Raw genomic sequence first — 72,089 nt, 5'->3', positions numbered from 1 at the left:
TATTTGGATTCTATTGGATATGATAGGCCACTATATTGGCACATCTCTTGCTACTTGTGTAAATACCACCATTGTTCCTAGAAACTTGAATCCTATAGTTTAAGCACCTCTTGCAAACAAAATTTCCACTCTGTGGCTCAAGACCAGAGAAGAAATCACTAGACTTGAATGATACATCATCTCTAAATACACTATTAGCCTTTGAATCCCAAGCCTTCACACACTGATTGTGGACACACAATTGTTGTCCTATTCACAAATTTAAGCCCCAAGCAAACCATGTTCTAGGAGCCTCCAAAGTTCAAGAAAATATAACTATACTTCACCTTCAATCCTTCACTATTACTAAAATATAGCAATGTCATACGCTTTGGTTTTGTATTAAATGATTTCAATATAAGGCTTGCAAATACTATGTGAGATGTATCCTAAGAAACTTCCATGCTTCTCTATCCCATGTCAAACCTAGAAGATTGAAGCCAAGATTCCAACTCATCTATAGCTTGTGAAGCATTCCCACTAGAAGCTTCACTTTCACTTCTCTGAGAGTGCACTTTGCTATTTCTTTCTCCAATAAAATCATCATTATTACTACCACTATGGGTTGATCTTGAACTATAACTCCCACTAAAGTTGCTTTCTACAACAAAATGATTAGGCTCCCTCCTTCCAAGACAACCCTCATGGCAAGACCTTGGAGTTGACCTAAATTTGGTTAAAGAACAAAAATTTAACACTAGATGAATCCTTTTTGTTTTGCATTTGTTTGCAACTTCCAAAATATCAAAAATAAAATCTCATTGTCCCCTCAATTTGCAAAAATATTGGAGATATCCTTAGCTTTGGTTATTCATGGAGTATCATTATATATGTGATCCTTTGCATAAGTTAAGATCCCCTAGGCACTGACACCAAATTAGCAATTGTTGAATATACAAGACTAACAAGAATAGTAAAAATAAAGAACTATTTTTCCATATGTACATGCTTTAATACCACGCAATGTGTCCTAGCAAAAAATATGCTTTTGAAGATAAAGTCCGTGCTCAATCGCATACGACTTTGAAGAAGTGCAAAGCTGAAATCCATGCCATGCTATCATATAAGAAATGCCACACATAAAAAGATGGATGAACTAATAGGATTAGTGCTTAGCCTATCTACAAGTGTTGTGTGTCATGCAAAATGTAAACACATTTCCTTGATTAATCGGTTCCTTAACCTCGCCTCTCATCTCTCAATGGAAGAAAGAAATGTTGCACACTACTCCACCCACCCAAATCTCACCAAAACTCAAGAAAATAGTAGTCCTCATGATGTTTGACCAAGGTACGAATCCCATCTCACAACTGAAGGAGTACTTCATGACCCCCAATTCTCCCAACCATCTTTCCTCTCATCCTGAGGTTCCTTACTTAGTGATGAACATCCCAACTCTCGTGTGTGCACAATAAAATGTGCTTTTTCATGTGCGTGTGCATCTAAGTTTTACTACATATAGCTATAGCGGGCATCATGATGTATTAGTGATCAAGAATCGTGCAAAGAGTGCATTAACCCAACCTATGGCATGGAAGTAATTGAAAAAAAATCAAGAGATGACCCTCGAGTGCAATGCATCTAACAATTGCAATGTGAAGTGCTTGTGAATACGTAATCACTATGATGTGCAAAGATACTAGCAAGAAAGTACACCTGGTTCATGATATCCAACAAAGCTTCAATCTAAATCCAACCCTAACTTATTCCAAAAAATACCAATCTCAACCAAGACTAACTAGTTTTTAAGCACAACAAATCCAAAAAAATGACAAGAAACAACTCCAAGTCTAATCAAATACAACAAATATAACTTAAAAACAATACTAGGGGTTTATGAATTATCCAAAAATATGTGATAATGCAAATGAGCATATGATGGAGGTTTTCTAGACCATATCTCCTCTACAACTTGATTGTCAAGAGTAGTGCATGGGGATTGAGTAATTAAATGTATGGCAATAGTAATTGTCTCAATCCAAAAGTGCTATGGTAAGCCTTCCTAGATCACCATACTACAAACTCACTTCTAAATTGTCATATTCATATGCTTAGCCATACCATTTTAGGGTGGGGCATACGGGGTGACCAAAAAACGCTTAATACCCCTCTTATCACAAAATTACTCAAAGGCTTTAGATACATTCTCATCCCCATTGTCATATCATAGGAATTTCAACCTATACCCAAACTAGTTCTCAACAAAACTAAGCCAACATTGAAAGGTAGTTAAGACTTTCAATTTTTACTTTATGGGGTATGCCTAGAACGACTTGTAGGACATAGATCCACAAACATTAGAATGAACAAGAGCCAGAGGCTTATCCATGCATGTAATGCCAAATGTCTTATAAGAATTACAAGTCTACCTACCATAAAGACAATGATCACAAGAGTCAAAACATTTTTAGTCAAGGGATGGAAGATATTGCAAATGAGTAAGCATTTCCATTCCCTTTAATGACATGTGCCCAAAAGGCGACAATGCCATAACAATACATGTGGTAGTGCGGCCACTGCCAAAATCATGGTCGATAGACCTAGATACAAGTGAGGGATAAAGAGTGCTAGACTTGGCACTAGTGCTAGAACAAGCTTCCCATGGATAAGCTTCCATGAGGAATCACCAAAAGTAATAACATAACCTGCATCATCTAATTGTCCATACCAGCCAAAAGCAAGCTTTTGGTCAAGGTGGGAACATGGCACACATCATGTAAAGTAAACATGCTGCTTGAAGGAAACCGTAGATGGACATCACCAATACCAACAATATCCAAGGCGAGGTCATTACCCAATCTGATAGATCTTGTCATGCGGAAATCGGAGTGAAACCACTCTCGGTGAGAGTGTTTACCGTGTTTACCGCAGCACAGAGGAGTGGGAAAATGGAGTAGAGGAGCGGGAAAAGGGAAAAAGAAAATAGCAAAAATAGGTGTAGGATAAAAGAAGAAAAATGCGCCTTGACCGGTAACCAGACCCTGAAAAATTTAAATGTTCGAGCACGACCCTCAGAAAGTCTCAGTGTCGCCCCGAGACAGCAAAAGAGTAAAAGGCGCACCATTAAGTGTGGAAGCGCTCCCGAATCCTTGTAAAAGAGTGCCAGGCTCGCTCCCGTGCGAATTGTACACATTAGTTGGGAATAGGATAAATTAGAATGGTGGGAAATGAGAAATGGGATTAGGCCAATGGCCGACCTTGTAAAAAAGGGGATGACCGCCCAAAAGGGATTTAAGGTTTTGTATATAAAGTTGAAAAGTGAATGAGAAGCTCATTCTTTGGTGTGGCAAAGGGAGTCTTCTTCTTCCTCTCTTCTTCTCTCCTTCTTGCTTGTGTGTGCTCTTGAGAGAGAGGGAGTGTGAGAGTGTGAGGGAGTGAGTGTGTGGGAGTGAGGGATCAAGAGGGTGAAGCTCTTCACCATCTCCTCTTCTCTTCTTCTATTCTCTTCTCTTCTCTTCTCTTCTATCGCGCGCGCGGCTATGGAGGATGGAGCTTGGAGATGGAGGAGGCTTGAGGATGCTTGAGCTAGCACCAAGAGTCGTGGAGCTAACGGTGTGCAAGAGAGAGGAGGGTACTCGATCGAGCATCAAGGTAAGCTCACTACACTCGTAAGGTAGGCATGGCGCGTCGACTAGGTGAGAGATAGCCATTAGAGCTTGCTTGAAATGCTTGAAGCAATAAGCAGTCCGTGGGTCTTGGCGATTGAGTGAAAGCTCCCACATTTTGGTTCCATTGTCGAGACCAATGGATTCAAGCTTGAGCACTTGCGCACCTCATTTCGAGCATCGAAGTGGAGGATTCATCCCCGAAACGATGCTTGAGATAGGTAGGAAGTTTGGGGTGTTTCTGATCTTCAAAAGAAGTTAGTATTTTGGGATATTTGGGTTGTTTGATGATTGGAAAACATGGAGAAATTAGTTCAGTTTTTTGCTTTTGATTTTTGTTGCGTTTAGAGTAGGCTAACATTAGAAAATCGCACCCGAAAGGCATAGGGTTTGCTGCTGTAAAACAGGGAGAAAATCGGGGAAAACAAGTGGAAAATGGAGGAAATGCGCATCTGAATGTGTAGGAATCACAAGGAGAGTGATCGATAACATCCGGGTAATGTCCAGCAGGGGTATAAGTTCTTGGAGGACAAGGAAATCCTCATTTGCAACTAGTTGAGAGTGAGAGAGAGAGAGAGAGAGAGAGAGCTTGGGTGACCCATTTCGATCGATCAGTGCGAGGAGTTACGTTGCTATTGGTGATCCCCAGGTATATAGATCTCTTCCCCATCACTCCAGCATCATTCCTGTTGAATCTTGTAGCTTACAATAATAAACACCTTAAGATTTTGGACGATTTCATACCCGAAAGTGCATTCAGGTTGGCGGAATCGGACACCCGATCCAGTGTCCGATTCTCAGAATCGGACGCTCGAACAACCGTCCGATCGGACCACTCGGACCAACCTGTCCGATCAGACCACCTGTCTGATCGAGGCAATCGGACCCACCCCTGTCTGATTCGTAGAATCGGACCCACGGATTAGGACACGTCAACAATCCGACCACCTACCTGGTCCGATCGAACCACTTGTCCGATCTTCAAAAATTGAATACTTGACCCCTGTCCGATTCTGAGAATCGGACAGCTCAAAATCAAACCCACCTGGTCCGATTCTGAGAATGGGACCACTGGTAAATCGGACACACCCTCAAGCAGAAAAAAAAAAGAAAACATCAAAAATTGACCCCCGCGACTGACTAGAAGCACGACCCGCTCCATGACAACATAGCGAACGCCTTGTAGGCAGTTCTCGACGTAGGAGTCACGACCAAGGGATAGGGGGACAGTGCTAGAGCACTCCCCAGCGACTTGACGCATTGAGAACGGAAATCCAATTGTAGGACCTGTGATCGACCCCCGAGTGAACAGCAAGAAGCAGTGCAGACCCTAGAATCTGCTAGAACGGCCAGGACTTGAGCGACGAAGCTTATCAGGCCCGAGACGAGACAAGAGGGCATAAGGCATATAGAGATTGTTTGCCACACTCACATTGAATTCCGCACTTGAAGTACACATAAGAAAGCTGAAAGCCTGATTGACCACAAGTGCACGAGAAACGACACACACTGAGTGATCATAATTTGAGGATTGTATTCAATAAGTCAAGGAACTCACTCAGATAAAACCACTCAAGGAACCCACTAGCAGGAGAGAACCAAGACATAGACAAACCATCAAAGCGCAGAGTAGGACCAAGCAAGGAGCGCCAACGATGTGGATCTGTCAAGTCTATTCAACCTGACTGACAGCTTAGTGGGGCACGAGAACTCAACCATGATGGAAGAGAACTCAGACCATCAGTCTAATGAGGAGCTCGATTTGAACGTATTTCCAGATGCTATTCAACAGCAGCTGGTGAGCAATTACGACACGCACGCCCGGTATGAGCACCGCGGCAGGACAACAGACGCAATCATCGCAGATCTAGAAGAGGAGAGCAGGCTAGCCCGCAAAGCATTGCAGGGCATAGCCGAGTACAATAGGGATCAGCAGGCTAGGAGTCAAAGGCAAAGAATGGAGCTGCATGAGGTGCAGCGAGTGTTGAACTTAGCTGGCCGAAACCGAACGGACCATGAGAGAGCACTAGAGGGAGACTTGACATTCAGTGAGCTTCTCATGAAGCGGCTGCTCGATAATACAGCAGCATAGCAGAGTGCCACTGCACTAGCAACATCGCTACTCGCAGGACTAGGAGTGAACCAAGGCTCAAAGAGCCAGGCCAAAATACCGATTGTGGCCAAGCAACTCGATAAGTACCAACCTCATGACGACCCATACAGCTTTGTTGAGCAGTTTGAGCAAGTCTGCGAAGCCAACGGCCTCAACAACCAAACTCAACGCTCACAAGCATTCGGGCTTTGCTTAGGCGACAAGGAGAAGGAGGACATCTGCGACTACATAACCCATGTGAGGAGTCTCTTCAAGAGAATCCCTCTGGGCGAGCGACCGACTGAAAGAGCAGTTTCGACTGTATTCATCAGCGGCATTCGAGATGAGGAGTTATATAAGGCTTTGGCAGGCAATTCGAGCTTGCAGCGAGATGCGATAGCTAGAGTGTTTGAGGAAGCCATCAGAGTTGATGATCAGTTGAAGGAGCGGAACTCCAGGAGCTCGAATCTAGAGGAGACCAACTCGCGAAGCTCAGAGAGAGCGTCAGCCTCTAGTGAGCGATCAATCCCATCATCCCAAGATAAGGGAAAAGCCACTGAGAAAGACCAAGGCTTGGCAGATGTCAAGATGGAATTAGCTAAGTTGCAAGACATGTTGAGACGACCAACGCGCCCGCACGTCCAATGCGTGTACTATGGCGAAAACCACTTGCCGGCCGAGTGTCAAAACCCTAGGTCAAGACCTTGTGCTAACTGCGGTAGGTTCGGCCATGATGTCGCGCATTGTAGATTACCAAGAAGACTTCCATACTCGCAACCCTACGGCTAGCCTTACCTAGCAAACAGGCCGCAGTCATTCTTCGGAAGGGGAGCCCCATTGGCTCTTCCCGCGCCTAACGATATGAAACCAGCCGTCCCTAGAATGGACATAAATGCGACAAGCATTCCTAGACCGCCTGGTCCTTACGTGACCCAAATATCGAGCGACGCTCTGATCCACTACGTAGAGGAGCCGAATGAGGAAGAGACCTACATATACCCTTACGTCTCGCACGACGACGAGGGCAACACAATCCTCATGGATTATCAACCCATGCTAGTGATGGCGTTAGGAAGGGGACGAGGTAGAGGCCTAGGAGGGCAGACGTAGGATCCAGTCACCTGTTGGACTTGTGGACACCCCGGTCACATCTCATCACGCTGCCCTGAAAGAGAGCAACAAAACAGAGACAAGGCTGACCAAGGTACGCAGAGTGCGGAATCACCCATCTCTTCGTAGACTGCCCAAAGCGAAAGCCATCTTCTAGCCTAGCCAGCGTACCATCTGTCCCATTGGGGTTGTTTGGTGTCGAAAACCTCGATGGGGAGGCCACACCTATCCCGTTGTAGGTCATGACCCGAGCCCAAACGAAGCAGGCCGGCATCTCTCTGCCAGGACCTAGCAATCTTGACACAATCTCGATAGCGAAGAAAAGCCGCAGGAGTAAGAAGAAGAGATTGGAAGCTAAAGTCGCACTAAAAACCAAGAGTGCCACGACTCTGCCTGCAGGAAAGAAGGCTTCAGATGTAGAGGCAAAGACTTTAGCCCCTAAGACGGCCGAAAAGGGAAGCGCTAAGGTAGGGGAATACCCGCATCCGAAGCGACAGTTAGAGGCCATAGAAAAAGTGAAGGAATGGGTGAAGGAAGCTCAAGAGCATCTCAAGGACGTTGAGCCCATCATGGAGGACGAGATCGATGATTTCTCTAGTGTAAGCACGCCAATATCACCGCCTCAACCTAAGTCGGCAGAAGCAACCGCACCACAAGCAGTGCCGCTAAGACCAATCCTTGATGCTACAAAGCCGCAGATCAGTCCGGCCATTGGCCAAGACAATCTAGGTTAGGGGAAAGACGAGTATCCAACGATCTCCTGACCACGCTAGTGACTATCCCTGTAACACTTAGCCTGGGAGATCTGCTTAGGCAGCATCCTACCCTATGGCAAGATCTTAAGCAGTGGGTCGAAGGGTCACGAGAGCAGGTCACGACAGATCCTCAAGACCATGACGCAGAAACGCAAATACCGAGTTTGACACTGCACTCTATGCCTGAATCCTTGCATGTCAATGCCTTCTGGGAAGGTTCTGAGATGCACCCAGTCTTATCGGTCCTAGCCCTAGGCGACACAACAAGAAAGGGAATCGTAGACACGGGAGCTGGGGTTAGTGTGCTTAGCCATGCAGTGCTTCAGACTTGGGGAAACTTGCTAGTCAAAACTGCTAGGTTTAATGTCACACTAGCAAACGGTATGAGAGTAAAGCCATTCGGGGTACTTAAGAATTGGCCAGTAAAGATTGCAGGCGTCCAGTTCTCTGTTGACTTTATAGTCATGAAGGGAGTGGACTATGATATCCTATTAGGCCGACCCTGGATGCGCAACGCTAGAGTCATCGAAGATTGGGGTAACGGCTTGATCTTCCTTGGCAACAGAACGGATGCCATAAGGATAGAGATGGATACTTGGAAGACCTCACCGGTCGACCTAGACGCCATCTCTACTATGCTCAAGGGTAACACTCGGGTCAAGGAGTCCTGTGGGCCCTTGACCAAGTATATCCCATGCCCAGAGGATGAGCAAGATTGGATGCACGTTCTTGCTACAATCGACCTGCCATTCTCAGATCATGAGGTGTATGAGCAAGCCATCAAAATGATCGACAAGACTAACGAAGCACTCTCTATACCATTCTGCATGATGACAAGGAGCCCCCATGGGAAGCCTAAGCATGTCACCTTCCAAGTACCATCCAACAAAAGGGAACTCCAAGAGATGCTGGAATACTTGACAAACAAGCTAGCTGGCAATGCAGCTGCAAACTTCAAACCACTCCAGGATCTCCTAAGTGAATCCAAGTGGCAATGGACCAGAGTGCATGACTTAAACCTCATGTATAACTGGGCCCTACTCCCTGACCAACGACAAGAGGTGTACCAAGCCCTAGGAGATGACGAGCAGTCTGATGAAGGGGATTCTAATGACGAATACGAAGACTGCCAATCCTTCAGTGATGGAACTGAGGTTGAAGAAGATACTGTAGAATATGACATTGAAGGACAAGAAATAGAGCAAATACGAGCAGACTCCAAGCCGCAGAAAAGAAATATATTTAGGATAGAGCGAGGGGTCATGCGCATGGAATGTGATCGCGCTTGGTTGGAACATGTAGGAGCCATAGACCTTGAGCAAGCAGACCTAGCCTAGCCAGGAACAACATCAGTACTTAGGACTGAATCACCATCTGAACTGCAACCACCAGGGGAGACCACCTCTTCTAGCGAAGACGGAGGGTTTGACTTTGAATCAGAAGTTAGTTCGAATAGTGATCCAGAGATCCCTAGGCCAGACGTACCAAGGGGGACTTACCCATCCACCTGAGACGCAGATGGTTAAGGCAGGAAAAGGTAAAACAACCCAGGGATATGCGAACGGAAGAACAGCGGAAACCGCAGGACCTCCCTAAGCGCTTCACAAATTTCAAAAAAGGGGATAGGGTAGTAGTTCTGTTAGGTGCCAAACGTCAAGGACAAACCAACGAACCAATTGAGGGACCAACCAAGGTCAAGAAGGTGAATTTGGCCCAGGAAGGGAAAATGCCCCGACCAGTCTTCATTGCCAACAACTTGACCGGGGAGGAAGAAACTAGTCTTGTCGCTCTCTTGCGGGAGTATATAGACGTATTCGCCTGGTCCTTGGAAGAGCTTAAGGGGGTAGATCCAAGTGTTGTGACTCATAACATACCCATGACACTAGACGCGATGCCGGTCAAGCAGCGACTGTACCCTATGAATCCAAAATACGCTCATGTTGTCAAAGAAGAAATTGACAAGCTGATGAAAGCGGGGTTCATTTACGAAATTGAGCACATAGACTGGGTATCACCCATAGTCATCGTGATGAAAAAGAATGGAAAAATCTGAGTGTACATCAATTACAAGAAGGTGAACGCTGCTACGAAGAGGGACAACTATCCATTGCCGTACACCGAGCACATGCTTGAGAGGGTGGCAGGTAAGGAAGCCTATAGCTTTCTAGACGGCTTCTCAGGGTACAACCAGGTGCAAGTGCATCTTGCGGACAGGCACAAGACTGCCTTTGCCACTGAGTGGGGCGTCTTTGCATACATAGTCATGCCCTTCGGGTTGACCAATGCCCCTGCCACTTTCCAACGTCTCATGTGCGCCATCTTTAAGGACATACTTCATAAGGAGTTAGAAGTCTTTGTTGACGATCTCTGTGTCCATTCGACCTAGATCGAACACTTAGACAAGCTCCGCGTAGTCTTTGAGCGGTGTCACTTGTATCATCTCTCCTTGAACCCCTTAAAGTGCCAGTTTTGGGTTAAGCACAGATGCATCTTAGGGCACGTGGTGTCGAAGAACGGCATTGCCACTGACTTCTCGAAGGTCAGGGTTATTGTTGACCTTCCACCCCCAATTAACTACAAGGGAGTTCAATGTTTCTTAGGCCACACAGGGTACTATCGGCGGTTTGTACTGAACTATGCATTGATCGCCAGACCATTATACAAGCTGCTGATCATCTTTGAATGGACCGAGGCATGCCAACAAGCGTACAAAGAATTGAAAAAGGCTCTAACAACAGCACCAATTCTACGAGCCCTAGATTGGACCATTACCTTCCATGTGCACATCGACACCTCTAAGTTTGTCGTGGGGGCAGTGTTGTGCCAACCTGGCGAACACAACTTAGATTATCCAGTGAGCTTTGCCAGCAGACAACTCACTGAGACAGAAATGAACTACTCGACAATAGAAAAAGAGGGGTTAGCCATGGTATTCGCTGTGAAGAAATTCCGACATTATCTTTTGGCCACACCCTTTACCTTCTTCGTGGACCATCAAGCCTTGCTCTATCTCGTAAACAAACCTTGCGCTACAGAACGCATAGCTCGATGGCTCCTTCCGCTTCTAGAGTTCGACTTCTCCGTGGTAGTCTGAAAGGGAAAACAGCATCACATGGCTGATCACGTGTCACGCATCCCCACAGGAGAAGCCGCTGGACAAGGTATCGTTGATGAATTACTCGATGCCTATCTATTTCACCGATCTACCGAGAGAGAGTTATTCAAGGCTAATCTAACACCATATTAGGCGGATGACATAGTCCAAGTGCTTGAGCACGGACTGCCTGAGCAACCAATAGAAAAAGCCCGACTTAGGCGCTTAATCCTTAAGGTCCAACCCTATTAGCTGATTGCAGGCCAACTCTATAGGCTGGGGCAAGATGGACTACTGCATAGATGCATATGTGAGTATGAGATACACGATGTGCTCTCGGAGGCACACAACGGCATTACGGGAGGACACTTTAGCGGTGACACGACAACAGGAAGGTGATGCAGTCTCAACTATGGTGGCCCACGCTTTTCCACGATGCAACACAATTCGTCAAGCATTGTGACGAGTGCCAACGGACAAAAGTCTCGATTCGCAAGAATTAGATAGAGTTGACCCCAATTATTGCTCGACAACCCTTCAAAAAATGGGGAATCGACTTCATAGGACCCATCAGTCCTACGGCGCAATACTCACAAGCCAAGTACATCATTGTAGCCACGGATTACCTCACAAAATGGGCAGAGGCAAGAGCCACATGTAAAAACGATGCTAGGATGACTGCCAAGTTCTTATGGGAGCAAGTGATCTCGTGATTCGGCTGCCCCATAGAACTGGTCAGTGACCAAGGCACGCACTTCATCAATGAAGTGATAGCGCACCTCCTGTCCACCTTTCTCATTATCCATCGCAAATCCTCACCATACTACCCTCAGGCGAATGGCAAGGTAGAATCAACTAATAAGATTCTTGTCAATATCCTGACTAAAGTAGTCTCAGCCTCACGCAGCGACTGGGACAACAAACTGATGGCAGCTTTGTGGGCCTACCACACAGCTTATAAAACGGCTGTCAGCCAAACCCCCTTTAGGCTGACCTATGGAACTAAGGCAATTCTACCATTAGAATTCTTCGTTCCTAGCCTAAGAATAGCACTTCAAGAACGATGGGAAGGGAAGGAGGCATGGACGCAATGCTTGGTCGAGCTTGAACGCCTATCAGAGACTCGTCTTCTGGCCACCCACGCGCTTATCTGTGAGAAAGCCCAACGCAAGAGTTGGTTTGACAAGCATGTCAAGCAGTGTGACTTTGAACAGGGCGACTTATTGCTCCTCTACTCCATTAAGGGACATAAACAAAAAATGAAATTTCGGGGCCTTGGACCCTTCAAAGTTCGTGCCAGCCGCACAAGCAATGTCGAACTCAAAACCTTAGACGGTGAAGAAATAGGCTTCTTCAATGGCAGTCATGTCAAGAAGTACTACCCTCCCACCCATCCTTTGCACGAGCCACCGATGTTAGAACCGCCTGTCAAAGTATGAGTGGCCACAATCACTGAGATTGATGACGAGGATGAGGAAGCCGTGGAGTCCGCATACCTCCATATAACGGTCACTGCAAAACAAACCTGCGCTTTCAACGCTTTGATCGATGAGGGAGGAGACTTCAATGTTCTAACTCACGATCATTGGACCAAACTTGGCAGACCACCACTTCAGCCCACGAATGCTAAATTAAGTCCATATGGGGCCCATCCCTACGCACTTCTCGGCAAGTGCAAAGTAGCCGTTTCTATCAAGTCTGAGGCTATTGCAATGATTTTTTACGTGTTGCCAAATGCAAAAGCCGCACGCACGGAGTCACTACTAGGGTGCACTTTCAAAAAGCAGACTCGCTGCCATATTGATTATGAGTTGCAGTGCATCCACCTCGCAATAGGCAACATTCGCATTGTCACTGCTTTTAGCAAGGGCTGCGCGACTTCATCACCTTCCCCAAAGCCACCAATAGAATTCTCCATAACCAAATCTACGGAGGGGGGTAGTGCACGGCCGCCACCTTCCAGAATTCAGGAATCACAACCCACAGTAGTAAAACATCAAGCTCAATAGCCTAGATTCCAGTGGAAGTCCAAACAGCCACAACCGCCGCCTAGGAGTCGACACTCCTATCCTCATAAGACCAAAAACTCTAGCCCTAGGAGGCCAAGACGGAGTAACAGAAAGCGCCACATGATCAAGCAAAGATGGGTCCCTAAAGCCCTCTTACGTGCGCAAGGCTACTATGAGAGAAATACCTGGTTGTGGATCCCTAAGACGTCTACGCCATGTTGGGAATGAACAAGGTGAAGGTCCATACCAACGATGGGATTAGCTTGGCAGACATCCCAAACCTAGATATCCAGCTGCAAGCAAAATGGGTGCACACTTTGTTCTCGAGCCAGAGGTACAACATCATAATGAGCCAGATCAACGTGCCTCTGCTCGACAGCATTGCAGCACAATCACTGGACGAGGTAAACCTAAACGGGTTTGTGAGAAGAACCATAGAGGCTTCAGCTAAGGCTCTAGCAATAGGAGGAAGAGCCGCTGGAGGAGAATCCCCATCGTCCAGATCAATACGCAAGGCATCGTCCTCTAAGGCCTCAACCATAGGGTTTGGAGGCATCCTTACTGCCATAATCCGAGAAGCACTAGGGCAAGGACGGGAAGAAGAAGATAAGAAGGGAGATGGAGAAGAAAGTGACGAGTCGCCGTCACAATCCCCACCTCACACAAAAGAACAGCATAGGTCTTCAGATGAAACAGAGACTGACGAAGACGAGGAGGGAGAGTCCCAGGGCAGCCCACAGGCGCACGCAGAACAAAGAACGAAAGCCCTGCATGGAAAGAGGGAAGAAGAGCGCAAGAAAAAAGAAAAAGAAGAACTGGAGAGGGCTCGGAGGGAGTCGCTCAGGGATGAGGAGGAGAGAAAAAAGGAGCAAGAGGAGGCAAGATTAGCTGAGGTGGAATCAAAGAAGGCAGAGGAGGAGAGGAAGAAGACTGAAGAGGAGTTGAGAAGAAAGGAAGAGGAAGAAATAGCGCTGGCCACCCGTCGCTCCATTGAGGAGAAGCACAAAAGGGATGAGGAGGGCGCAAAGAGCCCACACAGAACAGAAGCACCTGGTTCCAGTACCAGTGTGCCGAAAATCGCGCCCCCGCCCCCAACAGAAGGAAAAGGCAAAGAACCAATGACGCCAACTCCCCCTCTCTTCGTACCTACCACACCAGCCACTCTCATCATGACAATGCCCACTACCACTGCCACCCAAGGCTCCACTCCTAAGGTTGATCTCAGCAATGTCTTGGGGTGGGTGCAGTTTTTGGTCGACAAGCAGATGGGCCAAGGAAGAGGAGAGGTCACGCTCTCTACACCCGAAACTAAGAGACCTATAGCTGCCGATGCAGAGTCGTGAAGGGACCCAAAGAGACAAAAAACAGAAACTTCCACCACCTCCGTCCCCACAACAGGCATGCCAGCACAAGAGTATGATGAATACGTGAAGCAGCTGCTAGCTCAGCTGGAAAAGATGAAGGAAGAGAAGAAAGCAGCGGCTGCTAAGCTGGAAGCTGAGAAAGAGGCTAGAGCCGTCTTCTAGCTGGAAACAACGAGGCAGCTAGCCCCAGCTCAAAGAGAACTACATGAGCTGAAAGGGCAGCTCCAGGAAAAGGAGGATGCGGAAGCCGAGTATGAGACCAAGGCCAGCGAAGACGCCGAGGTCATGGCATCTTTAAGACGGCAAAATGATGAACTTATAGGATTTTGCGAGGATCTGCAGGCCTAGGGGGAGAAGATCCATAAGGCTGCGAATGACCTGGAGGTGGTACGAGAAGAGAGGGCTCGTAGGTATGAGCAAGAGATAGAAAAGTTAAGACAGGAGCTGAGTGCGGAGCAAGAGAAACAGGTACAGCTGAAGAAGGACATGCAAGACCAAGAGCAGCGACTGACAGTGCTGGCTCAAAGGCAAGGCGAGAGTCTGGAGGATATGAGAAAGAGGGCCGAGGAGTGGGCCACTCACAATGAAAGACGGGTGCAGACTCTCGCCCAATGCCTAGGACAGCTGGAGAAAGATAAACTAATGGCAGAAAGTAGGGCAGGTGCCGTCTCCATGAGCTTCAATGCTCAACAACATGCTTTCATGACCGCCCTGCTGGATGTAATAGTGCCAGAAGACAATGAGACAGTGGAAACGGCCTGCAAGAAACTAGGCATAGCGCGCAGAGCACTAAAAGCAAGACTACAGCTGTCGGTTCGAATGACAAGAGCCAGCCCAAGCCTGGAAGAACAACGTGAGGCAGTACTAGGGGAAGGTCTATCTCCCCAGGAGATAGACTCATTGGGCTTCATAGCAAAGGTAGTGTAGCCAGAGCAACGGTAAGAGAGGGATGAGACCGACTTCAGTTTTGAAATGGGACCTCAAGAGAAGGAGTTGGTCCATCCACCACCTTCACCACCACCGGAAGACCAGCCGCCCACTGACCCATCCGCAGAGAGAGCAACTGCCCAAGAAGAAAGGCAGAGGAAGCTTATTGAAGAGGTCAAGGCTAGACAGAGGGCTCAGCCAGTGATAGCAGCCGCAGTGCCAATTTCGCCTACCCTAGAAGAGCGCCCTGCTCGCTTCCAAGCAGACATCCTGGGAGCAGCAGGAGCTGAATAGACAGCCCTATGACTTCGCTTTCACCTTCCCCACGAACTTAAGAAGAGTTTTACCCATTAAAGTGGTGGACAAAGTCATAGGTGTCGCTGGAAGGCTGAGAGACAGGTGATTACTGGAAAGAGAGCAGCATCGGACTGCATGGAGCAATGTGGATAGCGAATACTGGCAGAACAAGGTACTCAGACCGCCAAGATCTATGCCAGGATTCGAAAGCCAACCTCTATGGAGGAGAAGGCTATGTTTGATGAATATGGACACTTGGATGACCTTTTGCAACGCATTCCCCTCCGAGCGTAATGATCCCACCCACATGCCGTACCCTCGGAGGATTGGAATCGATTTTGACCCAAGTGCCCATGGAAGGTATGATTTCCCAGTCATCTACAACCCTAATTGTACAAATTACGAAGATGCTCTTACCTTCACCCCTAGCGATCTCTGTAATGCCATTGTACACTTCCTGGACACATTCTCCTCTTGCCCTGACCCAGCATTTATCACCACTTGTAATTACCTTCGCCTACTTAGAATTCTCCTTAGGATATATCCCACTCCACAAGAGCGCAACTTACCCCCTCTCTTCTTCAATCCTAACATGATTGATAGCTGTGCCATGGCCCGTCTCATGATGCGAGCCACGCTCCTACCCTCGTTTTGCCTAGCCCTTTTAGAGGATATGAGCAACAGCCGATTTTCGACTTGTAGTCATCCCTTCCTCTCCACCACCACACTCCAAACCCGCCTCGCTCTACGTAGGTATCTGCAAAGCCGACCCTTCCTTACTAGATCCCGCAAAACCCAACCTCCTTCCCAACATGATCAGCGTGAGTAATAGTATCCATATCCCCACAACGAGCCGCGGCAAAGCCACGCTGTCGAAAGCACCCTTGCCAACCGCCCACATTGCATGGCCCACAAAACATTCCTCTCTGTTACTTCTTTCCTTGTAAATTATTACCAAAAAAAAAAACCGTACAAAAGAGAAAATCTAAGAAAGAAAGGTGAAGCAGAAGCATGACAACAAAGCACTCACTTAGCACATAAGCACTATCACTGCACCTAGGGGTTCTCAAATTAGGCGTGTCCGATGACTTCGATCGGCCGGCTCCACTCCTAACCCCCTAGCCCCTTTTGATCCCCCACTTCACCTTTTGGGCACATCAAGGGCAGGACATGCCTAGGGAGATAACACTCGCCTATGGTTAGACCTGTCACCCTAAGCCACAAACACCATGCACTACACGGAGAGGCAGACACACCCCTTAGGGAGTGCACAACTTTTCTTGCAGGTTATGTTCAAGTTTCAAAAACGGGCTACTCAGCTAAAGAAGATCACCCGCAGTATCCTTTAATGACCAAAACTTTTTCCATGTGCCGGACATGACACCATTGCTGCTGTTTCAGGAGCTCTTCTGCATTGGAGTGGGCGGACCAACATGCTTCATGTCGTGAACCATCTTCCTGCTGATGGCTACCATGATTAAACCAAATCAAGCAAAATGAGTACTCAATAATAGATCTACCATTGGCATAGATCTTGGAACCTCATCTTCCCAAGTTGCATGCCTAACGCCTCAAGATCTACGGATCGCTTATTGATTCCACAAGCCTGAAGATTTTCAATGCAAGGTTGAAGATCTTCAACGCAGCACTGAAGACCTTCAACTCAAAGACAGAGACCTTCAAATCAAAGACATAGGTTTTCAATGCGAAGACAAAGCATATCTTTGTTAAGGCAAAGTTCGGGGGGGGCTTCTCCAGCATAAATCCCTCCAATACCATCTTCCTAAGGGATTGCTTATTGCTTCAAGCGTTTCTGATGCTCAAGGGACGAACAGCTACATATTTTTCACCAGCCAACTGGAACCCCAATAAGTCGTCGTCGCAGAATGGAAGCCACCACTAGGTAAGAAATGCCGAGCATCTTCATGAAGCCTAAAGCATGCCGAAATCTCTCCTGGTCATCATCAGTAAACTCCATCACCTCTCATTCACACAAACACCTTTGAATCAGTGTCATCTGCCTACTAGCTCTGCCTAGCAGCAAACCCAACTAGCCACTACTTCCCACCGTAGTGCCATGGGACTGGCACTTGGCTAGGAGGGGGGTAATGTTTACCGTGTTTACCGCAGCACAGAGGAGTGGGAAAATGGAGCAGAGGAGTGGGAAAAGGAAAAAAGGAAATAGCAAAAATAGACGTAGGATAAAAGAAGGAAAATGCGCCTTGACCGGTAACCAGACCCTAAAAAATTTAAATGTTCAGGCACAACTCTCAGAAAGTCTCAGTGTCACCCCGAGACAGCAAAAGAGTAAAAGGCGCACCATTAAGTGTGGAAGCACTCCCAAATCCTTGTAAAAGAGTGCTAGGCTCGCTCCTGTGCAAATTGTACGCATTAGTTGGGAATAAGATAAATTAGAATGGTGGAAAATGAGAAATGGGCTTAGACCAATGGCCGACCTTGTAAAAAAGGGGATGACCGCCCAAAAGGGATTTAGGGTTTTGTATATAAAGTTGAAAAGTGAATGAGAAGCTCATTCTTTGGTGTGTGGCAAAGGGAGTCTTCTTCTTCCTCTCTTCTTCTCTCCTTCTTGCTTGTGTGTGCGCTTGAGAGAGAGGGAATGAGAGTGTGAGGGAGTGAGTGTGTGGGAGTGAGGGATCAAGAGGGTGAAGCTCTTCACCATCTCCTCTTCTCTTCTTCTCTTCTCTTCTTCTCTCGCGCGTGCGGCTATGGAGGATGGAGCTTGGAGATGGAGGAGGCTTGAGGATGCTTGAGCTAGCATCAAGAGTCGTGGAGCTAATGGTGTGCAAGAGAGAGGAGGGTACTCGATCGAGCATCAAGGTAAGCTCACTACACTCATAAGGTAGGCATGGCGCGTCAGCTAGGTGAGAGATAGCCATTAGAGCTCGCTTGAAACGCTTGAAGCAATAAGTGGTCCGTGGGTCTTGGCGGTTGAGTGAAAGCTCCCACAGAGAGGTGACATGAAATAAAGCCCCTAAATCAAGTAGCTCACACTAAGCACAAGTAGACAAGGCATCATTCAACTACAAAATATTAAGAGAAGAAGCTGCAAGTATGTAGTCATCATTAGAATTAGTTTTCATGACATTAGTCTCTTCAATCTTGACACTAGACTTGCTAGTGACAATGCTATGACCATCATTGTTTTCCTACACTTTGTCCTTTACCTTTTTATTGTGCTTGTCATCACTCATTTTATGACACTATGGCTAAATATGACCTTGATTTCCACAATAGTGGCAAGTCAATGTAGACTTACGGCCACTATTAGACTTACTACGAGACTATCCGTGTGATTGAGAACGAAGCTTTTGAGAGTCTCTTCCATGATGGTCATTATTGCTCCTACCATCATTGCCTCTAACTATTAAAGCATGAGAGGTGTGGGAAGCATCTACATTCTTTTTGTTAACCTCTTTACTCAAGAGAGCACCCTCTACATCCTACAATTTCAACCCATCAGTAGGCATATTTATACACATAGTAGTATGGAATGAGTCACATGACTCAAGCAATGTAACCAGCAAAAATAAGGGAGAAAGGCTATCCTTAATTTCAATTCCCTACAAAAACAAGTGGCTAAAAATAGAATGAAACTCATTTAAGTGGAAAGACATGGAAGTCCCCTCCTTCATATGAAGGTCCATGAGTTGCTTCAGCCAATACATTTGAGAGGTAGGGCTTTGCTTATCATAAAATTTATGAATCTTATCCTATAACTCCCATGCATGTGCCATTTGAGACAACATTATCGTAGACATGCTTAGAGAGTGACAAAATGATCGTAGATTTATAGAACTCATCTAGTTCGGCCAAATCGTCTATTAGATTTGTTCCTTCCAATAACTATAATTTATGCCATCCAACTTCTCAATGTTAAAGATAGCATTGTCATTCAATCCACCAGTCATAATGTAAGAAATGAAAGCATAGTCCAAGATAAACAAGCTACTACTATAAATGACAGTAAAACAATCCAAAATCAAAGCCAATACAATGTCTCACATGAGAAACAACAAGGAGTAGGGCTATCCATGAACTCCCAATAGATCTTGAGCATGCAATCGGTACCAAGAACTGTCAAACTCAATGTTAGATAGAGATACATCCAAGAGGCACAAAATGCCATGCATATAGTTGGTCTCAAGTAAACAAAAAAGAGCGGCCAGATACACGACTAATTGAGCAAGTATAACGGAAGCGCAATACATGGCCATATGAGGTGTATGCATTACTGACAACAAACTGATGAAGATAGGTGTCGGGCTCAAAGCATAGATCAAATAAGCCCACTAAGCAATAACTTAATACAAATAGCATCTGAGAGCATAGACATAAAACAAGGATCCTATAGTCTCAATGGAATGAAGTCAAGCTCAATTGCATAAATCCAAAGCTCTATGTAACATCCAAAGTGCATGAAAGAGGCTCCCACTGGAACAAAAAAGAATTCCAAATGAGCAATGCTGGCTCAATACATCAAGGAGATGACATTCGAGCATCCAAGATACATGAAGCATAAGCTGGGAGCATAAAACCCAATAGTTTCTTCAAGTTGGTAATAGTAGAAGCCATTGAAATGACAAAAGCATAAGGCCAATGCCAAAACATCCAATGTAGCTCAAAACAAAGCCTCAGATGTCACCATAGATATGTCCAAGCCTATACATCAATGCTAAGTAGTCACGTAAGCATATGTCATACCCGAGAAGCATGTAAACCTTTAATGCATAAATCTTTCAAGTTAAATACTTGCTATCTATTGTATATACATCAAATTATCCTACTTCAAACTGAGCAAAGTCAGCTCAAATCTATCCAAAAAGCACCTTGAGACTTAAGAAGAAAGGTCACTTGTCATTAATATGGGCTTGGTTGAATCTCTATTAATATTCCCTCCAACTACACTTGAATTCAAGGCCTTGACCTTGCCCCACTGATCTACAAAAAGCTTGGCATTCCTGAGCTGAGAGTTTGCAGACCAGTTATTGCAGTGGATGATGGGCCTCTGAAGTTGGGGGTTCATTGCCTTCACTGTACCTAAAAAAGGAAGATCGTGCACTTTCCTAGGGGTGTGCCTACCTTATTGTGCTATGTTCATGTGCTTGTGATGTGGAACTAGGAGTTGGGTCAAACCCAGGTATTGTCCCACACTTAAGGACCTAGTTTGTGCAAGGGGAGGTGTTGTGGACGTGACTTAGGAAGACAAGTCTAACCAAAGGTGAGCATGAGCTCCCCTTGGTGTGTCCTGCCCTTGATGTGCCCTAAGTGTGCAATGGGTGAACAGGGCTAGGGTACATCCTAGGTGCAATGATGGTGACTCTCAGGGGAGAAAGATGGCCCTTGTGTTTTTTTTTTTTTGTTCTTTCTTTTCTTTTCTTGATTATGACCTTCGAGGGGCAATACAAAATTGAGGATCTATTCCTCGGTCTCTTGAGTGTGAGATGGGGAGGTAGGGGGCTTCAATGATTTACTAAGGAAGTTACTACTTAGCATATACCCTTTTTGGCCTATCCTAACATAGAGAGGAGTGGTGGACAAAAATGGATGGCTACAAAAAGTGAAATGACTGTCGTTCATGTCTTTAAGGAGGCCATGCAAAATGAAGGGAGTAGAGTAGCACACAGCATCAGTCGAGTCATGGCACATCTATCTATTCCCACGGTGGAAGGTGGTATTTTGCAGGTGCAGGATGTTGATTGAGGAGTGTCCTAAGTAATCTAATATAGTTACATGTTGTTACAAAGGCGAAGTCTGGGTAGGAAGAGAATTCGCCTAAGAAGTGGGCCATGGAGTCCCCAAAATCCTTTTCTAAGAAAGTGAGTGCTTCCTAGTCTTAGGGAAGTCATATTGGCCATGGATGTCAAGATCAAAATCTACTCCTGCCCTCCTAAGATACGGTAGGTAGATAGAATCATTTCGCTTAGAGGTCGGGGAGCCACAAAATGATATCCAGACGTCTACATTACCATTCCAGACTCTTCTCCTCCATTTAGGTTGGGATTCGTAGCCTTTCACCATATAGGGTACCTCCTCAACCTTATTTTCCTAGTAGTTTGGAGATTCCATCCCCCATGTGGTTGGATTCTTCTCTCTTTCGGCAAGCCATCGATCACCAAGCCTTCTTCCTATGCGAACACTTCCTTTACCACTTTGGTTGATAACATTGAGCTCAAGGCCACTGGGTACTGGCGGTGGTTTTCCCACTGCTCCCATAGTGATAGCTCCATGTTCCAATTCATGGGTAAGTAGTCTTTCTTCGGTGGGATAGGAGGCTCTGGGACTGTAGGTGGTTGCAGTTTTGCTCTTTTGTGTGCATGTTCAAAATTCTAGCTCTTTTCTTTTTAGCATTAATTTTCCTTTCTGATGTGGTATATTGTTCTTGAGGGGATTCTAGCTGTGGCGAGGGAGGTGGTGGGACCAACTCCTCATCTCGTTGCGCCCCGTCATGGCTTGATCCTGCTTTTGCTTCCTATTGGTTGTTCCTCTTAGCGTCCTAATGCATTCACTTCCTACGATGTCAAGTCCGCTCTTAGTAGGTTTTCTTGTTGACTCTTATTGCCTAGACTTGGGAGCACAACCCTTGCCTTACCGCCTTGCAAGCTATTTCTAGCTTCCTTTATCAACTGCCTCCTCCTCTTTAAAGAGTGTGATGTCCAAGATTGTGTTGAGGAAGGTATGTTGCTGGGCCTCTAGACTTTCCTAAGCGCCATCTACCCTACTTTTTGCCAGTATTATACTTCCTTTTGCAAGGGCTAAACAGTTTGCCAGGTCTTTCACTTTCTTCTCACTCTTGGCCTCCCATTCCTTTACCTTCTTTTTCATTTCTTCCAAGCCTTCACTTTGCCTTTGTGACAAGGCCACTATCGTCGGCTCCTGCCCCTTCCATTTTTGTGTCATTTATTGTTCTCCTTTGTTAGGCACTCGATCTCTCTTTCCAATCTCCCTTGTCCTTCTATCTCCCTTTGCGGTCTATAGTCCACTTCTTCCCTCTCTCTTTGATGTTCCTCTTTTTCTTATGCTCTCTCAGTATCTAGTGTGGTGAGATCTTCCATGTCTTATTGGAGCCTTCTCATCCTAGTTTTGAGCTCCACTTGCTATAGGATCAGGAGCTTGTACTCCCTTTGCATTCTTACTAGCTCCTTATTCTCTTCTTCTAGTCTTTCTTGCCAATATTCCTCCTTATCTTGCTTGCCTTGAGCTCTACTTTTAGCTCCTTGATTTCTTTTTGTTGTATGGCCACTTGGTGTGTCTCTTCTAGTTGGAAAACAGTCGACATTTCTCTTTCAACTTCTAGCTTTGCCACTATGGCTTTCTTCTCCTCCTTTGTTCTTTCCAATTGAGCGTAAAGCTCCTTGACATGGTCATCATAATCATTGGACTGCAGCCCTGCAATGGTAGTAACCTCGACTCTTTGTCACTTAAAATACTGACATCAGTAGCTGTTGGTCTTTTCATTCCTTTCATTAGGATCTCTACACTAGATTTGGCTGTTGGGGTATCTGCTTTGTCTACTAAGAACTGCACCCATGCCATGAGATTGATGGCATCAACTGTGGTTGGGGTGCCTTGTGTCGCTGCAATGGTTGGGGTGGCTGGCAATATGATGGGTGAGATCGGGTGGAGTGCGGAATTGCATTTTCCTTCTAGAACAGGCAGATGCAAGTCTTCTTGCACTTGACCACTAGTCCCCGGTCTCTATCTTGCCTTGGTGGGCTCATTGCTGCCAATTCCTCTTGTTTGCATTGCTACTTAATGGACATCTGCACAGTTCATGCCAAGTCCTCTTCTTCCTTCCTCCTCAACTCTTCGTCTTCTTCTTTTGCCTTCCTTCTTCTTTCCTCCTCTACCCTTTTTTATTCTTTTGCTATTCTTTGTAGTTCAGTCTTCTCTTTGTTTATTCTCTCTTCTTTGGCTTTCTTAGACTCTCTATGCGCTTTTAGTAGCTCTTACTTCTCCTTCTTTCTTCAGTTTCCCTTTGCTGCTTCTTTGGGGAGCCTATTTCCTTGGTCTTTGGGGCTTCCTTTGGGTTGATCGGATTTGTTCTTTCTCACTATTGGTTTCAATTCTTTCACTTGACAGCATTCTTGGCCTCTCTTGCCTTCTCTTGGTGCGTCTTTTAGCCCTCCCCTTCTCCATCCTTTCTTCTTCTGGTTCTTGTTCTCTTCTCATATTTGGAGACTGCAGTGGGCTTCTAGGCTTGGTGGTACATCTTGCTCTTGAGAGGGTGACCTATTTGGCGTCTCCCCCATGTGCTAGGGTCCTTCCACCTCCCCAATGGCATCTTTAATTAAAGTCATGAGTATCCCCCCGAAACAGACAAATGAGGCCTTTGATACAGGGGTTTTGCGTTCCTTTTTTGTGGTTGATGACAAGGATTCTCCACTTGCTTGCCTTCCTCATAGTGTCTTAGCTTGTCTTTCGCACATATGAGTTCAAGTTCACTTCATCCAAGGCCTTGACCGCCACACTTTCCAACATGGGGATAGTGATTCTATGCATTACTGCATTGTATCGTAGGCTAGAGAAGAGGGTATGTGCTAGCTTGGACTGCGTTTTTATCGCCCTATCCAGCACATCTTCCAAGTTGATCCCATCACATTGGTGTGTACCTTGTCCTTATCCATCTATAGCATGGAGTACACATCTCTTTTAGGCCTCCTTTTAGGCTTGTGGACCAATCCTAAGGATCGTTCGATTAGGTTCGCGGGATGAGTCTCACTTCCATCTCCTTAATCTCTCCTCCTTGCACTTTTCCAACCTCCCTCCTAGCATCATAAGTCCTCAAGAAATCCAAACACTTTTGGTGGTCGATCTCAAACTTCTCTACATATCTGGCTAGATTGCATTGATCCACAACCTGCTTTGTTGGTCATTCCCTAGCCCTAACTCTTCCAAGTTAGTGACACTTTGAAAATTGAGTTGGTTGTAGTTGCAAGTCTCGAAGCCGATGCCATATCTGTGGCACTCATCATTGGTGAAAGAAAAGAGGTGTCCCTTGTCCTTGTGTGTTGTCATTCTCGGTTCCTGCATGGCAAAAATGACTTTTCATTAGTTCATTATTGAGGTAATTTTACATTTTGGAGTGACAAGAATGACAAGCTTCTTTAATATTGACAAAGATTTTCCTTTTATGTCATTCATACATTCCAAGCAAGCACAAGTATACCATCATTTCCCCCTTCCTTCCACTTTATGTTTTGTTGTTTTCTTTTTATTTTCTACACTTATTCTATTGTTTGGTTTGAGTTTTGTTTTTTTAATTTCGATTTGATTTTTCTTCACCTTGTCCTCCTCCTCTTTGAATTTGACAAAAATCCTTCCTAAGATTGGAGAATGAAGGGTTAAGGGCATTCAGCACGTGTGGGGCGTTACTTTCACATGAGCCACGCATAGAAGTTTGGATTGTACTCCAGGATAGCATAGCAATCCATGCAAAAGGTCAGATGCCTATGTGAGTGACGCAGGTTAGACATCAATTAGGAAGTCACCGGAGTTGATTATGCTAGCAATGTGTAACTTCTCCTCAAAGAGAATACGGCCTAAATAAGGATGGGTCAGGATGTGTTCCTCTAGGGGGTGATTGCGGATGATGGTCAACACCCTATATGAGCTTGGAGCTACATAAGTTGGGTCATACTCTGAGGTTTTTATTGCACGTCTTTGCTCAGCGTGAGTCATGATTTGGCAGCCTCTCTGTTCCCATTGAAGGCAAAGAGCATACCATTTGCTCAAGAAGGCGGAATTGCTTTTAGTGAGGTACTGTAACTCTTCCACCTCATGAGTTGTGGTTGAGACTGTGCTTTTGTTGTATGAGGTGATAAGGCATTTGCAAGCTTGTTCTATGGATATCTCAATGGCAATTAACTCCTCAACTGCTTGTGAGGCCTTATTGAATGCAAAATTTGAGGGAATGTATGCATTTTCATGGCCATAGGTTCATCTCTAAGAGACCTAAGTCTAGCTGGTCATAGCTTTTAGCAAGAGTCATGAAGGTGGCATCTAAGCGGAGAATACAAGTGACTAAGTCATCCCCTGTATTCTCAACCAAATCTGAGGCCAAAGTATGGATTGATTGGTGCTCATAAGAGGGGATTAAGCCTAGCGATGGTTGCTAATGTCTGCTGCAGTGTTGAGGGGTCTTGCAAGTGCAGCTTTGCCTCTTGGACGTTAGAGCTATGATGTTGAGTCTCTATTGCAAAGAATTTGAAAGGACTTGGGGACATTTGCAGTGCTAGCTTGAGGTGGTTTAGGGATAGCATGCTGCGGTTTTGGCCAATAGATTAGTTGAGGCTCTACAAACTTAGTAGTCTTGTGTTGGATGGGCTTACCAGCTTGAGCTATTGGTGGTTTTGGTTCCAAATTTATCATTCGATCTTGCATGGTCAAGCTTGAGGGTTGCGATTGAAGGGTGCCATTGGTAGTCTTAGCTGTAGGTACCTATATCCAGGTATTGCCCTCATAATAACCTTGTGCCTACAATAGGATCTTAGGGATCTACCTCGGTTTGATTGTTCTTTTATGCCCATAATGTCTTCTTTGCCTCCTAGGTATTGAGTAGCGCTTCGTAGCATTGTGATGTCGTGTTTAAGTACTTCGAGGTGGTGGTCTTTGATGTTTTAGGACCCATTTGAACTTGGGTTCATCGGTCTTGGTTCCGCTCACAATGGTGCATTGGCGTTCAGACTCAGCGGGTTGTGACAAGCCACCACCCCCCTTTTTAGACTTAGTTGTGGGTGTCTCTATCGGTGGCTTTACGGTCTTTGATAGAGCCATGCTACCCTTGCTAAAAGCCATCACTATGCGTACATTGCCAATGACAAGGTGGATGCGCTGCGACTCATAATCAACATGACAGTGGGTTTGTTTTTTAAATGTGTGTCCTAGTAGTGATTCCTTACCCACATCTTTTGCATTCAGCAACACATAAAAGATTATGGGTATGCTCTTAGACCCAATAGAGACTATGGCATTGCACTTTCCCAAAAGTGCATGTGATTGAATCCCAAAAGGATTGAGCTTTGTGCTTGTGGGTTGTAGCTGGATTTGACTGATTTGGGTCCAATGATCATGGGTTAGAATGTTACAGTCAGCTCCTTTCTCTATCAATGCGTTAAATGAGGTCGTGTTCTTAGTAGTGACTGTTATATGCAAGTAGGTGGGTGTTACAACTTCTTCATCCTCATCTTCTATTTTGTGAGGGTGACAAAACCTATGCCGTTGTTGTCTAGGGTTTCCAGATCCACATTACTTATTCGACTAATGGCACGGACTCTAAAAGGTCCTAAGCCTCTGAACTTCATCTTTTGCTATGCCCCTTTACCAAATACAGTAGTACAAGGTCGCCCTAGTCAAAGCCTCGCTATTTGATATGCTTGTCAAACCAACTTTTTGTTCGTGCCTTCTCACAAATCAATGCGCTCCAAACTTAGCTAGATGATCCGTCCATGCTTCCCTTCCTTCCCACCTCTCCTGGATGGCTACCCTTAGACTAGGATTGAAGAATTATATCGGTAGAATAGCTTCTGTACCATAGGTCAGTCGGAAAGAAGTCTAACACACAATCGTTTAATAGGCTGTACGATAGGCCCATAGCGTTGCCATCAATTTGTTGTCCCAGTCACTACGCAAGGCAGAGATCACCTTGGTCAGCACGTTCATTAGAATTTTATTCGTGGATTCTACTTGACCGTTTGCTTAAGGATAGTAGGGTGAGGACTTTCGATGTACGATCAGGAAGGTGAAGGCAATCACTTCGTTGATGAAGTGCATGCCTTGGTCACTAACCAGCTCGATGGGACAATCGAATCATGAGATCACTTGTTCCCAAAGAAACTTGGCCATGGTTCTAGCATTGTTCTTTCTAGTAGCTCGAGCTTCGGCCCACTTCGTAAGGTAATCCGTGGCAATTATGATATATCTGGCTTGTGAGTATTGTGTTGCTTAACTAATGGGTCCAATGAAGTCTATTCTCCATTTTTCGAATGGTTGTCTCGCAATAGTAGGGGTCATCTCCATTTTGTCCTTTCGAACAGGTACCTTGGTCCATTGGCACTCATCACAAAGTTTTACGAATCTTACTGCATCACGAAAAAGGATGGGCCATCACAATTGAGATTGCAGCACCTTGCATGCTATCATGTCTCTACTGAAATGTTCTCCCGCAATTCTGCTGTGCACCTCTATGAGCACATCATGCATCTCATGCTTGCACATGCATCTACGCAACAAGTTGTCTTGTCCTAGCCTATAGAGTTGACCATCTATGAGTTGATATGGTTGTATCTTGAGGGTGAGATGCCTAAGTCAAGCCTTCTCAATGTCTCTCTCAGCTATTTCACACTCCAACACTTGGGCTATGTTGTTTGTCTAGTATGGCGTTAAATCGGCTCTAAATAAATCTCTCTCACTAGAAAAATTAAAGAGGCATGCATCCGACAAGTCATCCATTATACCGTGTCCAACGATTTCTCCTGTGGGTATGAGAGACATGTGATTAGCCATGTAGTGTTGTTTCCCTTTGTGTATCACCTCTGAGAAGTCAAATTCAAGAAGCAGAAGCAACCATCAAGCAATGTGTCCTGTAGTGCATGGTTTATTCACTAGACAGAGCAATGCTTAATGATCAACAAAGAAAGTGAAGGGTGTGGCCAAGAGGTAATGCTAGAATTTCTTCACAGCAAATACCATGGCTAGTCCTTTCCTTTCCGTGGTAGTTCATCTCCGTATCTATGAGTTGTCTGCTAGCAAAGCTCACAAGATAATCTAAGTTGTGTTCACCAGGCTAGCACAACATTGCCCCCATGGAAAACTTTGAAGCATCAATATGCACATGGAAGGTTATGGTCTAGTCTAAGGCTCTTAAGATAGGTGTTAGAGCCTTTTTCAACTCCTCATAAGCGCACTGGCATTCTTCAGTCCACTCGAATACTATGAGTAGTTTGTAAAGAGGTCTAACAATTGATGCATAGTTTAGCACAAACCGTCGGTAGTATCATGTATGATCTAAAAAGCATTGAGCTCCCCTATAATCAATTGGGGGTGGAAGGTCAACAATTACCATGACTTTCAAGAAGTCCATAGCAATGCCGTTCTTTGACACCACATGCCCTAGAATGCAACCATGCTTTACCCAAAATTGGGACTTAAGGGGGTTCAACAAGAGACGATATAATCAACATTATTCAAAGACAACACATAGCTTATCTAGGTGTTCCTGGCAGTTGGAATGGACACAGAGATCATCTGCAAATATTTCTAGCTCACGCCTAGGCATGTCCTTGAAATGGCACACACGAATCGTTGAAACACGGATGGCGCATTAGAGTCAACCCGAAGGGCATGACTCCATAGGCAAAGACACCCCATTCAGTGGCAAATACAGTCTTATGTCTATTGTCAGGATGCACTTGCACCTGGTTGTATCCTGAGAAGCCATTCAGAAAATTGTAGCCTTCTTTGCCCACCACTCTTTCTAGCATGTGCTCTGTACACAGTAGTGGATAATTGTCTCTCTTCGTGGCAGCATTAACCTTCCTATAATTGACACACACTTTGATCTTTCCATTCTTTTTCATAACGATGACAATGGGTGAAACCCATTCCATGTGCTCAATTTCATAGATGAACCCAACCTACATTAGCTTGTCTATTTCCCCTTTCACAGCACGCGTTTGAGATTCATAGGATATGACTCTATTTGACTAGTGTTACATCTGGTGTCATAGGGATGTTATGAGTCACTACACTTGGATCTATCCCCTTTAGCTCATCGAGGGACCAAGAAAATACGTCTATGTACTCTCTTAAGAGAGAAATGAGACTTGCTTCCTCCTCCTTGGTCAAGTCATGGGCTATAAAGATAGGTCACCTTGGCTAGATTAACCTCCTTGACTCTAATTGGTCCTTCTATTGGATCACTTGCTTGCCCTTGTCGTTTGGCTCCTAGCAAGATCACTACCCTATCACCCTTCTTGAATGTCGTAAATCTCTTTGGTAGGTCTTGCAATTTCTTCTGTTGTTTAGCTTCTAACTCCTAGGTTTGCTTTCTCCTTTCCTCCTTTAACTACTTGCGCCTTAGGTGGACTAGCAAGTCTCCCTTGGTGAGTTTGGTTTTGTAGGGGGTTGGGGTACTTCGAGGTCATTGCCATAGCTTATCTCTGATTCTAAGTCAAACTCTCCATCTTTGCTAGAAGAGGGAGTTTCTCTATGTGGTCTTAATTCAAATGCTATCTTTGCCCAAAGTAGTGATACGGCATTGGGTTGAGCGAGGCTAGTTTGCTCATTGCTCCTATGTGCTCCAGGCAGGCATTATCACATTCCATTCTCATAATTCCCCGTTCAATTCCAAAGGTATTCCCCTCCCATGTCTTGGAGTCTGCTCGTATTTGCTCTATTACTCATCCATCAATGTCATACTCAATTGTGTCAATGTCCTCTTCACTTTTGATGCTGAAGGACTAGCAGATCTCATATTCGTGGTTTGAACTTCCTTGGTCTGCGAGACTGCTCATCGTCTCCTAGATCTAGATCCTCATTTCCATCGGTCAACTGAAGCCCAATTGTACATTAAGTTTAGGTTGTGCACTTTGGTCGACTTCCACTCTGGTTTGGCCAAGAGATCCCTAAGAGATTTCAAATTAGCAGTTGGATTTCTATCTAGCTTGCCTGTGAAATATTCAAGGATCTCATGGAGTTCTCATTTGTTGTTTGGGATGTGGAACATGACAGGGATTGGTTGTCCATTAGAAGCTCTAGCCATCATGCATAAGGATATTGAGGACTCGTTCTTAGGCTCACTTCTTGTCTTGGCAGTGTGCTTGTATTCCTCATCGATAGTGACAAGCATGTGCAACCAATCTCGCTCATCCTCCGGACATGGGATGTACTTTGTCAGTGGCCCATACGGTTCCTTAACTAGAGTATTTCCTTTCAATAGAGTAGAGATGGCCTATAAGTCAACTGATGTAGTCTTCCAAGTGTTCTTCTCCACCCTCATGACTTTTGTTCGATTGCCTAAGAAGATTAGACCGTTACCCTAGTCTTCTTTGACTCGTGCATTCCTCATCTAGGGTTGGCCTAGCAAGATATCGTAGTCCACACCTTTCATAACAATGAAGTGTACTTGGAATTGCATTCCTACAATCTTCAATGGCCAATTCTTCAATACTCTAAATGGCTTCACCTGCATTTTGTTGGCTAGTGTGACGTTGAAGCCAATCCTGGAGCACTGCATGGCTAAGCACACTTATGCCTACCCTCGTGTCTACAATCCCCTTTCTCGTGGCATCTCCCTGTGCCAAGAATAGTAACACAGCATGCATCTCTATGCCTTCCCAAAAAGCGTTAACATATAAGGATTTGGGCACCGAGTGCACCGTTAGACTAGGGTATCTATGTGATTATGTCATTGTCATGCAAGTCGACTACTCCTGACTCTATAGGTCCTTCTACCCACTGCTTTAGCTCCTGCCATAGTGTCATATTTTGCCAAAGCAAGCTTCCTAAGCTTAAAGTTATAGGGATCTTGACTAGTGTCATAAGAAGAAGTGGCATTGACCAGTTTGCTGACTTGTTGTTCTCATGCTTTGCCTAAGAGGAGCTACTTGAGGTGCAATATCGTCTCTTGTCCCCGGCCGCGTTGGTGAAACTGGTGTCTTTGCACTAGATCGTCCTCTAAGATAGGCTTCAACATCTTTTAGATGTTGTTGGGCTTCTCTTACCCACTCATTGGCCTTGTCTATTTACCTCGAGTTGGCGCCTTGGGTTAGGATATCGCCAACTCGTGCATTCCCCTTCTATGCTACCTTTGGAGCAGATGTCTCCGCTTCTGCATTCGTAATTTTCTTGCCCTTGGGCAACATTGTAGCACTCTCAGTCTTGAACGTGACTTTGGCTTCAATCTTCTTTCTTCTTCTACAGCTCTTTTTCCCTATTGAGGTAGCATCTAAGTTATTGGGTCTTGGCAATGATATGCCGGCCTGTTTTGTTTGTGCTCGGTCACATGCAATGGGATGGGCATAGCCTCCCCATCTAGTGTTTTGACTCCAAACAGTCCCAATGGTACTGATGGTATGCTTGTTGAGCTAGTGGTTAGTTTTTGCTTAGGGCAATCTACGAACAAGTGAGTGATTCCACACTTCGTGCACCTAAGGTCTACCTTCTCTTAGTTAGCTGGTCCCCTCTCAGGGTAATGTGAAGAGATGTGGCCTAGGTGTCCGCATGTCCAACATGTAATTGGGTCTTGGGATTGTTGACCCAAGCCTCTACCCTACCTCTTCCTAACACCATCACTTGCACCGGTCTATTATCCATAAGGATTGGGTTGCCCTCTTCATTATACGAGATGTAAGGGTTCACGTAGACTTCCTCTTCACTTGGGTCCTCCACATAGTGGACTGGTCAATGGATGGGTTACGAAGGGTATTGGTGGCCTAGTTATACCTGTGGGATTGATCTCCATCCTAGGAATTGTTGGTTTAGCCTCATTAGGTGCTAGAAGAGCCAATGGGGCTCCCCTCTCGAAGAAGTTTGGCAGCCGGTTCCCTAGGTATGGATGGTTGTAGGCTTGTGGGTATGGGATTCTCCTTGGTAGCCTGCAATGCATGGCATCATGGCTGAACCTATTGCAATTAGCACAAGGTCGAGACCTAGGGTCCTGACAACTTGGCTGGAAGGTGGTTTCCACCACAATACACACATTGGTGGACATGAAGCGGTGTAGGTCTCCTCACTAATTCCTGCAATCTAGCTAGCTCCATTTTCATCTCGGCCAGCTCTTACCTCTAGTCAATGGCCTTTCCCTTGTCTTGCGTGGTCTAGCTTGATCGCTCGCTAGACGTAGTGGCTCTCTCGGAAGTTCTAGACCTATCCTTATCTTGATTCATACTCTTGGAGCTTCTCTCCTTTAGCTGATCGTCCACTCAACGCATCTCTGTGCAAACTTGAGTTGCATGCCAAGGCCTTATAGAGCTCTTCATTGTGGATTCCATTGATAAACACCGTGGATATAGCTCACTCTATTGGTCGTTCATTGGTCGGGATCCTCTTAATGAAACTCTGCACGTGAGTAACGTAGTCCCTAATGTCCTCCTCGTACCTTTGCTTGACGTTCATCAGTTTGACTATGAGGTTGTTGGAATATCCCGCCTTAGAGAATCTCTTGATGAAAAGACTCTTGAGGTTGTTGAAGTTGGTCCTATTCGCCACATCTAAGCTAGTATACCACATTCTGCCCTTATCACCTAGGCATAAGCCAAAAGCTTGTGCACATTGAGTGAGGTCTATGAGGTCATTTGCTTTGCAAACTAGCTCGAACTACTCTACAAAGCTATACAGGTCGTCATCACTAGACTGATGAGTATCTAGCTGCTTCATGATTGTGGGGATTTTCGACTGGCTCCTGGAGCCTTGGTTGATTCCTAATCCAGCTAGTAATGTAGTTGCCAAAGCTGCTCAACTGTGCTTTTTAGCGGTCTAGGAGTCACTTCGTGAGAAGCTCACTCAACTTAAGATCTACTTCTAGCGTTCTCTCCCTCTCTGCCTTTGGTCTTATTCGGTTCCTATCGGCTAGAGTTAGTATTCGATGGGCTTCTCGCATCTCCATGTCTCGCTGCAAGTTCCTAGCTTGTTGCTCTTGATTGTATGCTGCCATGCTCTACAACACTTGCCGTGCTAGCTTTCTCTCTTCCTCAAGGTCGGCTATGATCTCCTGGGCTGGACTACCTTGATGATCTACCTTTTCTTGCAGGTCATATTGCCCTATCATTTGTTGGATCTTGATCAAGAAGTCCCTCATATCTAGCTCATCGTTTCCAAAGTTCATGTTTGTTCCGCCATGCTAACGGTTTCTTGGTCCACTAGGCTACCTATGAGGTTGAGCAAGTTGGGGATAGTTGCGGTTTCAATGGCGCTCGGTTCTTACCCTTCTTGGTGGTCTCGTGGTTCGAGGTTCCATTCTATGTTTGGGGTCGTCTCTTATTGGTGGGTTTGTTTTGTTATTATCTTTGAGTGCGTTCCTTTTTATTGCAACCAATCCTCAACTTATATTCACTCACTGCATGTGTAGTGTCTTTTTTGTGCACAGTGTGAAATCAGGCTTTCAACTTTCTTCAGTGCACTTCAAGTGTTCATATCAGAGTGGAGTGCGAATGCAAGAAACAGTTATTGCGCTCACTCCGCTCTCTTCATCCTGGCCTATTTTGGCTCTAAGCATGAGGCCACTCTTAGGTCTACTAGGATTTCTGTTGCATCGTCCTACTTGGTTGGGCTACGGTCTATGCGTTAATTGGCAGGGTCAATCAGTTGTGGGTTTTTTTTTTTGGATTCTCAGTCATCCAATTCTTAGAATTGGATCAGCTTCAGTCTATTTTGGGTTGGGCTTTGTCCGATCTCCAATTCTTAGAATCGAACCGGCCAAATCGGATGGGCCGATTCCCTTGGGCCGACAACTGATTTTTGGTAGGCCGATTTCGCCAATCGGACGGTCCAATTTCCTCGTTCGATTTTCAATCATCCAAATCGAATGAGCCAATTTGCCCGCAAGGCAATCGACTGGGCCGATTGTCCGATTCTAGGAATGGAATAGGCCGATCCCGCATGACGAGTTCATCGACAAGGCATAAATTTGCTCGATTCGATCTAAGGTGGCGAGCACCTGCTGTCAAATTTCACATGAATGTTAAACAATAGTTAGGGGTCAAGTCTAGCTCACTTGGGATGATGGAAACGCCTGTACGCAAGGATCAAGGAATTAATTCCATAGTGCCCTATCACAAAACTTGACTCTCTCTCTCTCTCTCTCTCTCATAACTGTACTGAAAATGAGCCTTCCTTCCCTCTTCCTTGGGTCTTATACCCCTAGGCCAATACCTGAGGGTTTCCCTGTGCTTGCTCTTACTTTTTCAACATATTTTTACCCCTTTTTTGCCCACTTTTTGCCCCTATTTTGGGCCATTTTACAGCAGTAACCCTATAATGGTATGCTTTGATTTCCAAATCCTAGGCTACTCTAAATGCAACAAAAATCACAACCAAAGTACTAAAATGATTCCTCCTACTTCCCAAATCATTTAAAACACGAAGATTAAACCCCCAAATCTCCTACCTACAAAGAGCACTGGTTTGGGGATGAGAACCCTACTTCCACGCTCGATTTGAAGCACGCAAGTGCTCAAGCTTGAATCCATTTGTCCCGGCAATAGAACCAAAATGTAGTGGGAGCTCATGCTCAACCGCCAAGACCCATGGACTGCTTATTGTTTCAAGCATTTCAAGCGAGCACAAATGACTATCACTCACCTAGCCGACACACCTTCAATCTTACGAGTGTAGTGAGCTTACCTTGATGCTTGGAGGAGTAGTATCCTTCCTCAAGCCCTTCGATAGCTCCATAATTCAAGATGCAAGCTCAAGTATCCTCAATCCTTCACCTTGCTTCATCCTCCATAGTCGCATGCATGAGACGAGAGAAGAGAAAAAGAGAAGAAGAGAGAAGAAGATTGAGAGCTTCTCCACCACGGTCCCTCATCCTCGCTCACTCACTTCCTTACACTCTCACACTCCCTCTCTCAAACACAAGCACAAGCAAGCAAGAAGAAGAGAAGACGAGAGGAGAAGAAGAGACCACTTTAGCCACACACCAAAGAATGAGCTTCTCCTTCACTTTTGGGTTTATATACAAGTCCTAAAACTTTTGGGCACCCATCCCTCTTTTACATGACTGGGCATCTTTCCAAGGTCCTCTTTTTCTATTCCCTTCTATTCCACCCTATCCCTTCACCTACACCTGTCTAGATTTTACAATTTGCATAGGAGGGAGCTTGGCACTCTTTTACAAAAATTTCAGGGGTGCCTTGCATTTAAACATGCGGCTTTCGCCTTTTGCACTTGCCTTGGATTTATGGGGGCTATCCTTACACTTCTTCACAATTTCTTCCATTGTATTTGCATTTTTAGATTTTTCTTGTATTTTATGATGCCTTCTTTTTCTTTGCCTTGCATTGGGGTTAACACTTCCACAATAGCCCAACCACCTAAGGTCAAAAGGACCCAATTTCCATGGTTAGAAAAACAAGCACCACAACCATCAACATTGTGTGTTGCATCTCAATTACTATACATAAGGAAAAAATTGCACTTGTCAACAATTAACCCCACAAAGAGTCCACACTTCAAACTCTATTAAATGAATAGTAGGGAGCTGCATACTACTTTTTCGTCTAGTTTAAATCACCTTATCATCACACCAACTGCCCTTGATAATCAGGCAAAGCCAATGGCTGCTATTCCACCCTAATCCTTAAGCCAAAATGTTGGGGGGTTAAAGGTCACTTGTGCCTAGCCACCTACATTTACTTGTATATAGACCAAGGCTCTTAGAACAAAATGCTTGGAATATTATCCTTCCTCACCCAACTTGGAATAGAAGAGACATTAAGATTTTATACTTTCGGGTAGCTCAATGGTTAAAGTAGTATTAGGTCTTTTGGCTTACAAAAGGTTAGGGTTATCACCCTCCAAACACTCTAGGAGGTTAGATCCAAAAGAATTAAGGACGTTAGTGTAATAAACTTTTCTCAAGCGTCTCTTCTGCATAGAGCCAAGTCTTTTTGGAATATATTTTGTATGGTGGGTAAGCTCAATGGTAGGGGATACACCTATGTTTACATCATGATGTGGGTAATATCCACATCATGATGTAAACATCAAACATTTAATATTACTATCATAATGTAAAATCTTTTCGTGTCCAAAAAAACCATATATACCTTGTAAGTTGTCATTATTTTAGCCGCACGTGTGTATCTAGTTTAGGCATTCGATAAAAAAACTCGGTGAACGCTAAATAATTTCAGGAGCGCCGTTGTATTAACTTGAGGTCCTAAGGATTTTCGGCAGTTCGCCATGCCCAGTGCACGCTGTGAGAGCACAGTTGTCTCGACTGTAGGCTAACCAGAGAGAGAGAGAGAGAGAGAGAGAGAGAGAGAGAGAGAGAGAGCAGGAGGTGGAGGCGTCTGCGGAGGAGTAGAAAAAGAGGAAGAAAAACGAAGAAGAGGGAGGCCCCGTTTAATGGAGCTGCACTCAGTCCCGTTAAGCCAGAATGAGCTCCACTTCTCTGACCGAGAAGGGCTTTCGTGAGACAAGCTTCATTCGTTGCAGGAGATGTCGAGAGTCCTCGCTCGGAATCGCCATGGAAGTTGCTGTCCTATCCGGCTCTTCATTCGAAGTATCTGTAAAATTTTTAACACCTTTACAAACTTCTATTATCTTGTGCAATTAATCTTTTCAATGCCTGTTTTCCTCCACGTTTGTTGTTCACAAAGCATGCTGTGCTCCCAGTTCATGGGATTTTTTATTCTTAATGTGAGAGGGAGGAGGAGGAGGAGCGATCATACACATGTCTAATTAAGGCAAAAATGACCTACAAGACCAAAATGGTGATTCCAATCAATTCATGGTATGCCTTTTTGCGGATGAAACAAATAAACAACAAGAAAACAGATCATATACCGTGTACAAGAGCTCTTGGGTATCCTATTATCTAAAATATCTAGAACATGACTACTATGAAGGGATTTCACTATATTTATAATGACATCTCCAAAGGTGAGGCTCTCCAGGAATCCTTGATGTTGATGTTATGTGTAACATTTGACGAGAAAGAACCGTGTATATAGTCATTGAGTAGTTGTTGTTGATTTGCTATTCTTTTATCAAGCTCTTCGATTTTCTTGGCTTTGTGAGCCATGATCAGCTTTAGCTCCTTGTTTATGGTAGGATGGGATCATGTCTCTATAGTAGTGTGAGAAGTATCTTCAATCGCATTGAAACCTTGCAGGGTCAGTTGTGGAAGTCACTCCTACTTAGTTTTTTTCATAGGCTATGTTATCGGAGATTGAGTTGGTGGAGAAGTGTTCAATGTCGTCTTTCCTCTTTAATTCCTATTTTTAAAGACAGAGCTTTCTAATTAGGGGCCTAGGCTTCTTTAGTGAACACCCAGCCTTGATACTATGTAAAAAACTACTCGATTATATAATATAAACACAATTGTATGACAAACATATAAATTGATAAAGAAACATAGTTACGGTTAGGATAATAGAAGATGAAGGAAATTTGAATAATGAATGAATACAATGCTCAATGTAGTAAATACACTATACTAGGTAAAATATTAACCTCAGAACTATTAGGGGTTAAAGGTTGCTTGTGTCTAGCCGCCTATATTTACTTGTACTTATCACTCGCATACGTGTACATTGCTAGAGATAGTTGTCTGTCACTCTCACTTTATTTTTTATTGTTATAATGACAATAGAATAAGGGAAGCATGTCACACATTGTGATTGTTGGAGTTCTCATACATTAGTCTCTCTTTTCTTTGTTTGAACCTCCATAGCTTTTACTTTTCTCTTGCTTTCGCTTGTGCCTCCACTTTCGCTCCACCTTTCAATTGGTATTAGAGCGGGCATTCGAGGAGCTTCAATGACATTGCATTCTGCTCGAGAAGAGAGCTTGAATTATAGCTTTTATAGCAATTCTATTTTAGCCCATTTGAGATATACATTGGCTTTCTTGCCTTTGATACTTGTTTTAGGCTTGTTGAGGAGCTTCTCAGGGCTTAATTGAGCTTTGTTGAGTGCTTATTGAGCCAAGAAGCAACCATTCTATCCATCTTGAGTGGAGATAGAGGATGTTATAGAAGACGTGGATAGCTATGGTAGTAATATTGTCATATTTTGACCATAACTTTTGCATATGATATTGGATTGAGATGTTTTATAGCTAGAAACAAAGAGTGTGATGAGAATTACAGATCTGAGCACTCACAAAGTTGATTCTGTGTAGTTTTTAGTTCTCAATTTTATACAAAATAGAATAATTCTGGTTTGGATAGCAAGCTTTAGAGGTTACAAAGCTTTACGTATTACATGTCTACATGCTATTTGGGTCTTCTATATGCTTATGTTGATGCTTGACATTGATGTTTATTTTCGGGTATGTCTATATGGTGACCTTTGAAGCTTGGATTTGAGCTCCATTGGATATATTCGAGTGTTAGCCATTTGCTTTAGTGATTCTTTACTTACGGATTGAAGACATATTGGATGTATATGCTCTTGGATGTATCATTGATATGCTTGGGTTCTTTGGATGTTATGCGCTTGATGTATTGAGCTCTGTTGTACACTTGGACATTTCGGATTCGCTTTGTGTGGAAGCCATTTGTATTTATATAACAGAGCTTGTGCAACATGGAAAGGGATGGCACATTGTATAAACAATCTCGTGATTTCATGAGTAGCCTATGCCTTTGCTTGCTTTTGAATGGCTGCTGTAATACTAGCCCTTTTCAATAATCTATCTTGCTGCCCCAGTGGTACGTGCACTGCACCTGCTATAGTAGCAATAAATTGACTGATCAACCGAATGAGCATCTAACTCATAAAGTCCATGATATAATGTGTTTGTGAGTACCAAAGTCAAGAATTCCTTATTTTTTACCATGCATTTATCATCATCAAAAGTGACTTGCATTCCACATTTTGCTAAAGAAGAAATGGATAGCAAATTCTTCTTTATCCCTGGAACATATAAAGCATCCTGCAAGCGGAGAGTAGAGTCATTAATGGCTTTCAAAATAATCTCTCCTACATCTCTAATAGGGTAAGATGCATTGTTGGCACAATGTGCTGATTTGCCAATAGGAGCTGCAACAACATAAGTAAACAAATCCCTGCAAGATGTAATGTGCTTAGAAGCACCATTGCCCAAGAAGAATCATAACTGCAAGTAGAAACAATAGTCATGGTCAATGACAAATGATGTGGACTATGTAGCAACAATAGTAGAAGGTGCATTTGAAATTGCCATCCTAGACTTCTTTTGTTTCTCCTTGGCAATGCATTTTTTGCATTATGTGATATAATGACCTGGCTTTTTATAGTAATGGCACTTGCTCTTCTTGGCTTGTGTAGCCCCATGCTACTTGTTTTGTGAAGTTCCAGAATTTCTAGAACTCTGCGGAGTATTCCTAGACTGATTATCCTTGCCCTTCTGTCTTGCCATAAAAGCTTGTTTAGAAGCTACAACTTCCACCCCACTATTCTTCCTTGTTTGCTATTCTTCCAGCAATAAACTAACCAATTGAAGAAAAGTAAGTGGCTGTGTAGAAATCCACATTGTAAGATTCAATGCTGTATGAAAGGCCAAATAAGAAGGTGGCAAAGAGTTCAAAGTTATAGAGATCATCTGAGCATCAAAATAATACTCATCTACATTCATTAGCTGCTCGTGCAAGTCCTAAATTTTATTAAGGTGATCTTCCATCTTCACATTTTCAAGCTCCTCCTTTTATAAAAAATGCGAGTATCATTTTTTCCAGCAAACATATGCTCAAGTGTAAGTCATGCTACTTGTGAAGTAGCAGCAAAACCGATATGCGGGATTATTGAGCGTTGAACTACCAATGCAATAAGTGACAATGCTTGGGCATCGTGCAGCTATTCTTTGGGGTGGTGATTGAATGGCAGCTTGCCTTTGACTATGACCTCCTTGTGGAGGAGTCATAGGAGCCAAATCACCAGGATGTACCTCTTCCCCACTGACATAATCCCAAAGATTTTTTGCAACAAGCATATTCTTCATCATTAAGGACCACAGAGAATAGTTATTGGCATCCCATCTATCCGCTTTTGATACATAAGTGAAGACATCACTCTGTCCTTGATTTGCCATGATAAATGTCACTCTTCCAAATACACGAGCGATAACAAAAGCTGGCTTGACCTGCAAATTTGCAAATTTTTAGAAATTATAGAAAATGCCAAGCTGTAATCAACTATATCATGTCACTTTTGACCAGTATTGCCTCGATGTGCTGAAAATTTTCAGATTTCAGCAAGCAACATGCTGTCAAATGCAATAAGAGTGCTCAACAGCATTAAAAACACAAAAGCCCCAAAATTTGACCATCCAATGTGCAAGATTTTAGTCAATTTCAGACTGAAACTTCAATATATATACCAATGTTTGCCATAAATACAAAAGCCCCAAATTTGCTAACCCAAATGCTTGCAAATTTCTGCAATTTGTGCATTGAAGCACTTGCTGAAGCAAAAATTGACCTTTCCCTGCAAAAGGCCTTTGCTTTGGCTATGATTTCTGAATAAAATAATAAAATATACATGTGGCAGCTGAAGATGAGCCAAAGGGATGCTTACGTGGCAGTCGATTGTATACTTACTGTGCAGGAACTAGGGTGAGTGATGTGGTAGGGTGGAGTTGTCGGAAACAGCTGGCGGTGCTACTACTAGCAGGTGGAGCTACTACTGGCAGGTGGAGCCTCTGGAGGCGGGCAGATTGTAGGCAGCGCAGTCTGCAGGATTGACAGGTGGACTTCAAGTGGCGCAATTGGTGGAGCTACTACTGGTGGTGGAGCCTCTGGAGGCGGGCAGATTGTAGGTGGCGCAGTCTGCTGGGTTGATGGGTAGACTTTAAGTGGCGTAGCTAGCTGGCGGTGCTGTTGCTTGTGGAGCTGGTGGGCGTGCATAGCTTGGAGCTAGCAGGCAGAGGGGCGTGGTTGTAGTTGGTGGCCTAGGTGGCTACCGAGTGGCCAAGGCTCTGATACCACTTGTTGATGGAGATGGACAGCTTGGGAGAGAGTGCACGACAGTAGAGAGAGAGTGTGGTTATTGCTCAACACTTGATTGATTGAAAAGTATGTCACAAAGTGCGTTCACACACAAATGTGTGTAATATGCGGTAAGTGACCAAATTGTGTAACATAAATACACAAATGAAGAATAATGCAACTGGGGGGAAAAACCTTTCTTACGGAGAGTAAAAAGTGCCCAAATGTCCTATGTGTGGATCATGAGCATAGATGTGAGTAAAATCCAACATTTGCTATTGGTGTTGCTTTTGTGCTTCATGAGGTACGTCATGTTTTGGCTTTGACTAAAGCCTTATTTCTACTTGATAGTTGGATGATGACAGGTACCATGTATCTTTTGGTGATTCTACATAGAAGATAACTCGTGGTAGCCTTGTTTTTGCTAGAGGTGCCAAGGTTTGTAGTCTCTATCCCTTGCTTGTCTTTGGGTCTGTTAACCATGTTTTGGTTATGATTGATCTTCCACATGCATCTCTTTGGCGTTGCCATCTTGGACATATGTCCTTGAAATGAATGAAAGCGCTTTATTCGTTTGTAGTATTTTTTTGCCTCTTGATTACTTATGTTTTGATTCATGTGATCATTGTCATGTCAGGTAGACATTTAACTCTCATAAAAAGTTTGATTTTATACGCGTGGGTGAGCTGTTGACTCATGCATTTAGATGTTTGTGGTTCCATGTCCTATTAGTCATTGGGTGGCACAAAGTACTTACATTTATAGATGATTATTCACATAAGGTTTGGGCTTATCCTATTAAGCAGAATTTAGATGTTTTGCCTATGTTTTAGCACTTGCTTGCTATGGTGAGAACTAGTTTGGGCATAGGCTAAAATGCCTACGATCTGACAATGGGGGTAAAAATATCTCTAAGGCATTTGAGCAGGTTTGTGATGAGAGGGATATTAAGCATCAGTTGATTGCCTGATACACCTCACCTCAGAATGGTGTTATAGAGCGTATAAATAGGATTGTTTAGGAAAGACTTTGGCTTAGTCAGACAGGCTTACTATTGTACTTTTGGGCTGAGGCAGTTATTACTGTTGTTCATCTCATTAATAGATCCCCATGCATTGCTTTTGGTGGTAGAGTTGTAGAGGAGGTATGGTTTGGTAAATCTCTATCGTGTGCACACTTATGAGTCTTTGGATGTGAGACTTTTATTAGAAGTGGATGCAATAATGGAAGTGTGTACATAAGTTGAACTAGATTGCGAAACACAAGATTGAGAGGAAACAAGAACACTGCAAAAGAAAATAACTTAAAAGAATGCTTGGAAAATGAAATTCATATACCAAGACATGAGATAGTACAGAACCAATGAGTCACTGGCTATGAAGGCATTGACACTGGCTTCTCTTTGTAGCAAGGACCTATGAATGACAGATGAATAATTATGACTATGAAGGAGGAGTCTGAATAAATAGGCCAAAAGAATGCCATAAATGGCAGCAGGTCGGCTAGCATTTAGTGTTGGTTGGCTAATATAAAATGCTAAAATAGCCACCATAAATAACCAAATAAAATGCCTAAATAATCATGACAATGTCTTGATGCTCTAGCCCATTGAATCACATGCATAGACTCAGCCATGAACCAATATATTTGCTAGCACCCTCTCTCAGATCATGGGTGATTTGATACAATACAATATACAATGATATTGTCCCATCATAACATACAACAATGTCCACTAGAGTAGAACCATGGATACCCAAGCAGTGGGTGCATAAGCCACTACTTGTTAGCAGACTAGTTAGTTCATGGTTGAGTCTGTACATGTGGTACAGCAAGCTGGGCATAGAGATATTTTAAGCATTTTATTTGTCAGCATTTATTGTTTTTTTGGCATTATTTGCAGGCAATCAACTAGCATTTAATACTGGCCGACCAGTCATACTTTTAGCATTTATTTAGGCTATATATTCTTAAGCTCCCTCCTCCACATTCATTCATCACTTGATAGTTCTTGGAGAGAGGAAGCATGTACCAGTGCCTCCATAGCCGGTGACTCACATTGCTTCTATATTGTCTCATGTCTTGGTATATGGATTCCATCTCCCGAGTATACATCCGAGTTCTCATCTATATTATGTTTTTCTTTCCCTTTCTCTTTTGTTTTGTGTTTCAGCAAATTATTACAGCTTATGTTTACCACTCTCTCATACTCCCTCTCTAGCATTGGAGAGTCGCAAGCAGTTGAGGAAGGGGCCACTAAGCCCTTTGCACGATCCAAAGAAGAGGATCCCTTCCACGCCTTGGACTTCGCCTTGGCCGGAGGAGCGGAGTTGGAATCTAAAGTAGACAATGACTCATCGGAGGAGTTCGTATCCCGCTTCGTCTTTTACTCCTTTTTCTTCCTGAAAGCTACTAACTCTTTGCAATCCTTCCGTAAATGACCTTTCTTGCCATAGTGGTAACATTGGGCCTTTGACTTCATCTTTGAACCCCTCTTTGAAGTTGCAAGAGCCTTACCTGAACCTCCATAATGTGACAGAAGCCTCCCTTGTAGTCGCAAAGTAGCCTCATGCTCAAGTAGCATCGAGGACATATGAAGAAAACTGACAGGAGTCGTAGATGTTTGCGCTCGTAAAGCATTCGCTACTCCATCAAACTCCCGAGGAAGCTTGTACAGTACCGTACCAACAAGATGTGCCTCTGATAGGGCAGACTGCATAGTGTGAAGCTGGTCTTGGAGTTGGGTAACTCGAAGTAGGAATGATTGGATCGTATCTTTGGGTTCAAACTTCAGTTGTTGGAGCTGGCCATAGAGAGTAACGGCCCTCATGGTGGAAGGAGCCTTGTATATCAATTGCAACTTCGACCATACGTTTGAAGCTGTCCTACAGGAGGTGACCACCGGTAGGACTTCTTTGGAAATGCATCGAAGTAAGGCCAAATAAGCAGGAGCATCATCCAAATCCCATGTAAGCAGTGCCTCCTCATGGTTGTCTTCATCAAAATCAGATGGAACAGGAGAAGGCTGTTGAGGACATGCCATAGCTCCGCCAACCACGTACCGTAACCGCTTTTGGATAAACCAGGCCTTCATCACTGCACTGCACGTGCAATAATCAGGTCCATGGAGCTTGTCATCAGTGGATGTGCATGGAGGAGCCATCTATAGAGGATTTAGAAAAGTAATAGAGAAAAGAAGGTATTTGGAGAGGGAACACAACCAAAACAAGAGCAGAGATTGCGAAAAGCAAGAGTTTACATACAATATAACCCAAAATTTGATTAAAATAAGACAAAAGCTGCTGTAAAAAGTCAAGAAATCAGTCAAAAATTGCCAAAAACAGCAAAAACGGCTTGATAATACAAGCGCCCAGCCAGGAGGAGATGGAAAGGCACCAAAATGCAGGGTGAAACAGATATGCAGGCTATAGGGATGCCGACGTTTGCAAAAAAGGCATGCAAAACAGGTCGCCTGGTTGGAGCAGTAGCTGCCTGATCAGCAAGGGTGAAAACAGTCCTGAAATCAGCAAGAAAACACAGTAGGAACACAAATTTTGAAATTTGATACTATGTCAAAAGTGGTGCAGCAATGGAAGCGTAAAAATAAGCTCCAGGATTTGTACCTGCCAGACTTCAGTAGATGCGTCAGGGATGTCCCTCTCTGGATGGTGTGTATCTATATAGAAATATAGATGAGGCACGGCTGCCCCATCTCCCGAGCATACATTTGAGTTCTCATCTGTATTGTGTTTTTCTTTCCCTTTCTCTTTTGTCTTGTGTTTCAGCAGTTTATTAGAGCTTATGTTTACACTTCCATTGTTGCATCACTTCTGATACTACCAAGGTACCAAGGGGAGAACTTGATGTTGATGTTGATCGTACCAATTTTTGGAAATAGAGAAGAATCAAAGTAGCTCTTAATGTTTGCCAACAATGCCTCATAATAGCATACAAGACCATCTTGTCAAAAATGCCTCTAAACATATGTGACTATGGATTCCCCACCTTTGTCAAAAATGCCTCTAAACATATGTGTCCCCTCATGTAGCAGTAGACTAGGAGCCAATCCTGTTCTTTGTCAAATACCAGCCCATCATGAACTTGGATGCCAATCCTAGCTCGAGGATTTGAATTTGCTAGACTTATGGTCGATGCATCGGCAATGTTCCTCTTTGGAACTTGTGGACTTGTATACCTCTATAGATGAGGTTCACCTACCCATCTCACCACCTTCTTATACTCCCTCTTTGGCATTGGAGAGTCCTGAGGGATGATTGCATCATCTATACTAAAAAGCAGTAGAGGAAGGGGCAACCAAGCCCTTTCCTCCATCAAAAGAAGCGGATCTCTTCCGGGCCTTGGCCTTCAACAAACTGAAATGCTCACTTTACCTTCACAAACTTGGACAGTGGACACCCTGTTGGCCCCAAAACTGGCGCCCCTTTCGGTATTTCTTTAATTTTCAATTGCTAATGGATAAATTACAAGCCGAGATTTCACAATCTCCTAGGCTGATTCAAAAGCCCCTTGCTGTTCCAATAATCAGCAAAGCGTTCGGGCAAATTTCCCCTTGATTTTCACCCAGGACTTGCTCTAATGGAACCCCAACTGGTCAAATACTGTCCCAAATTCACAATAGATGGATGGGCTGGCATCTGAAATCCTCACAATTCCACGAATTTCCGGTGCTGATTTCAGTGTACAATGCCTTTGACTGATGGCATGGGTCCCAAGGTGGCTGCTAACCCTAATTACTGCGGTAATTTAGGGTTTACAGCAATAAACTCTCTGCTGTCTACCAAGTTTGGCTGTACTCTGCTACCCATGGTTGAGAATTGCTGAGAATACTTAAGCATAGATTGGAGGAGATGAGAGAATGCTGTAGAAAGAGAGAAAATCAGCTGAAATGTATCTTCTGATTCGTAGCTCTGATGACAAATCTGATGGCACCAATAGCTTCAAAAGGAGGGTAAAACATTAGCTCAGCTAGCGAGCCCTCCTCTCCTACCGCCGCCTCTCTTGAGGCGGAAGAGAAAACTTGCTACCCCCTGTCCTGTCGCGGCGCGTGATCAGTCGTCGTCGCCTCTCAGAGCCAAATTTGACCATCTCCTTTCCCTCCATCAAGCTCCGAATGGCTGCCATTTAGCTTCCACCACCCTCCAACAGCCTTCTCCCTAGTTGCACGGGAAAGTTTTGCCAAGTGATAGCCTTCCTAATGCATTTTCAGCCATTAAATTAAAATTTCAGAATTAATTAATTCTGAAAATTAATTTCAGCCCTTTTGACCCTGCCCAAAATTAAACATGCCCATCTGGAATGAAATTGGCTAGGCCATTTGTAACTTGGAGTGGTTCCCAATCTCTATTGACCCTTAGACTAGCATTAATTAATTGATTAATGCTAGTCCCTAGTGTCACCACTGACACTTAATGGCCAAACAATTGTCCTAGGGTCCAACCTGGCACCAACTGACCACCAAAACCTAGTTGGCATAACTTAACACAACTTTTGCCTTTAACACCAACTGCATCCTCGGGATCCTTGGCCTGTTCCCATGAAATAACTGCCATGTGCATCACGTGCTAAACAACCTTGCACATTTGATTAGTAACTTAATCAAATGTTACTAGCAAAATTAAAGCATCTCAAAATTTCACGTCCCCGTGACAGAAAAGTGAATTTTAGGGGGTGGCGGCTGATTAAGTAACAGTGACCTAGAAGATGGGAGTAGGGATGGTACACCCAACATATCACAAGACAGTATAAGCTTACCCAACTACTCGAGGATGTTGATGACAAGGGAAAGGTGATGAGGTATCACGTGAAGAAGAATGGTAGTGTAATCCACCTGTGGAAACAACTTAGAATCTGTCTAGGGGTGCTTTGCACAATGGGATGCATAGTATGCTACATGTTAAAGAATGCTTATGCAATAGGTGCCACTTGGACAGTGTCTCTGGTGGGGAAATTGTTCACTTGCCCAAGTGCCCTAGTACAAAGATGATGAAATCATGCAATGCATAGGTGAAGGTACAATTTTGGGGGGGGGGGGGGGGGAGGGCGATGTCGAAGACAAGTGCTGAAACCTGTAGAATACTAAGATGGATAGGAACCTCCTCTTAACTTGGATGTCAATGCCGAAGAAGGAAGAGGAGCCTGAGGATGTCGGTCTTCATGTGGTGTCGAGAACCATGTGGAGGAAGATGATGAAGCATCCCTATTGGAAGAGCAATAGACAGAAGTTACTGCCATGATTGCATCAAGAGAGATGCTGCATGAAGTTGGATAGTACAGTTGGCTACATTAAATGCAGCCGACATCATATTTTCTCCATTTTCTTTTCAGTCTATTTATTGTGTGTTTTCAGCACACAGTTTGACATTCTTTGATTGCAGTTTTCTAGATTTTTGATCGTGGAGACTGCTGCTCATACTTCGAGGTTCATAGCCTGTGAGATCTTCGAGGTGGAGACATACACAGACATATATTTTGCGCTTGTGTACATATTTACTTCCTTATACAACATTCTTCATTGCGGATTTTCTATGTTTCACTGTCTCTTTCTCTCTCTCTTCTCTCTTTGCTCACTCTCAGTCTTGGTTATACGCTTCTGCACCGCTTCACTTTGACCACATTGTGTGGGTGCCCACTGAAAAAGTTGCCAAAACGTGGACACCAACCCTTTTTGGGGCTGTCAATGCGAAACCCTAAATGAAGGAACTGAAGAAGTGGTTTCTCAACAAGACCCAAGCTTTTTATGGCTCAAAATAGGCTCCATGTGCTAGGTACTCCAAGATAGATGCATTTTTGATGGCACAAGGTTTCCAAAACAGCCCAATTGAACCCACCCTTTGTGTCAAGAAGAAAGAGGAAGATTTAATAATCATCATTTTGCACATAGTTTTCTCTTGCATTTTGAACTCCATTCATCTTGTAATTTGAGTAGTGAGCCTATCAAGAGAGGACTAAGTTTTATTTTCAAATTTCACAGATGAGTAGATAGATGCACAATCCACCACAGTGGCAAGCTGGTAAGCACCTTTTTTTTGTTATTTGCAAGGAACACAGTCGATTGATTGGATATTTCCCAAGGGGGGAACCTTTGCAAAAGAATGCTTAGAATGGTTCAAATTGGGCTGGTGATTATACAAGGCAATCTACTAGGAACCTTTGCAAAAGCATGCTTAGAATGATTCAAATTGGTTTGGTGATTATACAAGGCAATCTACTAGTGGATATTGTTTCTTTCTAGGCCAGTCGTGTTTCTTGGCTAAGCAAGAAGCAACCTATTGTGGCTACCTCATCTTGTGAAGCTGAGCAGAGGGCAGCTTTCATAGCGGTTGAATGTGTCTAGCTAATATCGTTTATTGGCTGAACTTCATGTTCATTTGGAGGGACCCTCTCCTATTTTTTGTGATACTCAAAGTGCTATTATAGGAGCATGGAATCTAGTGTTTCATGCTCCTATGAAACACGTGAAAATACATTATTACTATGTAAGAGAGAGTTGACATGCATGGGAGATCAGCATGAAATATGTTCCCACACAAGAGAAGGTCGTAGATATTTTCACCAAGATGTTGTTACGTAAAAAGTTAGAGGAAATGTGGAAAATCCTTGAACTTAATACCTTTTAGTGATTGATTCACTCCAGTCTCCTTGTACCACATCACATTGGCACTATAGGGGGGTATTAGAATTTGCCAATTTTGTGCAATGCCCAATGCATAAGTGTGTGGTGTGGACACAAGTAAGTTGTGTCACTATCTCTAGAGTTAGTTTAACTCTAGTTGAGATAGGGATAGATCTTGCTTACTTTGAACCTATTGTAGTTTAATTCATTCATTCTTGACTCTAGTACTTGCAATCTTTCACAACTAAGTTAGTAGGTTGTGTCATTATCTCTAGAGTTAGTTTAACTCTAGTCGAGATAAGGATAGATCTTACTTACTTTAAACCAATTGTAGTTTAATTCATTCATTCATTCTTGACTTCAGTACTTGCAATCTTTTAGTAAGGGACTATTTGCCCACTCTTGTGAACACACACACACACACACACACACACACCCCTTCACAAGATGTGCCTATGGAAGAGCAGACTGCATGTATCGAAGCTGGTATTGAACTTGTGTAATACGGAGCAAAAATGACTAAATAGTGTCCTTAGGCTCGAACTTCATTTGTTGGAGCTTTTCATAAAGTGTCATTGCACACACGGTGGAAGGTACCTCCTACAACATCTGAAGCTTTGACCATACTTTTGGAGATGTTTTGCAGGAGGTAACCGCTGATAGAACTTCTTTAGAAATATATCGAAGAAGAGCAAAATAGTGATGTGTATTATCCGTATCCTATGTAAGCACAGCTTCCTCATGATTGTTCTCATCAAAATCTTTTTGAATTGAAAAAGGACGCTAAGGACATGGAATAGCTTCACAAACAATGTACAATAGCCGTTTCTGTATGACCTAGGCTTTCATAATAGCACTCCAAGTTAGATAGTCAGTGCCATGTAACTTATCATCAATAGAAGTACACGGAGGAGCCATTTGGAGAGAATAGGAAAATATAGAGGATAGAAGGTGAGAGAGAAGACAGCCAAAGCAACAGCAAAGGCTGCACAAAATGAGAGTTCAAATGCAGTGGAAACCAAAATCTTGTTAAAACAGGACAACTGATGCAAGAGAGTGAAAACGCAACCAAAAAATGCCAGAAACAGCAAAAACAACTTGCAGATGCAATCGCCCAATCAGCAGTCAAGGTTAGGAAACCAAAACGTAGGCTGATGTGAGCAATAAATGCAGCAAGCTGACGATTACTAGGCAGACAGCTGTTGTAGGCTGAAAATGCAAATTCCTGGGCAGTAAAGCAGGCTGCAGTAGACAGCAGACAGGCTGGAAGCAATCAGCAACATGCTATCTGATCAAAAGAGATGTTATAGACTTGTAATCAGCAAAAAAACATCAATAGGAATATAGATCGTGCAATCTGATACCATGTCAAAAGTGGATGCAGTAATGGAAGTGTATGCGTAAGATGAAATAGATTGCTGAACACAGGACTGAGAGAATAAGAACAATGCAAAAGAAAAGAACTTAGAAGAATGCTCGGGAAATGGAATCCATATACCAAGACATGAGACATTAGAGAATCAATGTGAGTCACTGGTTGTGAGGGCATTGGCATCGACTCCTCTCTCCAGCAAGGACCTGTGAATGAGAGGTGAATGATTATGACTGTGGTGGAGCTTGAATAAATAGGCCAAAAGAGTGCTATAAATTGTAGTAGATCGGCCAGCATATAAAATGCTAAAATAACCACCATAAATAACCAAATAAAATGCCTAAATAATTAGAAAAATGTCATGATGTTCCAGCCCATTGAATCACATGCATAGAGTCAACCATGAACTAACATATCTACTAATAGCTTTCTACCATATTCCTAAAGACGAGTGCAATAATTTGGATCCGAAGTCTGTCAAATGCATTTTTCTTGGATATGGTGATGTAGGTGAGACGGGCTATTGGCTTTGGGATCCGTAGTCTTAGAAGGTTATTTGCAGCTATGATGTTATATTCCATGAGTAACATATATTTGCAACACGTAATGAAGCCAGGATATCTTATCTATGTAGAGAGTTGGCTAATGTAAATATGGATGAGGATGACATTATGATTGATCACCTCACACACATACATGATTTGCGTGAGCAGCTGCTTACACCACCATATCTCAATCCTTAACCCACCACCACATCTTGATCCTTCCCCCCATTACTGCAAATTGAGATGAGGTTATTCAGGATGCAGAAATGGTAAATCACACTGAACTCACTCCCTAAGTCATATCTTTGATTTCACACCTCATTGATGTTGTCTTTGAAGGGGTGTTTGTGTGGGGGGGGGGGGGGGGGGCGGCACAGCAACCCCTTTCATTTGTGGAATTGGAAAGCCTCTTGCTACAAGAGGAACAAACTTGGAAGAATGTTGCATTGCATTTGGGTGACGTAGCTATTCTCTCAAAGTACAAAGGCAAGGGGAAATTTGAGTAGAATGTGAAAAATCAGCAAAAGGATGATATGGGACAGCCATTAAATAAGGCTGCCCAAGATACAAGAAAAAGGGAAAATATCATTATTGTAATAAGCCCAATCATTATATTGATGAATGCAAGAAGCGATTGGCCAAAGAAAAGAAGAAAGACTTCAGTTTGGCTGTCCAAGAGACATAAGCTAGCATATCTTTTGATGGTGATGCTACAACCAACTTTGTAGAGGAGGATTGTGCATTTCTAACATGGAATTTTGATTCTTCGATGGCTGATATGGCATTTAATATTACTGAAATGCAGGATATACAGTATTTTAATAGTGGAGTGTCCAACCATATCACTTGTTGGAAGTGTCTCTTTACATCTTTGCATTCAGCCCCTATAGGAAAGTGTGTTACATATGCAAATAACAACATTTATGATGTATGTGGTATTGGTTTAATCATGATTATTGTTGCACATAGTTCAGATTTCATGCTTTTGTGATGTTTCGTTTGTGCTTGGCATCACTAATAATCTGTTGTCTATATTTGCTTTCAATAAGCATGGCTTTTAGGTCATCTTTGAAGATGATAAATGCATTGTTAGAGACAGAGAGATCGATTATGTGCTCAGGTTATCTGGCACCTTGTATATGTTGAGAAACCCTTCACCCTTCACTTGCAGTTTGCGTTTTTGCGTTTTGTGTTTAGGGTTTGCAGCCCCAAAAAGGGGCGCCATCCTAGATTGACTGTGCCTATTTATAGGCCACTCTCTCATTCATTCCTCACGGCTGATTCATTCAGTCCGTCACCTCTTCTCTCTAGCCTCTCCATTATCCTCACACCCCTTCAGGAGGACATTGCGGTTCGTGATTCGTGGCTGTCTTCATCATCTTTCTTGTGCTATGGCACCCTTGTTCCCTTGTATCACATTCACTCCATGATTCAGAACTTTATCATTCCATTCATCAGAGTTTCTTCTCTTTTCTCTTCTCCTCTCCATGTTTGTCGAGTTCACTCCGTGTTCCTCCCTGCAAACCCTACTGTCTCGTTGGTACGTCATCTTTTGACATGGTATCAGAGCTGGATCTGCTCACCTAGCAGCGAAGATTGTCCACTCCAGTGAAGGCAAAGACCGGTGGCGGGTTCGGCATCCACTTCTTTTCTTCTGCTGTTGCATCAAAATCTCGTTTTTGCAGGTTTCAGGTGTTTTCAGCTTGTTGCTCGAACCTCCGAGGTCGCAATCAAGGTGGTACCTGAAGATCCTGGGTATTAGTAGAAGAGATGACTGGTTGAAGACAGCCACCCCAAGAAAGTAGAGGATGGGTGAAGAACTTCATGTGGAGTAGGTTTCCCCTCTGAGGTGGGAGGTGGAGGAGCCCCCGCTGAAGTCGAAGAAGTAGATCCCCCCTTTGAGGGCAAAGAAATAACATCCTCCTTTGAATTCCCCTCTGAACTAGATAGGGAATCCAAAAACTCATGGATCACGGACTCTGAAATATTTGATGACAAAGGAAGTGTCGCCGGTCGGGCCGAAGAAGAGATTTGGGGTGCCGAATAGCTCCCAGAGGTGGCCTCTCGACCATGAGTAGGCGAGGGTGAAAGGTGGTGCTTAGATTGAGCAATGAGTGGACAATAGTCGCTGCTTCTCAATGGAGCGGACCGGGAAGCCAAAGAAGAGGAAGGAGTCGAGTAGCCATGGTCTCTCGAAGGAGCGGACTGACGAGGAGACGGTATCAAACAATCACTCTCTCTCGATGGAGTGGACTGCAGAGCCGTAAGTCGTGGAAGCCACTGTACCTGAAAATAAGTGGGAGAAGACTGCCGCTGGCATTGTGACAATCTCCAGGAGGTCTAGTGCCAATCGATCATCCATGTGCTCGAAAGGACTTAGTGCGCTTCGGATGTGTCTTATTGCCTTGAGCATAGTACTCTGACAGCCGATGCAGAACGATCTCTGTGGCCCAAAAAGGAGAGGTGGCACAAGGAGTGCCTAGTGGAAGATGTATATACTCCGGGGGGGTGGGGAGCAAAGGTCGAAGTCGGCAAGCAAAGGTCGAATCGCAATGTCCACCTCAAGGGGTAGGAGGGTAGTGGAAGGGCTGGAAGTGAGCTCGAACTCCTGTATCTCAAGGATTAGGGTAGGGATAATGAGCTGGAGAGTGTGTCTACTCTGTACGCATCCCGAATCGCAGCAAGGCAGCCTGAAATCTGCAAAAACGAGATTGTTTCCTGAATGGAGAGTGATCAGCAATTGTTGCTTTGCTGCAAACAGCTGCAAACTGCGGGTGGAAGGCTGGAAATAGGCACCAGATTGTAGATGACAGCAAGGGACAGCTGAGACTGCGATGCCCTCCGCAAAAGGGGTGTGGGCAGCAAGCTGAAAACATGCGAAACCTGCAAAAGCGAGATTTTGATGCAACCGAAGAAGAAGAGAAGTGGATGCCGAACCCACCTTCGGTCTTTGCCTTCACTGGAGTGGAGGAGCTTTGCCGCTGTTTGAGCAGATCCAGCTCTAATACCATGTCAAAAGATGGCGTACCAGCGAGACAGTAGGGTTTGCAAGGAGGAACACAGAGTGAACTCGGCAAACATGGAGAGGAGAAGAGAAGAGAGAAGAAACTCTGATGAATGGAATGATGAAGTTCTGAATCATGAAGTGAATGTGATATAAGGGAACAAGGGTGCCGTAGCACAAGGAAGATGATGAAGACAGCCATGAACCACGAACCGCAATGTCCTTCTGAAGGGGTGTGAGGGTAGTGGAGAGGCTAGAGAGAAGAGGTGACGGACTGAATGAATCAGCTGTGAGGAATGAATGATAGAGTGGCCTATAAATAGGCATAGTCAGTCTGGGATGGCGCCTCTTTTTGGGGCTGCAAACCCTAAACGCAAAACGCAGAAACGCAAAAATGCAAACTGCAAGTGAAGGGTGAAGGGTTTCTCAACAGTATAAGGGTTTGTTGGATACATATGATAGATGGTCTCATGATGCTCTGGTAGTTAGTACTCTTATGCTTGTACTGCAGAGTGCGGAGCTATGGCATACCCGCTATGGACATATGAGTTTTGGCAGTTTAATGACCCTTTAGCGATGTTAGATGGTAGATGCATTGCCTCTAGTAGAGACCCCACCTCCCCATGCATGTGAGGGATGTATTTTGGGCAAAATGGATAGGTTTGCTTTAAAAAGGATGGTGTTGGGTATGCTGTCCAGAAAGTACAACTCATATACTTTGATGCCTGTGGTCCCATGAGGACACGTGTGCTTGGGCGTCATCTTTATTTTCTCACTTTTATTGATGACTACACACAGTATACATGGGTGTATGGGTTGAAAGCAAAATCTAATGTGTTTATGTAATCTAAGCATTTTCTTGCAAAGCTTGGGGTTGAAATGGGTTTGAAGGTTCAGACACTTTGTGAAGATATATATGCTAGGGTTTGCATTGAGGAAACACAGCATGCACGACTAAGATTGAAACACAAAGACTCAGACGGAGACAAGTAAAACTCAAACCCTAAACACAAAACACAAAACATAAAATCTCAAAACTCAAACATAGAGACAAACACAAAGAGAAGAAACTTTAAAGTTAATAAATGCTGTAAATGAATGTAAGTATACAGAATGTCCAAGGGTAGAGCAATGCAGTGTTGGAGAGTGATGTCCATTAGAGATGGATCCCAAGTGCTGTGACTACCAATCAGAGTGTTGGAGTGTGAGAAACACCAAACATTGATCACCAAAGTGTCTAAGAACTGAGGCGACAATAGGAGAGGTATTTGTTAATGTAGATGGCTTGTTGGATAGCAGAAACGTAGGTACTGCAGTAGTGGTCTGGTGGGAGAGATGGCAGCAACCTGTCACCTGGCACTAGATGCTGAAAACGCATGCTAATCAAGTGCTTTGATGACGCAGCAGATGGAGACCTCCAAACAGCAAGGCGATGACAGAAAACAAGCCGCCTAGGGTTGGATAGTATGGGTTGTCGGTGATGGCTGGATTGCAGATGGTAGGTGACTGATGGCTGAAATTTGCATGTTAGAGTGAGAAACCTGCACAAAAGGATAAGGTTGAATGGTGGGCAATGTGTCTATTTATAGATGTTGAAGGGTGCCCCAAAAAATTAGGGGGGACCATTGAAACTCTCTCAAACTGCACACCAAATTTGCGTTTTTAATTAATTAAGAATGTTTTTGGGGGGGGGGGAGAGGGGTTTAAATGCTAATAAGTTGTAAAGCGTGTTTTAGCTCAACACCTCCTCTCAAGCCCAAAACTCAGCCTAAAAGGGAAGGCTTGCAATGTTTACCCAAGGTGTCCCACCCCAAAGTAGCCATGGCATTAGACAAAGGGTGCATGTCGGTTGCCTAGTGGCTTACACAAGACTACAAAGGCAATGGCTATCTTACCAAGGGAGTCTAAGTAGTCACCCCAGAGAGGATAAGGCATTGGACAAAGGGTGCTTGTTGGTTGCCGAGTGGCCTACCAAGCCCTTTAAAGGCGGACGAAACCACATTGAACGCTTTTTTTTTTTGGGTGTAAAGTGAATTTTAGGGGGTGGCGGCCAATTAAGTAACAGTGACCTAGAAGATGGGAGTAGGGATGGTACACCCAACATATCACAAAGACAGTATAAGCTTACCCAGCTACTCGAGGATGTTGATGACAAGGGAAAGGTGATGAGGTATTATGTGAAGAAGAATGGTAGTGTAATCCACCGGTGGAGACGACTTAGAATCTGTCTAGGGGTGCTCTGCATAATGGGATGCATAGTATGCTACATGTTAAAGAATGCTTATGCAACATGTGCCACTTGGACAGTGTCCCTCGTGGGGAAATTGTTCACTTGCCCAAGTGCCCTAGTACAAAGATGATGAAATCATGCAATGCATAGGTGAAGGTACAATTAGGGGGGGAGGGCAATGTTGAAGACAAGTGTCGAAACCTGTAGAATACTAAGATGGATAGGAACCCCCTCTTAACTTGGATGTCAATGCCGAAGAAGGAAGAGGAGCCTGAGGATGTCGGTCTTCATGTGGTGCCGAGAACCATGTGGAGGAAGATGATGAAGCATCCCTATTGGAAGAGCAATAGATAGAACTTACTGCCATGATTGCATCAAGAGAGATGCTACATGAAGTTGGACAGTACAGTCTGCTACATTAAATGCAGCCGACATCATATTTTCTCCATTTTCTTTTCAGCCTATTTATTGTGTGTTTTCAGCACACAGTTGGACATTCTTTGATTGCAGTTTTCTAGATTTTTGATCGTGGAGATTGCTGCTCATACTTTGAGGTTCACAGCCTGTTAGATCTTCAAGGTGGAGACATACACAAACATATATTTTGCGCCTGTGTACATATTTACTTATACAACATTCTTCATTGTGGATTTTCTGTGTTCCACTGTCTCTTTCTCTCTCTCTTCTCTCTTTGCTCACTCTCAATCTTGGTCATACGCTTCTGCATCGCTTCACTTTGACCACATTCTGTGGGTGCCCACTGAAAAAGTTGCCAAAATGTGGACACCAGCCCTTTTTGGGGCTGTCAGTGCGAAACCCTAAATGAAGGAATTGCAGAAGTGGTTTCTCAACAAGACTAAAGCTTTTTATGGCTCAAAAGGCTCCATGTGCTAGGTACTCCAAGATAGATGCATTTTTGATGGCACAAGGTTTCCAAAACAGCCCAATTGAACCCACCCTTTGTGTCAAGAAGAAAGGGGAAGATTTGATAATCATCATTCTGCTCATAGTTTTCTCTTGCATTTTGAACTCCATTCATCTTGTAATTTGAGTAGTGAGCCTATCAAGAGAGGACTAAGTTTTATTTTCAAATTTCATAAGTGAGTAGATAATGCACAATCCACCACAATGGCAAGCTGCTAAGCAACTTTTTTTGTTATTTGCAAGGAACACAATCGATTGGTTGGATATTTCCCAAGGGGGGAACCTTTGCAAAAGAATGCTTAGAATGGTTCAAATTGGGCTGGTGATTATACAAGGCAATCTACTAGGAACCTTTGCAAAAGCATGCTTAGAATGATTCAAATTGGGCTGGTGATTATACAAGGCAATCTACTAGTGGACATTGTTTCTTTCTAGGCTAGTCATGTGTTTCTTGGCTAAGCAAGAAGCAACCTATTGTGGCTACCTCATCTTGTGAAGCTGAGCAGAGGGCAGCTTTCATAGCGGTTGAATGTGTCTAGTTAATATCGTTTATTGGCTGATCTTCATGTTCATTTGGAGGGACCCTCTCCTATTTTTTGTGATAGTCAAAGTGCTATTATAGGAGCATGGAATCTAGTGTTTCATGCTCCTATGAAACACGTGAAAATACATTATCACTATGTCAGAGAGAGTTGACATGCATGGGAGATCAGCATGAAATATGTTCCCACACAAGAGAAGGTCGTAGATATTTTCACCAAGATGTTATGTAAAAAGTTAGAGGAAATTTGGAAAATCCTTGAACTTAATACCTTTTAGTGATTGATTCACTCCAGCCTCCTTGTACCACATCACATTGGCACTATAGGGGGGTATTAGAATTTGCCAATTTTGTGCAATGTCCAATGCATAAGTGTGTGGTGTGGACACAAGTAAGTTGTGTCACTATCTCTAGAGTTAGTTTAACTCTAGTTGAGATAGGGATAGATCTTGCTTACTTTGAACCTATTGTAGTTTAATTCATTCATTCTTGACTCGAGTACTTGCAATCTTTCACAACTAAGTTAGTAGGTTGTGTCATTATCTCTAGAGTTAGTTTAACTCTAGTCGAGATAGGGATAGATCTTACTTACTTTAAACCAATTGTAGTTTAATTCATTCATTCTTGACTTCAGTACTTGCAATCTTTTAGTAAGGGACTATTTGCCCACTCTTGTGAACACACACACAGGCACACACACACACACACACACACACTCTCTCTCTCTCTCTCACACACACACACACACACACTCTCTCTCTCTCTCTCTCACACACACACACACACATACACACACACACGCACACGCACACGCACACGCACACGCACACGCACACGCACATATCCATGGGATTAGAGGATCAAACATATTCAAGTTCACCACCACTTAGTTCGTGAGCAGATCGAGATGGTACATCCTTGAGTAGGTACCTACATGGTGCAATGTTGCAGACATTTTTTATCAAGGCTCTACCATTGAGTAGCTTTGATGAACTATTGTATAGTCGGAGTTGGACCTCCTTTGTCTCATTTAGAAAGGAGTCATATTTTCTCAGTCATTACTCATAATCTTTGTTCTATTTGTTTTTCTCTCTAATTGCTCATATTCCTTGTTCTATTTGGCTGTTCGGCTAACTTTATGGGGAGATTAAGTTGGCCCACTTCAGGTTGGGCCTCCCTGCACAACATATATAAGCATGGCACCTGTACTATTGCCTTTTATCTCAGTTCATTTAATTCCTCACATCGGTACCCGTGTCAGAGTTGGAGTTTTGCTGTCCAGTTAATATCATTTCAGTTTCCATCATACTGGTGGTTGGTGGTGTTCATGTGACTATGCAAGGATACAGACTATCACTTTCTGCACCCACTGGATATTCTCTGGTAGACTCACAACATCAGAAGAGGATATCATAACTGTGTTGAGATCTCTCTACCACAATCCGGTGTTGACCTTTAGGATAGCATTGAGAGCTATGAGCTCCTTGTATGCAAAAGTTGAAAGAAACTTTAGTAGTTGCTTTTTTGTTTTGTCTTATAGTTAACTGAGACTAAAATATGAAGTATCACATTACTGATAAGGTCATTCTTGGCAATGTGTATAAAATTTATTTCTCCATGGGTTTTCATGTTAATTGAAGAGTGGGGTGAGTTGAAATTTTCTTTGATTTGTACTACAATTTGGCAGTGAATGGATTGTATATTTCGTGTGTGTAGCTGCAGGCAGCTCAGGTGATGACTTCAAAGTTAGAAGCAAAGAGTTGTGTGTGGCTGGTCTAAGCCATAATGTAGCTGTGGGTAAGTGTCCTGAAAGCATTCTCATCAGTTCTAATTGCAGGCTAGGGAAGGTTGAAGAAGCTCATGAGATTTTCAAAGAGATGAAAAAGAAAGAGAAGCTTGCTTCAGTGGAAGCACATTTTGATCTTGTCTGTGGACTGGCCAGACTGGGACTTCTAGAAGATGCAGTCCTGATCTTTGTAGAGATGTTAGGTATGGGTGGAGTCTATAAGAAGTCAATGTATAATAATCTGGTGGCAAGTCTTAGTAAAGGGGGACATATAGGACTTGCCTCCAAATTCCTTGATTTGGCAAGTAGAGGTGGTCTAAAGACTGCCATTTATGTCTTCAGAGAATTGATGAGAAGCTTTGTCAAGGCAGGGCATGCAAGGGATGCTTATGAACTTTATACTGAACTCAAACAAAAGAATAGAGTCCCGGATGCAGTCATCTTGGAGGATTTGATATTTGCTTGGTCTCAAAGTGGTGACGTTGATATAGCTTTTGCGCTCTTAAAAGAGCTTATATCAAAGGCAGGGATGCTAAGAGCTGGTCTCTTCAACACAGTGATGAAAGGCTATGCTCTGGAAGGCCGCCTGGTTGAAGCACAAGAACTTTTCAATGAAATGAAGAGCAGGGATGTACAACCAGATGTAGTAACTTACAATACTCTAATTGATGCTGTAGGCAAAAGTGGTGATCTTGCAGAGTCTCTGAGGCTTTACAGTGAAATGATGAATGTTGGTGTTGTTCCAGACATTGTGACATTCAGTACACTGATTAACCTCTTGGGCCAGGCAAATCTAGTGAATGAAGCATATGAGCTGTGGGGAGAGATGCAAGGCTTCGGTTTAAAGGCAAATCTGGTCACTTACAATACACTCTTTAAGGCACTTGGAAGATCCGGTCATATTGAAGCAGCAAGCAAGGTTGTGGAGAAAATGGCTGAAGAAGGTCTATCCCCTGATTCATATACTTTTTCAACTCTCATACACAGTCTGGGGAAGGCGCAGAAGGTTAGTGCTGCCAGGGATTTATTTGAAAAGGTGAAAGGGAAGCCAGGAATGGTGAATGTGGTTACTTACACAGCTCTTATTACTGCACTTTGTAAAGCTGGTGACATCCATGAAGCACACCATTATTTTGAGGAAATGAGGAGGGTAGGACATGCCCCAAATGTGATTTCTTATAGCTCATTAATAGATGGTTTTGCCAAGGCTGGGAAGCTTGAGGAAGGATACTCTCTGTTGAAGGAGATGGAGAGTGTTGGATGCTATCCAAACACCATCACATTCAATACACTGATCCGTTCTTTTGCAAAAGCCGGTATGGTAAGACGTGTGGACACTCTTCTTAAGGATATGGAGTCCAGAGGTTGTGGGCCGAATCCATACACTTTCAGCAGCTTGATTGATGGGTATGGCAAGTCAGGACACTTGGACAAGGCATGGGAAATTTTCAAGGGTTTGAAGTCACATAGAGCTTACTTGAACGTGGTAGTTTGCAATGCAATGCTTGCTGCACTGTTTAAAGCAGACCGATTAGATGATGCTTTGAAGTGCTTTCAAGACATGCCTCATCTACATTGTGCTCCTGATGACCAGACATACCGGATAGTTTCCCATGGTTTAAGGAATGTAGGACGTTTTAAAGATGCAGAAGACATTCAAGAATTGCTCCGCTTATCTACCAAAGTTGAAAAATAAGGTGCACAAGTATTCCCTTGTCACTGTCTTTGCTGTTTTAAGTAAACCTAGTGCTGAAGTCCATGCACTACCACCCGAAGCTTTACGCAGTAACGCAATTTATTCATCCCTTCCAGGAAGGAGGGATCAGCTGAGATTATCTTCGGACCCTTCCCATTGAGAATCGCAAGATGAATGTGTGTGAGAGAGAGAGAGAGAGAGAGAGAGAGAGAGAGAGAGAAGGTCACGTATCCTGATTATGGAAACACGATTGAGAAGAGAAAAACATCTACCTTCTAATGGTTGACAGTTGTTAAAAATGAAACTAGGGATCAGTTGATGAGGGTGGAATCGATAAGTGGTGGTCCCATAGGTCTGTCTATTCGAGGTGTGCTTTACTGCATGAGGTAAAGTTCTAAGAGTGCATCGGCTTATATGCTTGAGGTGGCTCCCTGGGGATTGTAAGAGGTGTTATTATATCTTGGCTGACCTCTTTGGATGATGTATCGTTGTGGATAGTGGCCCAAATCCCTTCGGTAATATAGACAATGAAAGTGCTCTTTGATCTCATAGTACATTGAGTAATTTGATGTATAGTGCTCTCTCTAGCTAAGTTGGCAAATCTAGTCAAGGGAGGGAGTTTATTTTGTAGTAACATCTCTCTTCTACAACTAGTGTGGAGAGGTGTGAAGTTGGTCAATGTCGCATCGAATTCCATGACATTGATCTGTGTCCATGTATTTTTAGGCGAATCATGAAATCATCATGAGATTGGAAGAGATGCTCTTGATCGATTCCATCTTTGTTTTAGTGGATTGATGGGTCGAACCCATGTCCTTGTTTGTAATTGAGTTATCTCCATCTTGATAAACTCTTTGAGCTCCTCTAGATTAATTTCTAAGAAATGATAGCACTCTATCACCTTGCAATTCTAGCCTTCTCAATAACTATAGACCAAGCCTAAAGTATCTTTGTCACGAGAGGATCCCAAATCTACATGAAAGAGAGATTGTTTGGACATGGACCTTAGCTCAATAGTTGGTGGTTCCATCTTTGCTTAGCCCATCTCATGTTATGTTGATGATTTACTTATCATAAGGTTTTTATCTCAATCGAGAACATGCTGATAAAAAGGCTCATCAATTTTTTCCATCAACATCATAGTCATGGTTCAAAATCAACTATTTGAAAAGAGTAGGACATCTCTTGAACCATTACTAATAGATGTAAGAGATCAGTGTGTTTAAAGCTTGAAGAAAAAGATAAAGGGCACGATAATAAGGATATCAATGATGATGATGATGAGTTAATGTTTAGAGACCGAAGGAGAGAGTATGCCATGTTTTAAGGTTTTAATTGAGGTGAAACTTGGAAAAAGGATGACAAGTTCGGAATAAATATATTGTACAAGTATAACTACTTTAACATTTTGGTTGATCTTTAAGAAATTGTAAAGTTGATTTCTCAATTCTATAAGTTGACTGGAGGAGATATATTGTTGAGGTAAAAGTCAATGATGAATCGCTATTGAGCACCTCTCTCTCTCTCTCACACACACACAGAGGCAACCCCCCTTGTATAAGTACACACTATACAATTATATATAAGTGAATATGATAAATACTAAGAATGCCATACATTGTTTTCACAAGACTCTTGTGTGAGCTTCACACACACACACACACACACACACACACACACACACAGTCTCTCTCTCTCTCTCTCTCTCTCTCTCTCTCTCTCTCAATAGTTTGAATCTTGCATGTGATTATTACTTCTCTCTAAACTTACTCCCCTCTTAACTTATATTCGTTGGTGGAAGGTTGTGCTTGGAGTAAGAAGCATGAGGATTTAAGCTTTATTGTTGGAAAGTTGAGATTTTGAGCTTCTCTTGTGTTACACATGCTTGCTGTTCGCATTTTAAAAGAGGTATAAATCTCATTATCGAGCTCTTTGTCTAAGTTAAAGAGGTTTTGGCTTGAGGAGCCATCAAGGTTTGATTTAGGGACTTTTAAATCTTGTTTTGGTTGTATTTGGGCAACCATTAGTGGTTGCAAGTTGACTTTAAAATGCTTGGGAAGAGGTCTTGGTTTATGTATTCGATGTATGCTAGCACATGGATTGCTTAAATTTAGGGATAGCTTGTTCTTTGTGAGTAAGGGGTTAGCTGTACTTATAAGCAGAGGGCATGCTTGTTGTTTTGAAGTAACGAGTTGGCTTGTGTTTGAGAAGGAAGAGGGATACATTTGATGTGTTGGTGAGATCGTGATGTCTATGGGTGTATTGTGCATTCGAGTGCTCCACGGGATTACTATTGATGAAAATGACCCATTTTGATGCATTTTGATGAATCGTGATGTTCATAGTATTTCTCCATGTTTTTACATGTTTGTAAGCTACAAGGCACCAATTTTATTAAAACGAAAATTTTTTATAACCTTTGGATTGATTTCAAACAAGCTAGAATCATTTTCACAATGTAAAGAGAAGATACATGTGTTTTGCAATTATTTTACTTGAGACAAATACTTGAAAAATTGTAGGAAATTTTTGCAAAAAGATGAGGATGTATTGAAGAGTGTTGGGGGGTTTAGTATTACTCTTGCTATTGGTTAGCATTTATGATGGTGTTTCAATTACAATCAATTGATCTTGTTTGAGCTTGCAATTGGATATATCTTGCTAATTTGGTGTACACAACGTGTTGCAATCATTATGGTTTTTTCATCTACTTTTGAAAATGTAATATATAACATTGAAAAATTGGATGACACCAATCTTTCTTATAAGAAATAGCAAATCTATAATATCTTGGTTTAGCAGAAGCATGTAAAGCCAATTAAATGAAATGATGTTAAACCTTAAGGGTACGGATGCATATATATGGAATGAAATGAGTTGGCATGTTTCACTATCATGTTTACACTCTCAAAGTCCATTTATTTTAATATAAAAGACATGGCAAGTGGTGCATTTGTGTATAGAAGCAACTATATCTGATTTGTATGGAAATGAGTGTGTCATTTTTGTAGGTTTATTGGTTGAAACAACTCATTAAACTCTGCATGGAGGAAGGGACTTCTATGTCCTACCATCTCAATGATTTTAATACTATTTTCAATTAGTTGATAAGACAAAATATCACTTTTCATGGTTTGGTTAAGGCTATGTTTTTATTGGTTATCTTGCTTGAGAGTTGGGATGCTTTCAAGATATCCATTAGTAAATCAATACTTGTGAGTACTAATATTGAGAGTAGTTTGCTCACTAAGGAGATGAATAGAAAAAAAATGTATATTCAAAGAAATCTAGTGCACTCACTATAAATAAGAGAAAGATCAAATTCTAAGGGAACTCTCATGAGAGACACAAGTCAAGGAAAGTCTTGTAGTAAGAAGGATGTGGTATGCTTATTTTGTAAAAGAAGGGGCATATAAAGAAAGATTACTACAAATAAAAGAAAATGCAAAAACTCAAAAAGAATAATGAAGATCATGCTAAAAAAGAAAGAGAAGTCTAGCACAAAGATAGAACGTATTAATGAATGTAGTAGTGACGGTGGAGGAATCTTGTTTGTATTCTCTTTTGGAGATGCATCCTTGGTTATAATGGATAATGGTTGTTACAAAGAGGATATATGCAATGAAGTAATATATTTTCTAAAAATCTCTTGATATACATTATTTTTTGTATCTCAAATTATTTTGATGGCTTTATTAAAATTGACCATGGATTTCTGAAAACAAGTCTATCCACTTAATTAAAAAATATTCACGTGCATATATCAAAATGTTATTGAATTTGTCAAGGTAACAAATTATTTGAGATAGAAATCTTATCTATCAGAGTCTAACTAGGAGGCCAAGACATGAGGAAATGAAAAAGCTACCTAGGAGGAACGATACAATGCCGAGGGCCCCTCCTCATGTTGTGCTTGTCCTTCTAGATTGATATTTTAGGTGGAGAATTGGGTAAAAGTGATGGTGCCATTGTGTTTGAATGGCCCCAATCTCCTATTTGGGATAAAAAATTGCTGAAAATGGTCATTGAGAGGTCAAGCTATAAATAAATGGAAAAGACACCTGGGAGGACCTGCACAACGTGAGCCCCTCTCACAAAAATTGGGTTCTCTCAGGTGCGTTTTTTATTTTTTCAGATCTTGGCCTCCTAGTGTCTGTTTTGAGTGCACCCTACGTGAGGGTTTTGGGATGTTTCAAAGGCAATGGTACCAATTTTTTTTTTCAAGGATCCATCGAAAATATTGCTATCAATTGATTTTTGCATCTAGAATGGCTTAAAGTCCCATGGGATATTAGAAAATGCTCAAAATGAGCATTAGAAGACCGATTTATGAAAATGTGATAAAACCTTTCTAAACATAGCAATGGGATCCCCCTTGCATTGTGTTGCCCTACTCTAGCACAATGTGAGAGGATCTTGGATTGGTAGAATATGAGGGGGGACCCTCCAAAAATCTTCAGGGCATGTCTTCGCATTATGTTGGCCCAAGTCCCCCCCATGGAATCCACCTCTTGTCATCTATATTTAAATTATGGATAGAAAAGGAGAGATGCTAAGATGTATAGTTTCCATTATAATAGAAAACAAAGCAAAACAAGACATTGAATGAAAAGTGAGAGCGAGAATAGCAAGTCATATGCAAAATTTAGGGACGAGAGACATTTCATTGACTACTTGGGAGTTTCAAGAAAAGGATAGGGGTACTAGAAGATTAGAATGAAGGGAGAGTATTTTGGTGTAATAATTGAGAATTTCAAGAAAAAAAAGGAAGAATGCAAGGTTGTACGTGATTGACAAAAAATGATGCTATTTAGTCTCTTAAATTGTTCGGGAGCCCTCTTTCTTTTTGTGTCTCAACGAATTTGTCCCCAAAAATACCAAAAAATGTTTCTCTTTGGGATTTTTAAAGAATGAGATAAGACTTTAAAAATAAGATAAATGAGATAAGACAAATGTTTTTACCTAGTTTTACAAATATTGTTCATGGGATCCACATGTGTAGAACCAAAGTTATTGATGAAGATCTCCATGAAGTAATTGAGGTAACGATTCAAGGTTTGGTTTCTTTATTGAATGGATATGTCCTTGAAGAAGAAAATATGGGATTGAATGTTAATATTGGGGGAAATATCTTCAATTGGTACAACCATGATATGGATAAGATGAAGATAAATCATGTGATTGGACAAGTGATTGAGAAGGCTCAAATAATTAGTATAGTCTAAGAGATAAATAAGATAAGATTGAGAGAGATTAACATATTGATTTTGAGAGGATAGATACGACAAGTTCAAGTTGACAGATAATGATGACTTGAAAAGAGGAGTTACCTTAGGAGTGTTACGAAGGAAATACAAAGAAAGTGATGGGTACAAGGCCTGAATAATGTCCCTAAAGCCAGCCTACAAATTGGCATGAAATGACTCATGTCATAATGCATTCGACTTTTACTCAAGTTATATCCAAATTTCCCATCACTTGGTGCCAATGCTCATGGTTTCCTAAAACTGCGAATCATCTTTCACAAACAAAGAGTTTTAATTGTGAGTGGCATATCCAAAAGGTTAAAAGAAGTTAATCTTTAATTTAATGACCTTAACCACTTGAGTAGCACCACACACATCTTGGTTGTTTTAACCAAAGAGAGATGGTACAAAAAATATATTTCTAGATTCATGTTGGGATGCTAGTTACAACACATAGGTGTCTAGTGATGATTTTAGCTTATTTCTTCCAACTTGATTATTAATATACATCAAAGCCAATCAAATAGGTAGCACTATCCTGTTAGATCGAATGAAGGTCACTTAAACATATATCTCTCAATTACTCATGTTTGCTCAAGTGCCTAATATTGTAAGATCTTCAAACGAGGAGAAGCCATCATGGGAATTGGATATTGGTAGAGTTTTCTAGTTTATGAAGTGAAAGGTACCTAACCTTGAAGAGAAAATGGTAATAAGATGGCCTATGTACTTGACTATTGGGTCAAGTGGGAAAGCTAGGTATTTCAAGTCAAAGTCCTAGGACCAACAATATAACGAACATTTCTTGGAATATCATATAGTATATTTATGGGTAGTGGTTGTTGGGTTGATTTGACTACATGGGTGATAGACCCACTATATTATATCCAACATCTATCTCAATCACCATTGAAGTTTGTAGGGCTGTAAGGGTTAATAGAGCCTTACGGACATCAGTTGATATAATAAAAACCTTTGTTATCTTCTACTCTCTCTTGTGCTTGTGTTTACTTATAGTTCCACTTTTGTGTGCTTTCTTTCACAATATCATGATGCCAAGTATTCTAAAATAGCTTATACGAGTAGAAAATTACTATTTTCTATTATAGAAATGACTTGGAGTTGTGTTGATGATAGTAACGAAGGAAGCAACAATATGGCTACCCTAATGTAGACCATGAATATTTGTTCACCCATGTTCACAAAAAGGAAAAATTAATAGGAAAAGCTCTACCTTGTTGAATTTCAAGATCTATCTTGGATTCATATGAGCTCATGGATATAACTTTGTGGATATATGTTTGGTGATTGATGCCAAGCTAGTTGCTCCCCGCCCCCCATAGATCCACGCAACCCTAGAAACCAAATGCCACTTGATCCCACTCTTCTTTATACTTAGAAACAAAAATATGTAATTGATACTATGCTATTGTTTTAGTATGAGACACAAAATGAGACTAATATTCAAAACCTATAGAATAAACGTACAAAATAATTTTTTTTGAAGGACAAGTAGGGGAGAGCTTCATCACATGAATCAAAAATATGTATAATAAGATAGTAGTGATTAGGATAGCAAATATAATTGAATTGGATAAGATATGCATATGAGTTTTGCACCCCAAGTATGATGCCTTGCTCATAGCATTGAATAGACACATTACAACCCCTCCTCTCACTTGGAAAAATTTAGTGTGGTTACTGGAAAAGGAGATGTGGCTAAAGGCCCATCATAGAAGTAATGGTAGAGATGTTACATTTATGAACACAAAGCTAAGGTGGAAGAAGAGGCTCAAAAGCAAGTATCATTACTATGGAAAGAGTAGCCACATTGTGAATGAATGTGGAAAGAAAGAGAGTGAGCAAAAGAATGGTGCTACAAATTCTTCTTCCAAAGTCAAAGAAGATACACTACTAAGAGAGCTGCTCTTAAAAATTGAGAATGTTAGCTCAAGCTTCAAAGGCAGATAAATTCCCCATGAATCTTAGGTGCTAGAAAGTTGAGCTTCATGTCAAATAATCAAGAAAGAGTGATACATTTGTCTAAAGCATCCAATAGAACCAGCTATTGCAACAATCAAGAACAATACAAAATGGCTCATTAAATAAACATGCACATTTCTATTTTTGACATTAAATGGAGAGTCAAAGAAGCTTTCATATTATTGTATGTATGTCAGAGAAAGAAGAATATGTGATCTGGAGCCTTGAATTGCATATTTTATGGTCTCAAAATAATCTTTGACAATATGAAAGTAGAGACTGCCGATGATGATATTGGCAATGTGTTCAATAAATATCATGAGGTAGAATGACCTATATGAGTTGATTACTCTTACAACAACCATTGGGAGGTCCAACAAGCTTTGGCATGAGTGATTTATGCTAAAAGAAGTTAAACATATTAGGATGGTTTCTCACTTACCTAACTTTGATGAAATGCAACGAATAATTGGAGCTTGTTTGATGGGTAATGTAACATGCCCGCCTATTGGCTATCTAAGCACGTTTTAGTGGTCCATCAAGAAACGAATCTAAGTGTCGCCGCCTAGCACTCCCATGGAATGTTCCGGGGTTTGTCGCCTAGGGTTTCCCGAGTCCGCCTCGCAACGGAATGTTCACGGCCATTGAACCCACTAGGATCGACCTAAAATCTGGGTTCCTAGTCGTCAGGTTCATTTGCGTATTTACAACATAGACACGAAAACAAAACAAGTAGTCATTTTGACAAACAAGTTCCTTAACTTATCTTCAAGTTAATCTTTATCTCCTACCCATATAGGATAATTATGTATCCCTTTTATCCACAGAAGTCCCGGTCCAAATCACATGGCACCAAAATTTCCATCCTTCATCTAGAATAGGATCTTCCAATGCCTCCAGACGTTGGGCTCACGAGGATCTCCAACTCCATTCTAGACAAGAAAGGGGTGTCCAGAGCTCCACCTGACCCACAAGTGGTCTAGGAGTGAGATGCCATTTCTGTGGTTGGCCTTTTCACCACTCGACCATCAGCCCGTGAATCGAGCAGTGACTTCTTGGGGTAATCCAAGGTGCAATCTTGGAGATGATCCACCCGTGTAAAATACCCTTTCTTAATTAACCCATTTAGAAGTCAAGCACGATCAAGGCAATCAACCTAATAACAACCTCTAGGAAAACATTCCTTTATTCCCATGGCAACTTGTCATTATAGATCCCTGCCATGCATTTGCCATCAACACAAGCCTTGGAATATTTATCCAAATCACAATGCAACAATCAATTGATTGAAAGAAAAACATTCAGGGTGTTGTTCAATCAACCAACAAAACTAATTTTATTTTTCCCAAACAATACAAGAATAGACGCGATAATAATTCCATCGCATATTCGCTCTCCCCTTTGGGATCAAAGAGCGATTCTACGCAAAATTTACTCAATACTTGCATGCACAAATTTTAATGTCATGATTATGCCATTCATAATCCTTGACCGATTCCTCCTTGTAATTGCTCTATCAACGAACAAGCCATACACAACTAAGTGCAATTAACTTCCCTTGATACATGCATTTTGCAAATTCCATCTTTCAAATATGTGAGAAGAGTCCTATCCCTTCCCATGACCTATTCTCATCCATCATAGTATGGAGCATAATGTATCTCATGCGATAATTAAAACAAGCATCTATCAATTTGAAAATACATTACTTACGACCGCCGGTACCACAATTGGATTGACAGTGATGCCTTCGCTAGAAGCTTCGTTTGCTGGTTGTAGGATTGCCATCCGCACGTGACATTCTTTGCTTGGAGGCCCTCATCTGCAAGTAGACTCAAGAGATTAAGAAGGCAGAATAGATTCAAGATGGGAGAGGGTAAGAGAAGATGGCTAAGTTGAGGATCGAGATAGAGGGAATTATGTAGCCTCTTGGGGTAACTCTTCTCTCTCTCTCTCTCTCTCTCTCTCTCTCTCTCTCTCTCTCTAGCTCTCTCACAATCTCTTGGAGGGGTATCCTTCTCACTACCTCTCTCTCGCAGCCTCTTGGGGTCTCCTTCTGCTCCCTTGTGCCTCCCCATGCCTCATATTTATAATGAGTTAGAGAGGAGGAGATAAGGCTGAGAACAAGAGTGGAGGGGCTATTGGAAGACTCAGTGATCTGATGCTTAGATCATAAATCTAATGGTTGCATTGGCTCCAAAAGGGGGGGGGGGGGGGGGGGGGGGTAAAACTCCAAGACACTTGATTAGAAAGCTCTCAGTTCACTCCTTCTTTTCTCTATTTGAAGTGTTGTCTACTGCCTGTAGATTGCGATCGTGGTGCGCGCGATTTCGTTAGTCACTTTTTTTTTCTTTTTATAAAATCTCCAAAACTAACTAAAACATCACTCGTCTTTTCTTTTAAATGACTATCAGTTCTATCCTTTTAGGATAATATCTAAACTATACTAGTTTTTTTTGCCCAAAAATCTAATATCTTTGGACCACCCAAACTATACACATTAATACTAGTGATTAATATGGCTCATAAGTCTTGTTCACGTTGTAACTTCCGTGAAGGGTGGCTATGGTCCTTGTCAATCCGAGAAAGATGTCGAATTACGACTCTCAGTTTATCTTAAAATATTTTTTTAATTAAATAAAAATTATTAGTAATTAATATTAGTTAGTTTTTACCTTAGTTAGTAATCTTACTAACTAACTTTCGAACTAACCAACTAACTATTATTGTGTGGAAATATTACAGGTAAGAAATAAAGAAAGTTGCATCTTAGATAGAGCAACAATAGGGCAAACACTCATTTGGAGTTAGTGCATACAAATCGTTGAGGTAAGATAACTATTCAAACTTTGGGAGAATCATTTCACTTTATGCCACTTTTCAATGATTTATTAGGAATATGTGGGTGTATCTTCTTCAAGATAAGGCTATAGATTTTGGAAAGTTCAAATAGAGGCATAGGCTTGTGGAGAATGAAAGAGATAAGAAGATGATAAGATCCTATAATGATTGAGTAAGAGATTTCACTTGCAATGAGTTTTTTGACTGCTTGAAGGAGAATGGAATAAGTGCAAGTCACAACAACCTACACACCTTAGTAAAAGGTTGTGAAATGACACAACCACAATCATGGTGATGATATCGTGTACAAAAGGGGAAAGGATTACTAAGTTCTATTTGGTGTGAAGTGGTCGACATTCTATTTGGTGTGAAGTGGTTGACACAATCTTGTATATCTTCAACCCGAGCTACATTGAGTCACTAAAGGGAAAACATCTTGGGAGGCTTATTGTAAAAGAATGAGCTTTATATCACCTATTTTAGAACATTTTGATTTGTGTTATTCTCATGATCTAGGTAAGAAAAGGTACACCCAAGAGCATGAGAATAACACTCAAGAGCAAGAAATGAATATTTTAAAGGTACACCCAAGCTCCGCTCAAGAATCCAAGGCTTACTAGATGCATGTATTTGACACTTAATGTGATGTTCGTGAAGGAACCACATATATTGGAGGAGAAAGGGTCCTCTAAATTATCATCACTTGAAGAAGTAACACACTCTATGCTTACAAAAAATGTTGAAGTTCCTAGAAAGGAGGAGATTTGATGCTTGTTAAGTAGTTTGAACTTAGGACACATGGGAGTTCTAGTGTGGCAACAATCAAGAAGTGTGACAATCAAAGTAGTATTGAGGTTGCAAATAACCTCATGTTTCATGCTCGCATTATACATAGGGCTATAGTATCATGAATGTGGGGGAGCTATTTGAGGACGGATCTATTGAGATGGGGTATTATTGTATAGAGAACAATTATGCTGACATATTTACAAAGGCTATTGGGAGTTATCTGCTAAGTCAACATGTTCAATGACCAACAATATTACACTTTCAAGTCAACACTGAGGGGGTGTTGGAGACTACTCAAATTCCCATCTCTCAATGACTTATGCTCCAAGTTTCTAATTTCATGATGCCTCCAAATGAGGATAAGCCATCAAAGGCACTAAACATTAGTAGGAATCCCAATATAGACACTTGAAGGGGCCTAACCTCCAACACTATACAGTGTAGGCAATGCTACCCTACATCACATCGTAGCTATTGAGCACTCATACCCTCTATAATTGCTATCTTCCATCTAGTATTTGTCTAGATCACCATCAAAGTTTGTAGGAGTGTATGA

At 42.7% G+C, this 72,089-nt stretch overlaps 1 protein-coding gene across 8 annotated transcripts; it reads left to right on the top strand.

Annotated features, from left to right (window-relative positions):
- The first annotated feature begins 36,166 nt into the window (after positions 1–36,166).
- LOC148019349 (uncharacterized) lies at positions 36,167–61,415 on the top strand. 8 transcript variants are annotated; one of them, XM_087660987.1, is made up of 4 exons: positions 36,167–36,536; positions 36,679–36,767; positions 58,909–58,923; positions 59,030–61,415. In XM_087660987.1, exons 1-4 carry the CDS (start codon positions 36,411–36,413, stop codon positions 60,672–60,674), a joined length of 1,875 nt encoding a protein of 624 aa, XP_087517113.1. In that variant the 5' UTR covers positions 36,167–36,410; the 3' UTR covers positions 60,675–61,415. The 8 variants fall into 8 exon arrangements, with proteins under 8 accessions (XP_087517113.1, XP_087517112.1, XP_087517115.1 ...); XM_087660986.1 differs by having other exon boundaries at positions 59,018–61,415; XM_087660990.1 differs by adding an exon at positions 41,295–41,381 and having other exon boundaries at positions 36,169–36,536; positions 58,909–61,413.
- Positions 61,416–72,089: the final 10,674 nt, after the last annotated feature.

Source organism: Lygodium microphyllum, chromosome 20, assembly GCF_053477565.2.
Source record: "Lygodium microphyllum isolate KBCC chromosome 20, Lygodium_microphyllum_v1.1.10, whole genome shotgun sequence".
NCBI classification, from domain to species: Eukaryota; Viridiplantae; Streptophyta; class Polypodiopsida; order Schizaeales; family Lygodiaceae; genus Lygodium; species Lygodium microphyllum.
This window is presented reverse-complemented; position numbering and strand designations above follow the sequence as displayed.

Bases quoted from the DNA above. Each gene is read 5' to 3' on its own strand.
- LOC148019349 (XM_087660986.1), top strand. From the start codon at position 36,411: ATGAGCTCCACTTCTCTGACCGAGAAGGGCTTTCGTGAGACAAGCTTC. The intron at 36,537-36,678 runs GTATCTGTAAAA...TCTTAATGTGAG, and splicing joins TATCCGGCTCTTCATTCGAA to AGGGAGGAGGAGGAGGAGCG.